Source organism: Oryx dammah, unplaced genomic scaffold (genome assembly GCF_014754425.2).
Source record: "Oryx dammah isolate SB20612 unplaced genomic scaffold, SCBI_Odam_1.1 HiC_scaffold_3, whole genome shotgun sequence".
Lineage (NCBI taxonomy): Eukaryota > Metazoa > Chordata > Mammalia > Artiodactyla > Bovidae > Oryx > Oryx dammah.
Genome location: NW_024070187.1, coordinates 89,293,556 through 89,365,644, shown reverse-complemented (window position 1 = coordinate 89,365,644; position 72,089 = coordinate 89,293,556). Strand labels below are relative to the sequence as shown.

The window sequence follows — 72,089 nt, the reverse complement described above, 5'->3', positions numbered from 1 at the left end:
ATAAACAACAAGGTCCTATGTGTAGTGCAGGGAACTATGTTCAATATCCCGTGATAAACCCTAGTGGAAAAGAATATGAAAAGTGATGAAAAAAAAAAAAAGAAAAGTGATGTACATAGGTGTATAATTGAGTCACTTTGCTGTATAGTAGAAATTAACACATTGTAAATAAACTATACTTAAATAAAATAAAGGTTAAAAAAAGGTATGGACTTCAGAGTCAGGAAAAACTGGCTCCAGCCCTGATTCCTTTTCTTCCTAGGTGGGTGACTTGAAGCCTCAGCGGTAAAACGGGGCTTGTAATATTTCCCTCTGAGGATTGTTGTGACGAATAAAAGAGGTAATTGACACAGAGCTCCAACCACAGTGTTTAATTGAAGGCTAATTGCTTAACAATATTGTGGTGGTTTTTGCCATACATTGACATGAATCAGCCGTGGGTGTACATCCTGAACCCCTCTCCCACCTCCCTCCTCAGCCCATCCCAAATAAATAAATTAATTAGTTTAAAAATCACTTAATTATAAGGAAAGTTCAGCTGGCATAAAGAGGTTTGAGAACAAACAACACAGAACAGGTTTGGGGACCAAAACAACTCAGGTAGTTGGAGCAGACATACACGAAGGCGCTGCAGAGAAGCTTCTGGTTTCAAATGTTCAACATGCTGCGTGCACCCACCAGACTGTTCTGTATAAAGACTGGAAGCTTCCATTAAGCTGCTGAACTGTCTAAGAGAGCATCTTCTACTGTGCCAATATAGATATTGATAATGTTTATTGAGCATCTATTATGTGTCTAATAGGCACTGTGCTAAGCATGTAGCTTGCATTGTATAACTGAATGTCCATAATCCGCGAGGCAGATATTATCATCTTTACCTACATGGAAAACAAGGCCCAGAGAAGTACTCAAGCAATGTATCCAAAGTTGCACCACTGAGGGGTGGCAGAGCTGAGATTTTTAACTTGGTGCGAATCCAAATCCTGTCTCCCCTCTTCCTGCCCACCATGGCTCTGCAAACGAATATTAAATAAAAGGTGTAATCAGTGGCCACAGGACTGGAAAAGGTCACTTTTCATTCCAATCCCAAAGAAAGGCAATGCCAAAGAATGCTCAAACTACCGCACAATTGCATTCATCTCACACGCTAGTAAAGTAACCCTCAAAATTCTGCAAGCCAGACTTCAGCAGTACGTGAACTGTGAACTTCCAGATGTTCAAGCTGGGTTTAGAAAAGGCAGAGGAACCAGAGATCAAATTGCCAACATCCACTGGATCATGGAAAAAGCAAGAGAGTTCCAGAAAAACATCTATTTCTGCTTTGTTGACTATGCCAAAGCCTTTGACTGTGTGGATCACAATAAACCGTGGGGAATTCTGAAAGAGATGGGAATACCAGACCACCTGACCTGCCTCTTGAGAAACCTATATGCAGGTCAGGAAGCAACAGTTAGAACTGGACATGGAACAACAGACTGGTTCCAAATAGGAAAAGGAGTCCATCAAGGCTGTATATTGTCACCGTGCTTATTTAACTTCTATGCAGAGTACATCATGAGAAACGCTGGACTGGAAGAAACACAAGCTGGAATCAAGATTGCCAGGAGAAATATCAATAACCTCAGATATGCAGATGACACCACCCTGATGGCAGAAAGTGAAGAGGAACTAAAAAGCCTCTTGATGAAAGTGAAAGAGGAGAATGAAAAAGTTGGCTTAAAGCTCAACATTCAGAAAACGAAGATCATGGCATCTGGTCCCATCACTTCATGGGAAATAGATGGGGAAACAGTGGAAACAGTGTCAGATTTTATTTTTCTGGCCTCCAAAATCACTGCAGATGGTGCCTACAGCCATGAAATTAAAAGATGCTTACTCCTTGGAAGGAAAGTTATGACCAACCTAGATAGCATATTCAAAAACAGAGACATTACTTTGCCAACAAAGGTCCGTCTTGTCAAGGCTATGGTTTTTCCAGTGGTCATGTATGGATGTGAGAGTTGGACTGTGAAGAAAGCTGAGTGCCGAAGAATTGATGCTTTTGAACTGTGGTGTTGGAGAAGACTCTTGAGAGTCCCTTGGACTGCAAGGAGATCCAACCAGTCCATCCTAAAGGAGATCAGTCCTGGGTGTTCATTGGAGGGACTGATGCTGAAGCTGAAACTCCAATAATTTGGCCACCTCATGCGAAGAGTTGACTCATTGGAAAAGACCCTGATGCTGGGAGGGGTTGGGGGCAGGAGCAGAAGGGGACGACAGAGGATGAGATGGCTGGATGGCATCACCAACTTGATGGACATGAGTTTGAGTGAACTCCGGGAGTTGATGATGGACAGGGAGGCCTAGCGTGCTGCGATTCATGGGGTCGCAAAGAGTTGGACATGACTGAGCTGAACTGAACTGAACTGAACAAGAATAAAAATACAAAAGTGAAAAAAAAAAAAAAAAAGAAAGGGAGCTGTTGTGGTTGCAGCTAAATTACAGTGACTTCAATTCTTTGTTCTCTTAGGAGCTTATACTTCCCAACTCATTCTATCGCTCAAAGACCTAATGGTTGAGCAGAACATTTTCCTGGCCATTGCAGAAAGAAGAAAACAGAACACAGTCCCTGGCTTCAAAAGGCTGGCAATCTAATGAGGGAGACTGTGCAAACTGAGAACCAAAGTGAATAAGAATGTAAACACTCACCAACTAGAAGAATGGTAAATTCCACAGACTTGATGATAAACCTAGGCAAAAATTCTAGAAATAGATGGTTAAGTCAACGAAGTGTCAGCAATTTGGAAAGGAAGCAGGGACAAGCTTAGTGCCTGAGATTCCACGGTTCAGTTCTGTTGACCACATGTCCTGTGCCACGTCTAGGGCTGGTATAGGTGCTCGGGCTAAAGATGGAGTTCCTGCTCTCATGGAGTGTCTAGTCTGGCAGGGACATTAAATATTAATTAAGGAGTGACAAGAAAGGGTTTGAGTGTTAAGATGAAAAAAGTACTGGGAGCTGCAAAGCAGAGACACCCATAACTTTACGCCAATGGGTGTGTATTACATATACTATAAATACTTTGTATTCCGTATTAGAATCACATTGCCATGCGGATCTAGTAAAATTAGATCCACACACTCTGTGTAACTACTGCCAGTGTTGTGTTTTATGGATTTACTGCAAACTATTTAGCCAAACATTTTGTATGATGGACATTTGTATTATTTCTTTTGCTCCTCTTTCTTTTTGTATTGGATTTCTGATGACCTTTCATTTGAAATGTTGATGAAAATAAGTAACAAAAGCAAAATGGTAATAGAGTTTTTTTTTTCTGTTTGCATTTGTTGTCCTGAAGTTTATGAAGTAAAGAAATAAAACTTCAAAAGGACCAAAAATGTTTAAAGTTTCATACAATTCTTTTTTTGTTTTTTTGGCTGTAGTGAGCAGCATGCAGGATCTTAGTTCCTTGGAAGCATGGAATCTTAACCACTAGACTGCCTGGGAAGTCCCTCATCGAATTTTTATTTGACAGAAAATCCTAACATATCTTTTAAAAAAAATTATTATTTATTTATTTGGCTGAGCAGGGTCTTTTAAAAAAAATTATTTATTTTTGGCTGTGCTAGGTCTTCCTTGCTGCCTGTGGGCTTTTCTCTAGTTGTGGGGGTCTACTCTCTAGTTATGCTGTGCCGGTTTCTCATTGCAGTGGCTTCTCTTGTTGGCGACCACAGGCTCTAGGGTGCCCAGGCTCCAGAATTTGTGGCTCCCAAGCTCTAGAGCACGGTAGTTGTGGCACATGGGCTTAGTTGCTCCATCGTATGTGAGGTCTTCCAGGACCAGGGATCAAACCTGTGTCTTCTTCATTAGTAGGCAGATTCTTTTTCAGAGAGCTACCAAGGAAGCCCTACACTGGATCTTAGTTGCAGCCTATGGGATCTAGTTCCCTGACCAGGAATCTAACCCAGGTGGCCTGCATTGGGAGTGGGGAGTTTTAGCAGCTGGACCAACCAGGAAGTCCCTGTAAGGTATTTTTACAGCTGGTCTTTATTTGCATGTTGTTGTTCAGACTGTACAAGTTGATAACTGCTGGATGTCATCTGCGGCTTTGAGGGGCGCTCTGCAGAGCCCCCTATCACACGCTCAAGGACCCCAGCAGGACTGCTTGAGGATGATCAGCCCCTAGCCTCACTCACGTCCGCAGTCCTGATGGGATGAAGTCCCTGTTTTGCTGCCAGGCCTTAGACAACCAAAGGCTCGACAGAGGTCCAATAAGGCTGGTTTCCTGCTGCAGAAACCGCTGAAGCTGTCTGGGGGAGGCTTTCCCCTTACCTGGCCGTGTGAATAAGCCGGGATGCTGCCATCAGGGATGCCGTGAGTCAGGATTACGGATAACCTGGGGAGAGTGATGGGTACCGGCCTGCCCCCTGAGTCAGGCTGAGGGAGTAGCGGCTAGCGCTGCGAGGCTCATTTCCTGGAGACCTAGGGGTGGATCAGCGTGTTGTGTCCGGAGCACTGAGGCACACACTCCTTCCGGGAATCTATGGGTTTCTGTGGTTGGCGCCAACGTGGAGCAGACTGTATGACTCTCCTGCTAGGCTTGCCAAGGGCGTCTTCTGCTGGGATTTCTCCTAAAAGGGATTGCAGGCACCAGAGACATATCTCCAACTCCACCACTTTGCAGATCTGGAGACTGAGATGAGACCTGGAGAAGTTTCCTAAAGTCATCCCAGTGATTTAAAAACAGAAAGGCAGTAACATCCTGGCCAGGGGCGGAGTGATGCCCACCACGTGAGAGCTCTCATTTACCAAAGGTCTGAAACAGTATCAAACCAGCGGGATAAATCAGGGTGCTAGTCTCTGCCTTGCCACCCATTAGCTGTGAGACCTTGGACCTGTCAGCCTGACTGATTCGGTTTCATCTGTATAATATATCATTTGCTGTGTTCTATGCATCACTGTTCTAATTATTGTGCATACATCAAGCCATTTAATTCTCAAAATAACCCAATGAGGAAGGTACTATTGTGAACCCCACTTAAAGATGAGAAAATTGAGGCACAGAGAGGTCAATTCGTGTGACTATTAAGTGGCAGAGCCTTGATATGAACACAGGCAGTTAGGCTCTAGAATTCATGCTCTAATTGCTGTGCTAGGTGGACTCTGACCCCCTGGTTGTCAGCTTATTGTTATAAAGGCTCTGTGAAAATATCCTGAAAATTCAGGCATGCACTGTAGGACAAAAGTTGGTTGTTAACATAATTTTTTTTTCAAGGCTTAAATAAATAAAAAGAGGTAGAGGGAGAACTTACAGATTAAAAGAGATTTAAGACACATAAACAACTACAACATTTGGACCTTATTTGGGTCCTACTTCAAATAAACAAATTGTTAAAGAAAATACGACTAGGGAAATGTAAAGACTGACTGGATATTTGATGATATTAAATAATTATTGTAAATATGGTGATAAATGATTTTAACAAAAAGATAAAGATGGATTCAGAGATAGTTGCTGAAATATTTACAGGTTATATGTTGTCTGGGATTTACTTCAAAATAATCAGAGGATGGGGAGTGGGAGTATAGGTGAAGCAAGACTGTCCATGTTTAATAATGATTTAAGCCAGGTGAAGGGTGTATTTGGGTTTATGTCAAAGCCCCATGGACCTACTTTGCAGGGCTGGTGGGAAGGATGACAACTGATAGGGAGAGAGGGGGTTGGATGCTTTTTTGGAGATTCCCCTTCTAGGGTACCACTGATTTCAGGGTGACCCCAGTGCTTCCTACATGGCAGACTCTTAGTGGATTCTTCTGGCTTGCATGAATGTATGTGCATATGGATGAATGAAAGTGAATGAATCTGGCCCACGATGAGTTGGAGAACCAATCTGTCACAAGATCAGAAACAGAATCTAATTTCTAGGTCAAATAGAATGATGAAATGATTCTGTATGTTTCCCAGTTAAGCAAATTGCACATTTAAAGGCATCTTTATCTATCACTATCTTAAGGACCAAAATACTCCTACACCTTCCCGCCTTATCCTGGTAGACAAAGTACATGAGAAGATTTACTAAAACCTCCACTCTGAAGCCATATCCCCACTATTCACACCTCACAGAGACAACACTGCTCTGAGTTCCACTGCTGTTATCTTTTGCTTGCCCTGCCCAACATCTGTCCCAGTGCTCCTGATTAGCCTAAATTCCCTGGCTTCAGGACTTTCTGTATCCTACACTTGCACATCACATTGCTTTTGTATGGCCACAGAAATTGGTTTAGGGTTGGGCATTTGACTCAAGCCAAATCAACTGAGGTCCAGTCAAAACCAATCCTGGAACTTTTGTATAAGTGACTGGAAAAGAGGTGCATAAATTTTGCCTTTGGACTTGAAGTTGGGAGAGACATACCTACACAAACAGAGAGTCTGCTCAATAAAACCGATTGGAGAGATAGCGGATTCAGACATTATTTGATCCCCTGGATCCAGCTATACCTGAGGCCATACCCAGAGCCCTGCATGCAGTGTGGTAAGACTGATTCTAAAGTATTACCAGCACAGTCATTACGGTAGCAAATCACATAGAGAATAAAGATTCTAGTCTAGTGTTGCTTGTTAAATGGAAAGAAGAGCTATTAATGTTTATATTCTTGTATTTGCTTACAAGCTATAGAAGTAGACAGGGAGTAGAAAACTATGTCAGTTCCAGTGGCTGGGTAAGGTAAGGCATTTGAAGAAATTAAGATGATTATTTTTATCATTCCATGCATTCTTCCTGAGAGCTGAGAGAAGCCAGGTGACTAGACAGACTTCCCCGCAGGTGGAAGCTGTGGATACCTGAGTGTCTTGGCTATGAATGCGGTCAGGTGACTTCATCCTGTGTGCTCAGCCGCCCTGTTTATGCCTGGCAGTAGCATCAGACAGATCCAGGTTGCGGTGATGAATCACTATGGGCTTTCCCCAGCTTCAGACACAGGGTGCGTACAAATTTTATCCTTCAACCTTAAACTGCCCCAGTTTGAGCTCCTAAATGGAATGAGTGAAGTCTGGCCTTTAGGTGTCTTCAATGAGCAATTCAGTATTTACTGAATTGAAATCTCTGGGTTGTAGATTGGGGTTGATAACAATGAATCTCTTTGTAGAACTGAGGAGAATATGTATCATGATACAAGCTGTAAGACCAAGGGGCAAGTTACCCAAGTTTAATTTCCTCCTCTATAAAATGAGAATAATAATAGTGCCTACCTCACAGGGTTCTTGTGAGTTTAAATGAGTTAATGCCATTTAAACACTTTCAATGGAAATTGCGGCTATGTAGATATTAACTATAATTACTCTTGAAAAATAAACTTTCTGTTTCAGACAAATGTTTCTTCTAGAACCTACATATCTGAAACAAAACTAAGAAAAGGCAGAATGTGAGAATTTATGAAAATTGTGACTTGTGAGTGTGTGCAATACCTCTCACACAGCAGTACTTTGAAGTCCTGTTTTTTAATTTTCTGAGGTATTGAGTCAGTTGGAAAGCTGAATGGGAAGGTTCTCAACAGGGAATGAAGGGGGTTTTCTTTAGGTTTCTGCTAGGTGGCTAGTCATAGGCAAGCTAATTAAAATTTTGTCATCATACTTACCCAGACAATGGTTTCTATAAATTGCAGTAGTTAAGCTGGCAGGGGTTTGAGAGAGTTCTTTGAAATATTCAGGAATTACAAGAAATGGTAATACTTTAAGGCTTGTATCTAACATTCACCAGTGTTTCCAGGAGATGATGAGGGTAATGGTAACAAGCAGCTACTAGTTTTTTCAGAAATGGTGTGGTTTTGATTTAAATTTGCAGAATGCTGTTAAAACTTGTTCTTTCCTTCCCTCTCCTTTCTCTCTCTCCTCCCCACACCTTCTTTCTCTTCCCACTCCCTCTACCCTACAGGAAGTATCTTCTTCCTTCTCTATAGAACCAGCCACTTTAAACATTTTATTTGTTTAGGCTGCGTTGGGTATTGGTTGCGGCCCTCAGGCTCTTCGCTGCAGTGTGCGGGCTTCTCTCTAGTTGTGGCATGTGGGATCTTAGTTCCCTGACCAGGGATGGAACTCATGTACCCTGCATTGGAAGGTGAATTCTTAACCACTGGACCACCAGGGAAGTCCAATAATTAACCACTTTTTAACAATTTGCCACATATCCTTCTATTCCTTTTTCTATGTATTTACACACACACACACACACACACTCAAAAATTGTTTTGCAGGTGGGTTTAAAAATTTTTTTAGAAATGGGATGTTTTGAGTTGCCTTCTAAATTGTTTCTTTTTCACTTAAATGTCTTTTCTACACATGCCAATTCATATAGATGGATCTCTTTCTTTTGAATTGTTGCTTACTATTGCCTTGTATGGGTGCACCATAGTTTTATTTATCGATTCACTGCCTGATGGAATTTGAGTTCCTTTCCATTTTGTGCTCTTATAAACAATCCTCCCATAGGGCACATGCAGAGTGCATTTGCCGTAAGGTACATTTAAAAGTAGCTTGCTGAAATTGTTTTTAGATTTAAATTGTAGAATTCATCTTCATTTCATTCTAGTTTTCTGGTCCCTATGGCACTTTGCGGGCTGGATCCTTTGGATAGCCACATTTTATTGCTGGCTAAAATCATTTCGTATCCTTTCAACAAGGATATATCCAGATAATGGTGAAGGCCACAGAAAGGTGAAACGTACATCTCAATAAGGCATTCCCTACTCTTAAGACCTACCCACAAGTGTCAGAGAGAGAGTGGCAGCCAAACATTTTTTAAAAATGTTTAAATGCTCAGGATTTCAGAGGTAGTTCCCTTCAGCTGTATAGGCTGGCAACACTTGGTACCATTATAAAGTCTACCTCATTTATAAGCACTGATACCCTTTACTTCTAATTAAATTGTATGTTGAGTACACTTTGCTGGCAAGTCTGCAGCTGGTACCTGTCTCCACAAGGTGCTCATCTCAAGTATTTGTGGTTAGTGTCCTGCACTAACAGAGTATGCTTCACTGCCTCTGTTTAATAAAACATGTCCATTTTAAAAAGCATGAGACCTAGATCTGCTGAGGCAGATGTGATCTTATGTATTTTTTTTCAACAGCACAAGCTCTACCACAAGGATAATATAATGGGAAATTTATTATCTGACACAAATCTGTTGGGGACTCGGAGCCATGGAGCCAAGGTTAAGTTCAAAGTATCTATCTAGTAAGTGACCGGATACTATGAGACAGTGCTAACTCAGAGTAGCCAGTTCAGAGTGAGATGAGGTGCTCGTCCTAGAATGTAGATCAACACGTAGTTTCAGTGGGACTTCCCTGGTGGTCCAGTGGTTAAGACACCATGCTCCCAATGCAAGGGGTATGGGTCAGTCCCTGGTTGGGGAACAAAGATCTCTCATGCTCTGGCCAAAAAATAAACAAGTATATCCTAAAAAACACATTGCTTTATTCATGGAGAAAATCTCACTATGAAAATATGTTGACTAAATAGTGGGCTTGGCGATGTAGTTGACTTCTTATGTGAACTCCTTTACTTGGACACTGGTCTCTGAGCTACATGATGAGTATCCCTGTCTCAAGGGCTTTATGAAATGGAATGAATGAGTGAATGAGTGAATGAGACATATCTAAGATGGATTAAGTGATTTTTTCAGAGTTGACATGGGAGGATGTGATTAAATAAAACTTTCCTGACTTTCAGTGGGACGATGTTCCTTGCTCGTCCTTGAGCTGCCACGGAGGGGGAAGGTTTGTTTAAGGCACAAACAGATCACCTGGCCACTGCTGCATGTACTACTCTTATTCCCTATCAAGAGCATTTCTCCCCCCTTGTGCTCTGCCCTTCTTCTGGTTCTTATCTCCTCTCCTCATTATCCTGCCATAGGATTTAAAGAAAGAAAAACAATGCATGGAAAGCTCATTGTATGGTCTGTGTTTTACAACCAGTTAAATATAATTCTCATCAATTATACTGATGAGGAAGGTATATTGTCTACTTCGTAAATGCTCATAGAGGTTCAGTAATTTGGCCCGGGTCCCATATGTTGTAAACTGGCGGGCTTGAGACTTGAACCCAGGTCTCTTTGGTTCTCCCCAGGTGGTTTGGTCCCCTATTCTTACATCTGAGGAGGCTGCTAATAGAGTCCCAGTCCTGTGACAGAGGTTTAAAAGTGTCTACACTGACACACTTGAGTGCCCTTTTGGAGCTTGGAGGCTCCATTTCACAGTCACCTACTTTAATCGCCACGGTCCTGCCACTTTGCTTACTTCTTTTGTGTCATATACGTGTGCTTCCCTGTAGACTGGGTATGCCTTCACCTTGTCATCTGTGCATCCCTCACAATACTGTATGGGGCTTTGAAAGCAGCACATGCAATGGGTGATGATGTTAAATTGGCTAGTCTATAAATTTCTTTATGTGCCTAAAAAGTGAAAGTGAAAGTCACTCAGTCATGTCTGACTCTTTGCGACCCCATGGACTACACAGTCCATGGAATTCACCAGGCCAGAATACTGGAGTGAGTAGACGTTCTATTCTCCAGGGGATCTTCCTGACCCAGGGATCCAACCCAGGTCTTCTGTATTGCAGGCAGATTCTTTAGCAGCTGAGCCACCAGCTGAAGTAAATATTAAATGAAGGAGACCGAGACTCAAACACTTAAACTTTAAGATGTTGTGGTATGAATTCTATTGCACATGTGCATCTACTATTAATAATAAGGGAGTGCACAGTGAGGAGAAAGGCACCAGGAAGCCCATTCTCCTGAAAAGCACTCCTTGGCATTCTCAGATTACTGCTGTTGGAACTTCCTACTAGTCTCTAACCTTGAGGACAGGAACTGGTGTTTTCTCTGTTGGTTATCTAGAGCCTAGTGTATTTTCTGGCATTCAGTTCCTGAAACTTGAAAAATATGTGTTGATTGTGCTAAGTTCTCAGCATTTCCTCTTAAACTGCTGTTACTGGTGCTTGTTATGGACCCCCATGTGGTTCTTATTACAGGTTGTATCTGGCTGCTGCTCCTGGGTTCCCTGGTCCTGATCCAATGTTTTCTTTTGTCAATTTCATCTCTTCCAGCTCCTGCTTTGCATAGGGTATATTTCTGTGATTTGAAGTACAGCTGGGAGGAAGGTAAGGGATGTGGGAGCATGGGCATCGTTGTTTCTCCTGAGTGTTAGAAGTGTGATGAAATGAAGTTTGAGGAAGCAGAGTCTGGAGGTAATCAGGTGTAAGCCTCCAAGAGTCATTTCAGTGTAGCATGGAATTGTGACAACATGTATGAAACTCTGTCTACTAGGGAAGCTTATGAAAGATTCAGTGTATAAGGTTTACTGGAGGCTGGTTATATAGGCACTCTTTGCCTAAAACATTGTCAAATTCCAGACTCCCAGAAGGAAAGCAGGTGTTCTTCACAAACCACATTGTGTCTACAAACTCTTAAGGCACAGAGAGGCCTTCTTATCAGCTAAGGAATGATGGAAATCCTCCTGAAATCCAAATTCCCAGATGCTAGCCAAGAGTCAATTCTACAATCAGGCCTTTCTAAGGATAGCAGTCTCAGGCCTGCTATGTTAATCCCTTTTTTCAGACCCCTTAGCTTCTGATTCATGGGTGGGGTTGGTAAAACCTTTACAGATCTTACAGGATGTAGGAGGAGTGGCTCCCATCTTATCTCCATTTAATTCACCACTCTGGCTCCTGCAAAATTTAGACAGAGGCTGCAGGATGACAGAAGACTAAAGCAAATTCAACCAAGGAGTAGCCCTGACAACGGCCGAGTGCCAGCTGTGACATCTTGCTAGAGTCGATTAACATGGCTCTGGGCGCACAGTAGGTGACCCAGTGATCAGCTGGGTGCCTGCTTTACCATCCCTATTGAAAAAAACAAAACAAACAGGATCAGAAAACAGATCATATTAACATGCAACTAACAAAAAGCAACATTAACAGCCCAGGTTTTAACTCTCTTGCTTCTGTTATAGTTGAAAGAGACCTAGACCATGTAGACATTCTACAGAAAACCACTATATTGATAGATTATGTTAATCAAATGGGATGAGCAAGCTGTGACTAGTAAATCTGAAGCCTCGATAAAGTAAAGTACACTCTAGAGGTGAGAAACTCATGAAATTCAGGGGTCTGCCACACCAGAAAATGTCTACTTCTGTCTTATTGACTATGCCAAAGCCTTTGATTGTGTGGATCGTGACAAACTGTGGAAAATTCTTAAAGAGATGGGAATACCAGATCACCTTACCTGCCTCCTGTGAAACCTGTATGCAGGTCAAGAAGCAACAGTTAGAACTGGACATGGAACAAGGGACTGGTTCCAAATTGGGAAAAGAGTACGTCAAAACTGTATACTGTCACCCTGTTTATTTAACTTATGTGCAGAGTACATCATGTGAAATGCAGGGCTGGATGAAATACAACCTGGAATCAACATTGCCAGGAGAAAATTTGGGTTGGATGAAGCACAAGCTAGAATCAACATTGCCAGGAGAAATATCAACCTCAGATATGCAGGTGATACCACCCTATGGCAGAAAGTGAAGGGGAACTAAACAGCCTCTTGATGAAAGTGAAAGAGGAGAGTGAAAAAGCTGGATTAAAACTCAACATTCAGAAAACTAAGATCATGGCATCTATTCCCATCACTTCATGGCAAATAGATGGGGAAACAGTGGAAACAGTGAGAGACTTTATTTTTGAGGGCTCCCAAATCACAGCAGATGGTGACTGCAGCCATGAAATTAAAAGACTCTTGCTCCTTGGAAGAAAAGCTATGACCAGCCCATATAGCATATTAAAAAGCAGAGAAATTACTTTACTGACAAAGGTCAGTGCAGACAAAGCTATGGTTTTTCCAGTAGTAATGTATGGATGTGAGAGTTGGACCATAAAGAAAGCTGAGTGCCAAAGAATTAATGCTTTTGAACTGTGGTGTTGGAGAAGACTCTTGAGTCCCTTGGACTGCAAGGATATCAAACCAGTCAATCCTAAAGGAAATCAGTCCTGGATATTCATTGGAAGGACTGATGCTGAAGCTGAAGCTCCAATACTTTGGCCACCTGATGCTAAGAACTGACTCATTGGAAAAGACCCTGATGCTGGGAAAGATTGAAGGCAGGAGGAGAAGGGGATGACTGAGGATGAGATGATTGGATGGCATCACCGACTTGATGGACATGAGTTTGAGCAAGCTCTGGGAGTTGGTGATGGACAGGGAAGCCCGGCATGCTGCAGTCCACAGCGTTGCAAAGTCAGACACGATTTAGAGACTGAACTCAACCACACAAGGAAAATCTGAGGCGGGGGGTGGAGAGTCCAGTGACCAGGGGCACGCCTGACCATCCCCTCTGAATAAAAGAAAAATTAGTAGTACAACTTCTCTCACTCTGAATGTGAAGTGTGAATGTGAAACTTGCTCAGTCTTGTCCAACTTTTTGCAACCCCATGGACTGTAGCCTGACAGGCTCCTCTGTCCATGGGATTCTCCAGGGAAGAATACTGGCTGTTCTCTTCTCCAGATCTTCCCAACCCAGGGATTGAACCCAGGTCTCCCACATTGCAGGTGGATTCCTTAACAGCTGAGCCACCAGGGAAGTGAAGTGAAGTCACTCAGTCGTGTCTGACTCTGCGATCCCATGGACTATAGCCTACCAGATTTTCCCGTCCATGGGATTTTCCAGGCAAGAATACTGGAGTGGGTTGCCATTTCCTTCTCCAGGAGATCCTCCCAATACTGTCTGAGCCACCAGGGAAGCCCCCCACTATGAATAAGGAAGCACAATGCTTAATAAGCGTCTCTAGGTTCTGATGGTAGAACATTTCAAATCTAAGAATACTGCCCTTGCTTATATACTGGTGACATGAAGGCTGCCAGTTTTGAGTGAGGCTGAAAGGAGAGGGCTGAAAGAGGTCTATGGCAAATGCATACTGTGGTGGAAGCAGGCCTGCCACCTGGGTTACCTAATCTAGCAGACTCTAAAAGACAGCAGAGTTATTGGTGGAGGGAAAAAAAGGCAAAATTAAAGCAAAACCACTGTATACATACTCTTGATTTTTCTCTGCTCATTTTATTGAACTGAGTGTATAAAAACCACATATAGCACATTACTAGAAAAAATATTTTATTTTTCAAATACATAATGGATTCTTTACCCTCAATTATTTATCTTGACTAAATATATATAAATATTAATAATTTCATCTTCTCTCAAATTAATGACAATGGTATAATTGTGATTATCTTTTAGCAACCAAATTTTATTTCCAGAAGTTTGAACTTGATATAAGAAAAACACTGTATCAAGTCCATTGTACCTGATTTGGTGCTGAGGTTGAACTGGTGTAATGGTTTGCTCCAGCATCCAGAGGCTATTGTAAGCTTGAAAGCAAAGTGAAACCCTTAGGTTGACCTTGGCTGCTTGAGGATCCTCTGGATGGGGGTGAAGGGTGCCTGGTTCTGTTTTGCACAGGACGGCTTGTCCTCAGGCTAAGCTGGAATCTCTGGGAACTGTGTGTGTGTGTGTGTGTGTGTGTTAGTTGCTCAGTCATGTCTGACTCTTCGCGATGTCATGGACTCTAGCCCACCAGGCTCCTTGGTCCATAGGATTCTCCGGGCAAGAATATTGGAGTGGGTTGCCATTTCCTTCTCCAGGGGATCTTCGTGACCCAGGGATTGAACCCAGGTCTCCTGCATTGCAGGCAGATTCTTTACATCTGAGCTATAGGGAATTGAGGTATGTACACATTCAGGCATTTGCCTGGATGGAAGGTGGGGAGGACTCTACTTATGTCACATTTCTACTGGTAATCCTTTCTCCATAAGGGCAAATGGGCAGGAAGCTCTGGATTCTTGATGATACCAATACTTTGCCCATAGCTCACTCTTTCTCAATGACACTAAGACCAATGAAAAAGAAGACAAAATCTTAGTTCACTGTGAACACGGAACACCAGTAATAAAAGTGACTGTGGTAACTGTGATGATAGTGGCAGAAACTGGGAACTGACTCTTGGAAAGGTCTACTGGGCTTGATTTATTTTAAACAGCCAGGAGAGATCTAGAATTTGGACAGGCAGTGTTTGGATCTATCCTTTTATTTTTCTCCATTGCCCAATGACTTTAGAAACCTAAGATCATACCCAAGCTTCCATTAGCGTGTCCAGCATAAATGGAAAATTAAATAACTCAAATAAATAAAGGGTAGCTAAAGAACACTGTAAAGGTAGTAAAAAGATAGCACCTCACTGATTTCTTAGCATAATGCTAATCTTTCAAATGTGGGTAAAATCCCATTTAGTGGGAAGGTTTGGAATCTTACATAAAAATACAACATGCATTATATATTTCTTGAATATAAAAAATTCAAGTGACTGTATCCTTACTGATATTAATATAACACAAATAAAATTATAATGAATGTTTTAACACAAAATGCAGTTCATTTCTAGTTAACATATTGAAATAACTGATATTCAAATTCTAACTATTATAGCACAGACATATGAATGGAGCTTATGTATATACATATGCTTCAAAGTAGCATTTGCTTTGGGCCTAGTACTTTTTATTCTAATGCACACTATTTATGACTCATTTCAGTTGTTTTTACTAAGAAATCAGAAGATAAATTTCTGACTCTTGGATCAGTCAGAAAATAACTAAAAGTTATTCTTCTGTAAATTCAGTAAGAAGTTATTCTAAAATTGTTACTTATCTATTTCGCTAAATGAAATCTCGGATAGCAATCTTGTCTCCTACTTAAAGGAAAATATTATAACCCTCTTTCTAATTCCTATTTTAACTAGAAGAGCCACATCATTATTTTTAATGGTTTCTTCTGTATTTCTTACCTTAAAAAATGTTAGTAATACTACTTTCTGTAAAATACAACACAGCATTAAAAGTATCCAGTTACTACTGGCATTCAGATTTTGAAGATATACCTTTATGATGAAATAACAGTCATGAAACAAAATGTTCAGAAGAACTGTCCGTAACCATTTAAAAATCAGATTTATGATCCTCTTTAAAAATTTGTTAAAGCGATGCTGGTTTACATCAAAGTGCTCCTAGTGAGGAGAAATGATGTACCGTATTGAAAAAGTAAGACCTCATCAGGGGTCTTAACTTGGCTCTGAACAACCTTAAAAGCCAAAAGATCTGCACCGTATGTTGTTCTCAAGGTTACTACCACGGGATGCCTTGTAAAAACATCTTTTGGTATTATTGACAATAAAAGCACCTTGAATTGGATTCTAGATGGACATGTGTTATAAGCAAGGATACTCCTTTGAAGCCAAAAATCTGATGCTGCTGAAGTGTCCACTTTCGACTAAAAGTTTAATGTAGCTGATCTAAAATCATTTCCTTAGTCCTACAGAATTTTCTTGATCTCTTAACATTTTAAAATAGTGACCTGGCACTAGTTTAGGTCTCAAAGTGTTAATCATTCGGTAGTGTCTGACTCTTTGTGACCCTGTGAACTGTAGCCTGCCAGGCTCTTCTGTCCGTGGAATTTTCTGGGCAAGAATACTGGAGTGGGTTGCCATTTCCTGCTCCAGGGGATCTTCCTAACCCAGGGATTGAACCCAGGTCTCCTGCAATGCGGGTAGATTCTTCACCTCTGAGCCAGCAGGGAAGCCCATATAGTTTAGGCCTATAAAAACATAACTCTCACAAATTACTCCAAAACATGAGAACTAGCACAAAATTTTTGCGTTATCTTTAAAAAAAAGCCTTTGGATAATAACTCTAATGCATCAGGCTGCAGAGGACCCAAAGGGCACTCTAAATGATGGAATGATGGACATTATTTAATGATGGTAAATGAGAATTATTTCCTTAAAAGCCAATATCAATTTTAAGTAGAACATAACATGAGATTATTTCATGAAATATAGTCTTGTTCTATGCTCTCCTGACACCAGTCCCAACAGAAAGCTTCTAGTCTTTTTGCTGTTTCTTGACTGATGAGACATTCATCCTTTAATTCCCTGATTGTCTTCCTCAATGATTTTTGGAAACGTTTTTCTCGGTCTAGAACATTCTGCAGACTTTTCTTGGTATCCTCTAGCTCGCTGATCACATGATCTAATTTATGCTTAAGTTTCTTTGGGCTGTCCATCACACTGTAGCTATGTTCCTAAAAACATAAACACCAAGTTATTAAACAAGACAGACAAGCAGTTAGATAAAAAATTGTAACTAGGCCTCAGTTATTTCTCCAAATACTATGCTTACAGAACATTTTTAAGTTGGTGATACTAAGAGGTTCAAAGACCACAGGGAGAGGACAGGGATATTTCAGGTGCCTAGAATCCCCATCTTTGTCTAAGATCTGGCATACACAAGGAGGGCAGAATCTTGGGGGGAAGGCACTTCTCACCTGGAAGTAGGCACCTGCTTATGAACAAACAGCATGACACTCACAATGACCGTAACAGTTTTGGTTCCAACGTGTGGGCTGCTAAGTTTAAGTTTTACCTATCAAAAAACTTACATTTTTAACCTTTTAACAGAATTGCTTTATTTGATGAATATTTCACGTTATAAGGGATGACAGGAAAGCACTGAAGCAGGTCCTCAGGCTGGGTGTGATGGATTTAGAGAGGACTCTGGTCTTGGATTTATAAAGAGATAATTTAAGCACTCAGTACTTATTTTGGTTATGGTCTGTTTGTTGGGTATTTTTTCATTCGAAAACACCACTGACATAATTTTGAAAAGCTGTTACTTAAAATTAGTGAAAATGACTTTGCTTTCAGCTTTGTGAAAATTAGTGAAAATGACTTTGCTTTCAGCCAAGATGAAATAAGAGACTGGACTGACAAAAGAAACCCCGGACTTCCCTGGTGGTAAAAGGCTATCTGCCTGCTAAGGCAGGAGACTGGGAAGACTTCATATGCTGTGGAGCAACTAAGCCCGTGTGTCACGACCGCTGAGCCTGCACTCTAGGGCCTGCAAGCTGCAACTACTGAGTCTGAATGCTGCATCTACTGAAGCCCAAGTGCCCTAGAGCCTGTGTTCTGCAACGAGAGAAGCCACCTCAGTGAGGCCAGTGCACTGCAATGACGAGGCGCCCCTGCGCACTGCAACTAGAGAAGCCCATGTGGCGACGAAGATGCAATAAGACCTCAACACACAGCCAAAAGGTGTGAAAAAAGTTTTGCACATAAGGACATCAGGCAAGGAAGGCAGAGACTGCAGAAAGATGGGAAACAAAGAGATGAGCCTTATGACTGCCCAACTTACTGCCTTGAGAGGGTTCTAGGCATCAGTGCAAGGAGAGGATACCCAGGCAGAGCTGGTTAGTCAGAGTTGAGGAGGTAGTGCAAAGTACTTGGGGAGACCAAGGTGGCTACAGTTTACAGAACAAAGTATCAGTAGGAGAGAGGAGAACCTGAAGATCTTCAGAAGCTCCCTGTCAAGTATTGCCTTGAGTAAGATCAGAGTATGTGTGTAGGGAACTGCTCAAGGCTGCGGAAAGAGTGGCCAGATAAGATCGGGAGTACCCTGAGCTCATAGATTTCACTCCCACCAGCCAGACCAGATTCATGGGGAACTGAGAAGAGTACACAGAAGAGTCTTGCCTCAGTGGTGGAGAACAAATAGCCTGAGAACTGTTCTGGTCCTGCCTAAAAAAAGCAAAACCTGAAAGGACCAAATTGTTTCCAAATAACTACACCTCATAACAACGCTCAAGCATATAGGGCACAAAAATATCCAGCATCCAGTGAAGTAAAATCAACAGTAAGTGGCACACAAAATTTACCAGGCATGCAAAACAGCAGAAAATATGAGCCATAACAACAGAGAAACCAGTCCATAGAAACCAACCCAGAACTAGCAAATGTTAGAATCAGTAGACAAAGAAATTAATGAAATTATTAAAACTGTATCATATATGTTAGAAAGTTAAGCAGACATGAAAGACATAAAAAAGAATCAAATAGGACACCTGGACTTAAAAATTACTATGTGTGAAGTGAAAAATATATTAAAGAAAACTAATGGCAAATTTGGAGAAGGCAATGGCACCCCACTCCAGTACTCTTGCATGGAAAATCCCATGGACAGAGGAGCCTGGTGGGCTGCAGTCCATGGGGTCGCTGAGGGTCAGATACAACTGAGCGACTTCACTTTCACTTTTCACTTTCCTGCATTGGAGAAGGAAATGGCAACCCAGTCCAGTGTTCTTGCCTGGAGAATCCCAGGGATGGGGAAGCCTGATAGGCTGCCGTCTATGGGGTCGCATAGAGTCGAACACGACTGAAGCGACTTAGCAGCAGCAGCAATGGCAGATTAGAAATTTCAGAAGATTGGTGAAGGTGAAGATACAGCAATAAGAACTATCCAGAATGGACTACAGAGAGAAAAGGGAGTATTTAAAACATAAAAAAATGAACAGCATGAGTGAGAGGTGGCACAACTTCTGACAGCCCAATATACGTGTAATTAAGACTCCCCAAAAGAAAAGGAAGAAAAGTTGAGGAAGAAAGAAATATTTGAAGAAATCATGACTGAAATTTTTCCTAGTTTGATAAAAGCTATAAACTCACAGATAAAGAAACAATAAATCCCAAGCATAAGAAACATGAACAAAGCTAAACTATGGTATAATCAAATTATTTCAAACCATTAGCAAACAAAAATTTTTAGCAAAGGAAAAAGATAAGAATGATAGATTTTTGATTAGCAAGCATGCATATGAGAATACAGTGGAGCAACATCTTAAGAAAACTAACAACAACAAACTCCCAAACTGTCAACACAGAATTTGTCAATATCTTTCAAAAATGAAGACTAAATGATTGTTCAGAATTTTCCAGACTAAATAATGACTATTTAGAAGACTAAGTAATGATTTTATAAAAGCTGAAAGAATTTATCACCAGCATAGCTGCACTGTAAGGAGTATTAAAGTTAAGTCCTTCAGACAGAATGATACCAGATGGAAATATGGATTTACACAAAGGAATGAAAAGTCCTGCAGTGGCAACTACATGGGTAGCATATACCTTTTTTTCTTATTATTTAAATCTTTTTAAAAGATAATTTACTGCTTAAACAAAAATAATATCAATGTAATATGTGGTTCATAGCATATGTATGACAGCTGTAGCAAAAAGGTTGGAGAAGAGAAATAAAAGTATACTATGGTAAGATAAGTATACTATACACTAAGTGGAATAATATCACTTATCATGTAGCCTGTGGTAAGTTAAACATGGATGTTATAGACCCAAAAGCAACTAACAGTTATGGTGAATGAATCAAAAAAAGGAGATAAGATGGAATTATAAAAAAATTTCATTAATTGAAAAGAAGACAAAAAAAGAAGAAAATGAGAACAAAGACTAAATGGAATAGGAAATAAGTATGATGACAGAGTTAAACCAAACCATATCCTATTAGATAATTTGATATAAAGTAATATGATAACCATATTATTATAATGATGCTAAAGCTGAAACTCCAGTACTTTGGCCATGCGAAAAGTTGACTCATTGGAAAAGACTCTGATGCTGGGAGGGATTGGGGGAAGGAGGAGAAGGGGACGACACAGGATGAGATGGCTGGATGGCATCACTGACTCGATGGACATGAGTCTGAGTGAACTCTGGGAGTTGGTGATGGACAGGGAGGCCTGGCGTGCTGCGATTCATGGGGTCGTGAAGAGTTGGACACGACTGAGCGACTACACTGAACTGAACTGAGTTTAAATAATCCAAATAAAAGGCAGAAATTATATATAGAAAAGATTAGTGATTATAAATAACCAAGTTATATTAAAAAAAATCAAGAACCAAAAGTACACACTGCCAAGAAAAAACACACCTTAAAAACAAAAAGAAACAAATAGGTTGAAACTAAAGGTTTCAACTAGGATAACACTAATAATAGATAACTATGGTGGGTATATTACTATCAGACAAAGTAGATTTCAGAGCAAAGAATATTACCAGGGATAAGGCCATTTCCTAATAATAAAGGGGTTAATTTATTAAGACATAAGAATTTTCTTTTCCAATGGGTTTGAATAATTTGATTATGATGTAGCCTAGTTTAGTTTTCTTCATGTTTCTTGTGCTTGGGATTGCTGAGCTTTTTATCTGTGGGTTTATAGTTTTTATCAAACCTGGAAAAATTTTGGCCATGATTTCTTCAAATATTCCTTTCAACTTTTCTTCCTTTTCCTTTGGAGAGTCTAATTACATGTATATTGGGCTGTCTGAAGTTGTGCCACTTCTCAATGATGCTCTGTTTATGTTTTTCATTTTTAAAATATTCTCTTTTCTCTCTGTAGTCCATTCTGGATAGTTACCATTGCTATATCTTCACCTTAACTGATCTTTTCTTCTGAAATATCTAACATGCCATTCAGTTCAGTTCAGTCACTCAGTTGTGACCGACTCTCTGCAACCCATGGACTGCAGCATGCCAGGCCTCCCTGTCCATCACCAGCTCCTAAAGTTTACTCAAATTCATGTCCATTGAATTGGTGATGCCTTCCAACCATCTCATCCTCTGTTGTCCCCTTTTCCTCCTGCCTTCAAACATGCCATTAATTCTCTCCAATATTTTTCAATTCACACACTGCAAGTTTTTTCTAATTCTTAGTTTTGCTTATATGAGATGATAGATGTTCATCTAAACTTACTGTGATGATCACTTCATGATGAATGTAAACTAAATCATTATTGTACACTTTAAACTTATACAGTGATGTATGTCAATTATATCTCACTAAAACTGAAAGAATAAAATAGAAAGGTACTTCCTCAGTCTGACAAAGGGCAATTATAAAAAATCCACAGTTAACATCATATGAATATCTTCAATGGTGAAAGACTGATGCCTTCCTCCTAAAATCAGGAGCAAAGCATAAAGATCAGTTCTCAGTACTTCTACTCAGCATAAATTTGGAGGTCCAAGGTAGTGCAATAAAGCAAGAAAAAGAAATGAAAGGTATTTACATTGGAAAAGAAGAATTAAAACTGTTTTTAATGACAGACATCATGATTATCTTTGTAGAAATCCTGACAGCCTTTACAAAAAAGCTTTGATAATTAATGTGTGAGTTTAGCAAGTTTGACAGATACAAGATTCATATACAAAGGTCAATTTATTTCCATATACTAACAGTAATTAAAACAATGCCATTTATAATTGCATCCAAACATACAAAATACTTAGGGATAAACCTGACAAAAGAAATGAAAGACTGTATACTGAAAATGACAAAACCCTGCTAAGAAAATTTAAAAGTTTAAATATATGAAGTGATGGGCTGGAAGACTTAAAATAGTATTATTAAGATGTCAATTCTTCCCAAATGGATCTGTAGATTCAACAGAATCCCAGTCAAAACTCCAGCAAGAATTTTGTAGAAATTTATGAAAGTGATTGTAAAATTTATATAAAAAGGCAAAGGACCAAGACTATCCAAAACAACTTTGAAAAAGAACAAAGTTGGAAGATTTAACACTGATAAACACTGCCTGATTTTAAGCATTATTATACAACTATAGTAATTAAGAGAGTAAAACAGATCTGGATTTTAGGCCTGATTCTAACATGAAAAAGCAATCAGATGAATAAATAAATGCAAGCTTCAATACTGCGTGTATGATAGTCCTTCAAGAAAACCTAAAGACATAATTATTTTTAAAATTAGATATTTCCACAAAGAACCTACAATACCAATAACTAAAGGGAGGAATTATTTATTGTATTTTATTGGTTGACATTACTTTGCTAACAAAGGTCCATCTAGTCAAAGCTATGGTTTTTCCAGTAGTCATGTAAACTCATTATATGAGAGTTGAACCATAAAGAAAGCTAAGCACTGAAGAATTGATGCTTTTGAACCGTGGTGTTGGAGAAGACTCTTGAGAGTCCCTTGGACTGCAAGGAAATCAAACCAGTCAACCCTAAAGGAAATCAGTCCTGAATATTCACTGGAAGGACTGATGTTGAAGCTGAAGCTCCAATACTTTGGCCACCTGATGCGAAGAACTGACTCACTGGAAAAGACCCTGATGCTGGCAAAGACTGAAGGCAGGACGAGAAGGGGATGACAGAGGATGAGACAGTTGGATGGCATCACTTACTTGATGGACTTGAGTTTGAGCAAGCTCTGGGAGTTGGTGATGGACAAGGGTACTGGTGTGCTGTAGTCCATGGGGTCACAAAGAGTCAGATACAACTCAGCAACTGGACTAAACTGAACTGATTGGTTGAAATATTTTTGTGAAAGCATTCTTTGAATTAAATATGTATATATAAATTATAATGGCCCTTGGAAGCAATATTACTTTTGGTTATTATATATTAAAAAAAAACTCAAAAACCTGTAACTCCTAGTTTTCCAGTAAGATTTTAAAAAGCTTAATCCGAAGGGAGAGGGCATGTTCATCTTTAAAATATCAACTTTAGCCCAGTAATTTTACTTACAAAAATGAACTGGGACTGGAATTCTTCAACACACGAGGAAGCATCAACAAGCTTGTGATTGTGGTTTGTAACTGGAAGGGCTTTGAGGGTGAAGTTTTTCCTATAATGAAGCTTTTCTCTTTTCCCCTGTTAAGAATAGTTAATTGTTAATCAATCATTGTAGATATTTCTGACCTTTTGTAAACTTTTAAATTTCTTAACTTTTTGTAGTAAAATTATTATGTATATTTTTAATGGAAATTGCTTTTAAAAGTCAGTAAAGTTTAAATTCACTGAGATTACTTTAAAGGAATTTCCCTAAAATAACTTTAAAGTTTACCTGGAAACATGAATTTTCCTTAAAAAAGAATGATAGTGAGGGAAGATATATCCTACAAGATATTAAAAATATCCTACAAGGTAACAATATTTAAGATAGTGTACTATTCTTTTGGCTTCCCAGATGGTTCAGTGGTAAAGAATCTGCCTGCCAAGCAGGTGGCACAGGAGATATGGGTTCTAGCCTTGGGTCAGAAGACTATTCTCTAAGAAAAATATGAGTAGATCATGTAGATAAGAGTCTTCAGGATAAAAAATGGCATTCTAAATAAGTGGAGAAAGGCTATAAATCATGAAAAATGAACTAATTATGAAAAAGTTATATCCTTTATGTACAGTAAATCACAATGAATTTCTATATAATGAAAATTCATGTAAGAATGAAAACAGTGAGGAAGTAGAAAAATACATGGGAAATATTTATAAAATCTTAAATCAGACAGCATAGGAGAAAATATAGGACTACTTAAAAAAATGTATTTCACACAAACACCATAATTAGAACTAAAGACAAAGAACAAAAAGTAACTGCAACATAGTTAAATGATTCATACCCTCAATATCTATTGCTGTACAAAACAGCTTAGAAAAAGATAAAACTAGAAGACTTGAATAAGTTATTCACAAAAGGAGAAGTAAAACTCTAATGAACACAGGAAATAATGCATAAATGCACTAATATTCAAAGATGAATTAAAACAGTAAGATGTCATCTATGCCTATCAATTTCAGCAAAGGTTAAAAACACAACTTACACTGAGGATTAGGATGGACACTTTAATGCATAACTATTGGCATGACAGTAGACTGACACTTTATGATGGGCTTTTGGGAGGCTTGTAGCAAAAGCAAAAGACTTAAAAATCTGTGTATTTTTTGGTCTAGCTATTTTATTTCCAGGAAATTAGTTTGGGGAAGTAAGAATATGTACATAGATTCAGCTACAGTAATGTTCATTCTAATGCTTTTTAAAACAGTGAAAGATGATAATCTATATACAATGGTAAGGATTGATTACATAAAGTATTTATTGTCCATACATTGGATCAACCACTATATGGTCATTAAAAATGTACTGTAAAGATGACATCACTAAATATGAGAAAGGATACAGAATCATAGGAACTCTTATAAGCTGATGGTGGGGGTATAAGTTGGTAAAACCACTTTGGAAAACTATGGTGATATCTACTCAAGCTGATCCTAGGATTCAGCAATTCCACTTCTAACAGAAATGTACATATACTCTGTAGAAATGTGTACATTTAACTGCATCAAAAGGCATGGACAAAAATGTCTGTAGTTGCACCATTCATAATAGCTGCAAAGTGAAAATCCAAATGTTCATCAACAGTAGAATAGAAATTATAGTTTATTTATACAATGTGCTGAAGAACTGATGTTTTTGAACTGTGGTATTAGAGAAGACTCTTAAAGAGTCTCTTGGACTGCAAGGAGATCAAACTAGTCAATCCTAAAGGAAATTAACCCTGAATATTCACTGGAAGGATTGATGCTGAAGCTGAAATTCCAATACTTTGGCCACTTGATATGAAGAGCTGACTCACTGGAAAAGACCCTGACGCTGGGAAAGATCGAGGGTAGGAGCAGAAGGAAGCAGCAAAAGATGAGATGACTGGATGGCATCACCCACTCAATGGACATGAGTTTGAGCAAACTCTGGGAAATGGTGAAGGACAGGGAAGCCTGGTGCACTGAAGTTCATGAGGTCACATAAAGTTGGACATGACTTAGCACTGAACAACAACAAATACAACAGAATATTACAGTGCAAAGAAAATACACGGACTAGTACCACATGCTGCAATGTGGATGAATCACAAGAACAAAATGTTGAGTGAAAGCAGCCACAGAACAGAGTATGTACTATACGACTCCATTTATAATAACTGACAGTGATAAGAGTCAGGATAGTGGTAATTTCGAGGGTGTAGGGACTGGGAAAGAGCATGAGGGAAGCTTCTGGGGCACTGATAACTTTCTCCATCTTGGTCTGAGAGGAGTTACATGAGTGTATTTACTTTGTGAAAGTCCAATGGTCTATACACTTATGATGTGTGCATTTGTTAGATGTAGGTTGACTTCAGTATAAAGTTTAGTTAAAAAAAATTGATGTTCCATATAGGTTTCTCTTAAAAATGTGATCCATTGAGCTGCAACACAATCATGCAGGGTGCCTATTACAAAATGCAGATCCTAGACGCCAAAGCAAACTTGCTGAATCAAATTTTTTGGGAGAGGTGGTTAGGATTCTGCATTTTAAGCCAAGCTCCTTGGATTAGATTTAGGTAGACTAAATTTGAAAGCCATTGTTATAGAAAAATATTTAACATCATGGAAAATATTATAATAGTTAAGAGTGAACTTTGGAGCTATAATACCTGGGTTTAAATCCAGCCTCTGCCATTTAACAGCACTGTGACTTGGGGAATGTATTCCAGCTTTCTGGGTCTAAATTTTCTCAAGTGGTCAAATGAGAATAAGATTATTTAACTCTTATGGCAGTTTTGGGGACTAAAAGAGTCAAAATATATGTAAAGTGCTTAGATTAGTGCCTGGCACACAGTAATCACTGTATGAATGTTAAAAAAAAGGGCAAAGCAAATAATAAAAAGGATATACAATATAATCCTATTTTGTAGGAATATATAAATAGAGATGTATTTATATACAAACATACACATAAAAATGACAGAAAAGATTCACATAGAGTGTTAACAGTGTTACTTCTGGATTCTGTGATTTCCTTGTTATTAGGAAATAACTTTTGGAAGTTAGTAATTTATTGTTATTTGACTTATTATGTCCATATTTTTTAAGGCCCGCTTAACATTACAGATGACACCATGGTATAGGAAACAAACCCTTTAGAGCAAATTGCAGAAGATGCTGTACATTTATTAATATGGAAGAAACTGAGTTAGTTTCCACTTTATAACTCAAGTACTGAGATTCGAACATCTGCAAATGTGGCCAAGACCCCTATGGGAGTAGACATCTTCTGAAATACTTCCTCTGTTTCCAGCTGTCAGGAAGGAGATACCTTTCAATAGAGGTTCATTCCTATTGGTGTGGGAACCACAGGCTCTCCCTGAATTTTCCACACTGGCATCAGTCAATCTCTAGAGTTTCTGAAAGTGAGTACACGTTCAGGTATACAAAGTCAAGAGAGATACTGAGGGTGAAGCAGCTCATCCATGGCACTAAAATCACTGAGAAAAGCCACAGAATACAACTAGAGTTTCCTTAAAAAATCCTTTTCTTTTCTTTTTTTTTGACCTCTTCTTTCCTTCTCTTCTTATCTTTTGGTTTCCTACCTTCCAGTTATACTTAGGTTTTAAGTGTGAATGTATGTGGCTCTCAAAGTATACTTTGTGTCTGTTGCGGCTCTGCTCTTGACTTTTGCTCCAGTGTGAGGTGCACTGCCAGCTTGGAACTTCAGTTCAACTCTAACATTCCTCCAATTTTTAGACCCAAATCTTGAGCTATACTAACTCAAGTTTGCTTCACCAAACCTTAGTAAGGTACAGATATTAACATTTCTGAGAGGCTACTGGTAAAACACTCTTACTATTCATTAGAAAAGCTTACACAGCAGTTTAGTGAGTAGTGAAGTCACTCAGTCGTGTCCGACTCTTTGCGACCCGTGGACTGTAGCCCACCAAACTCCTCCGTCCATGGGATTCTCCAGGCAAGAATACTGGAGTGGATTGCCATTTCCTTCTCCAAGGGATCTTCCCGACCCAGGGATTGAACCCAGGTCTCCGACACTGCAGGCAGACTCTTTAACCTCTGCGCCACCAGGGAAGCCCAGCAGTTTACAAATCTAAAAAAAAACTTAAGAAAATGGTTTTCAAATCAATAAGCAAACAATAAAAAATGGTAGCGAGTGTGTGAAGGTTCTTAAATAGTCCATAAACAGTGAGTAATGATGGTAAGCAGCATCTGATAAACAAACCTGTAAGTGAGATACGGAATCAAAAATAGAAGGTACGACTCCAGGTTTCAGTTTAATATTTGGAGCACTTCTGTCAAAATCTGTCTTCTTAAAGTGTCTTGAACACAACACATCTCCTTTTTTAGGCTCCCAAATGCCTGCAGCATTCACATCAAGTCTTTTCATTGCTAATACCCATTTTCTTTTGATGTTTTCATCTGTAGGGAATCTAGAAAAAAATACATATTTGTTTAATTTAACACTTATACTTGAATTAAAAAGCTGTGCCTAAATTGATTCTTTAACTGATTTGTTATTACTTTTGAAACTGGAATATTTAGGAAACCACTGCGATTTATGGTTTTATAACTTTCAGTTTTAATACTCAGATTTCTGTACCAAACATGCTGCAGGCAAATAGCTGTCATTTAATTCTTTCTCATATTATAAAGAAGAAAAGCTTACAAAGACATTTAATACCTTAAGAGTAAAATTTACAACTGAAGGTTCTTCTTCATCTATAGATGATGAAGAATATCACTTGGGCCTTTTCCTATCTGATGAATTTATCCCAGATGAACAGAGACACTTGTAGTTCCATTCTTCTATCAGCATCAAAAAGTTGTTTAGTACAACATTTAATACAAAACAAGGGTATAAATCCTTGGTGAATGAATGCAGAGAACACCTGTGGAGTTTGCAATTTTGGAGATCAGAACGATTTTGAGATCTGGAAGTTAATAGCCATATCTTTTCCAATTTTTCAAGCTGGTTCAAGTCTTTTTTGGAATAAAGTGGGGTACACATGTTCATTTTTGATTTCTTTATACTTAGCAAAGTAGCTGACAGATCTTTCTCTGGCACATAGTACAGTGCTGGGTACAAAAGCAACAAAATAAAACTTCAGCAAATGAATAATTATTAAACTTTATTGCTCCTTCTTTCCTATGCTTTCAGAAGAATGACTAAAATACTAAATCTAGACCATCTTGATTTATCTGGGGAGGCCTTACAAATAGCTGTGAAAAGAAGAGAGGTGAAAAGCAAAGGAGAAAAGGAAAGATATAAGCATCTGAATGCAGAGTTCCAAAGAATAGCAAGAAGACATAAGAAAGCCTTCCTCAGCGATCAATGCAAAGAAATAGAGGAAAACAACAGAATGGGAAAGACTAGAGATCTCTTCAAGAAAATTAGAGACACCAAGGGAACATTTCATGCAAAGATGGGCTCGATAAAGGACAGAAATGGTCTGGACCTAACAGAAGCAGAAGATATTAAGAAGAGGTGGCAAGAATACACAGAAGAACTGTACAAAAAAGATCTTCATGACTCAGATAATCACGATGGTGTGTTCACTCATCTAGAGCCAGACACCCTGGAATGTGAAGTCAAGTGGGCCTAAGGAAGCATCATTAGGAACAAAGCTAGTGGAGGTGATGGAATTCCAGTTGAGCTATTTCAAATCCTGAAAGATGATGCTATGAAAGTGCTGCACTCAATATGCCAGCCAATTTGGAAAACTCAGCAGTGGCCACAGGACTGGAAAAGGTCCGTTTTCATTCTAATCTCAAAGAAAGACAATGTCAAAGAATGCTCAAACTACCACACAATTGCACCCATCTCACATGCTAGTAAAGTAATGCTCAAAATTCTCCAAGCCAGGCTTCAGAAATACATGAACCATGAACTTCCAGATGTTCAAGCTGGTTTTAGAAAAGGCAGAGGAACCAGAGATCAAATTGCCAACATTCGCTGGATCATGGAAAAAGCAAGAGAGTTCCAGAAAACATCTATTTCTGCTTTATTGACTATGCCAAAGCCTTTGACTGTGTGGATCACAATCAACTGTGGAAAATTCTAAAAGAGATGGGAATATCAGACCACCTGACCTGCCTCTTGAGAAACCTATATGCAGGTCAGGAAGCAACAGTTAGAACTGGACATGGAACAACAGATTGGTTCCAAATCAGGAAAAGGAGTATGTCAAGGCTGTATATTGTCACCCTGCTTATTTAACTTATATGCAGAGTACATCCCGAGAAGCGCTGGGCTGGAAGAAGCACAAGCTGGAATCAAGATTGCCGGGAGAAATATCAATCACCTTAGATATGCAGATGACACCACCCTTATGGCAGAAAGTGAAGAGGAACTAAAAAGCCTCTTGATGAAAGTGAAAGTGGAGAGTGAAAAAGTTGGCCTAAAGCTCAACATTCAGAAAACTAAGATCATGGCAGCCGGTCCCATCACTTCATGGGAAATAGATGGGGAAACAGTGGAAACAGTGTCAGACTTTATTTTTTGGGGCTCCAAAATCACTGCAGATGGTGATTGCAGCCATGAAATTAAAAGATGTTTACTCCTTGGAAGGAAAGTTATGACCAACCTAGATAGCATATTCAAAAGCAGAAACATACTTTGCCAACAAAGGTCCATCTAGTCAAGGCTATGGTTTTTCCAGTAGTCATGTATGGAAGTGAAAGTTGGACTGTGAAGAAAGCTGAGTGCTGAAGAATTGATGCTTTTGAACTGTGGTGTTGGAGAAGACTCTTGAGAGTCCCTTGAACTGCAAGGAGATCCAACCAGTCCATTCTAAAGGAGATCAGCCCTGGGTGTTCATAGGAAGAACTGATGCTAAAGCTGAAACTCCAGTACTTTGGCCACCTCATGTGAAGAGTTGACTCATTGGAAAAGACTCTGATGCTGGGAGTGATTGGGGGCAGGAGGAGAAGGGGACGACAGAGGATGAGATGGATGGCATCACCAACTTGATGGACATGAGTTTGAGTAAACTCCGGGAGTTGGTGATGAACAGGGAGGCCTGGCCTGCTGCAGTTCATGGGGTTGCAAAGAGTCGGACACGACTGAGCGACGAAACTGAACTGAACCAATTTATCTGCAGTACACTTAAACTTGGTCTGAAGTTGTAATTTATACCTTTTTCTCTGTAACATAAGCTTGATCTATTTTTGAACATCAATATAAACATAAGCTCTATTTATTTCTCTGTAACATAAGCTTGATTTATTTCTAAAGGACAGAATATATTTGAGCAGAGATCCTTGATTTGGATTGTAAACTACAACACTACTATTTCTTTGAAGGTATGTTAAAATGCAAAATAGTAATATTAGCAAAAAGGTTTGATGATATTTTTGTTAACCTGTCTGTGATACCTTTGCAGGTATCTTAAGCTTCTGAACTAATTATAAAAATGTAAAACTGTTATTGTCACTTCAAATTTAACTAAAAAGGTTATTAAAAAAGAAGTTGAGAACTAAAGTTCAAAATCAAAGTTCTAGGCGGCATAGCTCAGGGGTAGAGCAACTGGCTGAAAATTGAAGATTTAAGTAGACCTGTCTTTAGCTTCTTTTAACAGTCAAAAGTACTTGGCTTAACTACAGCAGACTCTTACACGTGAAATGTCAGTCCTTTTAACTTGGAATTTGGTAAACAGCGAGAGGCACATCCTACGGCTGAGCAACATTTCACCATGGTTTCAGCAACTCATAGGAGAACTGAAAGAAAATTAAGGGGGCAAGCGTCAGCAACTTCAAAGCTAAGCGTTACATATTTACCTTTCCCAGTACATTCCACGTAACATTACATGAGGTTAGAAAGCCAAAGGCAAATATTTTCTTCTAAAACCCGCAGCTCTGCTCATACAATTTTCTAGGGGTTTGGCTCTTTAACAAGGCAGGTCATATTCAGCTAGGCCTTATGTCAGTTTCAGGGGCAGGTACATTTCCCTCCCACCACTTCTTAGGGGCAGGTGTTCCCTCGTCACCAGATCCTGGCACACTGATACCTCCTAGAAAGCTCATTGTGAGCTCTCAGCTCAAGGGTTGCTTCCTCAGGGAAACCTTCCTTGACACCAGATTAAGTCAGATTCCCTCTGGTACTAGCTCTCTTGGAACACACACTTCCCCTTCCTAGCACTTCTCCAAGCTGTAAACCTACATTTATTTCAGGGTGTCTGTGGACTCTCTTTCTCCTTCACCAGTCTGAGTTCCCAGAACCGTTTTTGGTCACTTTTGTTCCCATGGCGTAGTTGGTGACTGGCACATAGTAAATGTTAATATACTACTGAAGGAATGAAGAGGAAGTAATGAACAAGGGGACAAAATGGCATTCGGGTCGCTGACCAGCGCCTGGCTGCTCGGCCACGGCCGCGAGCGCGCCAGGATTCGCTGCCAGCCGGGAGGCCAGGCAAGAGCTCCGCCCATTTCTCAAGGCTACGGCCGCTGCCGGGAGAGGGAGGGGCCTCCGTGGCACAGGTGTCGCCGAGGCCGGAGGGCGGCTCTTCCCCAGGGGCCACCGGACGTTTCCGCGCTGCTGCGGTTCTCCTCGCCCCGAACCGCGCCCAGGGTGTGGGCGGGTAGCGATGGAGGGAAAAGGGGAGGCAACCTAAGAATTATTACCGTTAGCGGTGAAGGCAGCGACTAACGACGACAACGGAGACTGTGCCTCCTTTCGCTTCCGCCCCGTGGTCCCGGGCGCCGGAAATCCGGCTGCCCCGGGTCACGTGCCCTGCCGCCATCTTGGCTCCGGAGGCCGCTGCATACCGGACGGGGTGGGCTAGAGCTGCGCTGCTTCTCTGGGAGTAGCTTTTGGCCTGGGGGAAGGGGTCGTGGAGTTTGAGGGGAGATGGAGGCGACGGCTTCCTCGGCGCTGGAAGATGGCGCCCGCGGGCAAGCCCAAAGGCGGCGGGGCTGCGAGCACTATGACAGGGGATGTCTCCTGAAGGTGACCATTTTACTGGGCTCTTAAGAGCTTCCGCCGGGCTGGAGGTGGAGTGGGCCGGGACGTGAAGCTTGGGCTTAAGTTTGTTGTCTGGCTAAGCTGTTGTCAGGAAAACTTCACCTCTGACTGGCTTCTTGCCGTAAAGAGCATGTTTTGTCAAGGCGACCACTGGCTCCACTTTTGTGTTGTAGTTTGCAAGCAAAGTTCTTGGTTGGCAAAAACCTGGCCTTGCCCATCGGTTACCTTATCAGGGGGTTCATTTATTTAGTGTTTTGATGGTGGAAGTAGACAGAGGTAGCCCCGGGCCTGTGCTGGCTTTCCCAGGATCACTTTCAGGTGTGTGGTGAAATAATGGAAGGCGGGTAAGCGAGTGGAGACTCGGAATACACTTTAATCTCCTGTAGTAAATAAGTTTTATAGCTTGCCAGCTTCATTTTAGCGTGAGTAGGCCTAAGTCTGCCAGGCAGAAAACGTAAGCGGAAAGAATGAACTATGTTATGGTAAGTCATGGCATAGGAAGTCTTCAGGAATGAGTGGATCTTAAAGTTCACAGTGTACTGGAAAGTATAATATAAGGTTAGCTTCCTGGCCTAGAGACTTTTTGAAGTACTAGTTAGGGTAAAGCTAAGTTGCTGTAACAAAAAGACCCAGTAGTAATGTGAGTTAAAGAATAAAAGTTTATTTCTCCTCACCTCACAATTCAAGGTGCATGAATGATCTAGTTTGGTAATGAGGCTGTTTCACATGACCACTCCTTGGACCAATTTTCTCTATTGTGTTGTTAACCATGTTTTAGGGCATATAGTCATCAACTGGGCTGCTGCCATGTCCAGGTTTCATCTGGTGGAAAGGGAGAAGGGAGCATGGGGGAAGAGGCACGTCTAGCTTCTTAATACGCAGGCCCAGGAGAGGCACTGATTTTATTCTGTGCGTATTCTGTTGCTAAGAACTTAAGTCATTTGACCACAAGTAACAGCAAGGAAACAGTAGTATAGCTGGGCAGTCATGTGTCCAGGAAGAAGGAGAGAGTCGACTTTCTTGTCTTGGACTACTGGCAGTCTTTGCCAATCTTGAAAACAAAGACTGTCTTTTACATTTATTGTGTCCTCCAAACTTTAAGACACAGAATTGATGTGTGGTAAGCTTAAGTGGACTAAAATATAATCATTATAGTATTTAATGCTTCAGCATTAAAGTTGGTAAATGAATTTATCTGGAATGTCTTAAGTAGAAATTGCCTGCCTGCTACTTAATGCTGAGAATGAGTTTAGGATATTGTGAGATTAACTTTTCAGTTTAGGGACGGCCGTCTTTCATAATTCTTGTTTTGAACTGCAAGATTGTGTTCAACTTGATAGAGACCCAGATGTTGATGGGAAAACAGTGAAATGTTATGTATCGTTATCAGTTTACCAAATGATCCATTGGTTGTAATCTTTGACCTTGTTCCAGGAGGAGGAGAAGGAAAGAAATTTTTTTTGCATTATTTCAAACTTGCCTTGTCTTGCTTCTTATACCTTTTTTTTTTTTCCCCCTCACCTGGGAATTAGGCACCTTGCTGTGACAAGCTTTATACTTGCCGATTGTGTCATGATAACAATGAAGATCATCAGCTAGATCGCTTTAAAGTAAAGGAAGTGCAGTGCATAAACTGTGAAAAAATTCAGCGTGTAAGATTTTATTACATATTTCTACTTTTTTTAAACGTGTACTAAGGTGGTTTTAAAAATTTAATAAAGAATATTGCAATAGCTCTTAAAGTATGCAGTGTCTTGGGTTTAAATGGAGGAAAACATGTAAAGATAAAACCGCATGTACATTAAGAAAAAAATCTGGACATTTAAATTAGTAATTCAAAATGTTTTGGCAAATTGTATATTTTTAGTTACTTTTTGTTTTTTAGGCACAACAGACTTGTGAGGAATGTAGCACATTGTTTGGAGAATATTATTGCAATGTATGCCATCTGTTTGACAAAGACAAGAAACAGTATCATTGTGAAAACTGTGGAATTTGTAGGTACTGTATGTAAAATGTTCTTTTTAAATTATTTTAATATATCTTAGCAATAATGGTTTTTAAAATCACCTTATTGGAATATAATTATATCAGGGAATGGCTACTACCCACACCAGTATTCTTGCCTGAAGAATTCCATGGGCAGAGGACTTTCAGAATTACATCTTATGGGATGCATTTATTTTAAATGTTCAGTTCAGTGACTTTGATAAATATATCTACTATGTTACCACCATCACAAATCAAGGTTAAAAAAAAATTTCCATTGCCCTAAAAGTTTCTTCATGCCTTCATCATTTAACTAGCCCATCAACAGTTGTGTGGCTATTTAAATTTTAAATTTGGGGTAGAAATTATGCTTTTATATGAAGTGGCTTGTAGGAAGCTAAGGTAAAAAATTAGGGTAGATTTTTCCTTTTTGAAAATTAGTTTAAAAAATTATCAAAAGTTTTGATAAAATCAGTATAGGCTTAAGAAATGGATGATACAGGAAAGTAGAAAGAATGAAAATAAAATAGTCTTTAGTCCAGCCACCCACTGACAAGCTGCTGTTGACATGTTGGTATGTAGAAATTTTTTTCTTTCTAAAAATCCTAAAGTGTTATGTCCAGAAGCATATATGTAACAAATGTATGTTTTAAAGTATACTAATACATCAAACCGAGTTAGAATGTTACCAGTGTTGGAGCTCCAAGTGTCCTATGTCAGTCCTTTCTCCTTGTTTCTATTGGAGAATTTTAAATCACTTTCCATTTTTATGTAGTGTTTTGTTTTTTGGCTGTGCCGTGTGAGATCTTGGCTCCCTGACCAGGGATTGAACTTGTGCCCCTTGTGTTGGAAGCCTGGAGTCTTAACCACTGGATCACCAGGGAGGTCCCTTAAGGTGTTTTAAGGAAGGATAACAAATATACCAAAAGATGTGACAATCATAATCAAACCCTTTTTCTAGTTTTTATGTCTAGAAATTTGACTTGGGTTTTTTTTTTTTTTTAATTTTTCACATCTGTATTAACTCTTTGAACACATGAAATGTAGTAATAATAATTGATTTCATGTTCTTCTCTGCTAATTCTAACCTCTGTGTCAGTTTGGATTGATTTTGATTGTTCAATTATTTTTTTAGTTGGTTTTCCTGTCTTTTGGGTGACTGGTCATTGTTGGATACCAGACATTGTGATTTTTACCTTGTTGGGAACTTTTCATATTCCTGCTAATCTTCTTGAGCTTTATTTTGGGATATAGTTAAGTTACTTTGAACAGTTTGATACTTCTGGGACTTGCTTTTATAATTTGTTAGATGGATCTGGAGGTGTGCTTATTCCAGGAGTAATTATTCCTCACCACTGAGGCAATACCTTCCTGAGTAATCAGCCCAGTACCCCATGAATTCTAAGGTTTTCCAGTCCGGCTAGAGGGAGTAAACACTGATACTGACTGTATCTGAGTGCTGAACACTATTCCTTCTAATTCTCTTGAATGGTTCTCTCCCTGGCCTTGGGGGATTTCTTCACATGCTTGAGCTGATTTGTATCCTGCTATATACTTGAGGGGCTCCCCCGTGCAGCTCTGTCCTCTCTGGTACTCTGTCCTGTGAGCTGCAACAATCTTGGATTCCTTCGACTCTCAGGTCATCTTCTCGATCAGCAAGTCTTTCTGGCTCTGCTTTTGTTCCTCCAACTTGTCCTACTGCCTGAAAGTGCTCTAGGCATTTTCATTGCTAGATGTTTCTTTCTTTCATTGCTTGATGTTCAGTGAAACTTGTTTCATGTGTTTTGTTTGGGTTGTGTGATGGTAGTTTTAGGTAAGAGGGTAGATCCAGTCTCTTGTCTGTTATTCTGTCTTGGGCAGCAGTGGAAGTCTCCCGCAGGGTTTTACCTGTGGACTTGGACAGACTGATTGTAAATTTCATCTGAAAGAGAAAATATACAGAGCTGAGCAGATTTTGAAAAGGAAGAACAAGGGGATTGCCTTTCCACATAACCAAAACATGACAAAGTGAGAGTAATTTAAAAGGTATATTCTTTGTATAGGAATAGACAAATAAAGGGAAAAACTGTGTGTGTGCATGTGCGCACACACACATTCACATATTTAACATACAAATTTATAGCAAAAATGGCATTTCAGATCAGGAGAACAGGTACTAAGATAACTGATTATCCATTTGGGAAACAAAAAATTGATTACTAAAATTCTATGTATTCATTAGAATATGGTTTTAGCATGTTGTAACAGAAATGCTAAATAACAAGTGGCTCAAAAAAGACATATATGTTTCTCGGGGAAAAGTCTGAACTGTGTAGTTAAGCAGAAGTCCAGGTTTCTCTTATTTTTGCCCTGCTATCCATAAGATTGGAGAAGGCAATGGCACCCCACTCCAGTAATCTGCCTGGAAAATCCCATGGACGGAGGAGCTTGGTAGGCTGCAGTCCATGGGGTCGCTAAGAGTCAGACACGACTAAACGACTTCACTTTCACTTTTCACTTTGATGCACTGGAGAAGGAAATGGCAACCCAGTCTAGTGTTCTTGCCTGGAGAATCCCAGGGACAGGGGAGCCTGGTGGGCTGCCATCTATGGGGTCGCACAGAGTTGGACACAACTGAAGTGATTTAGCAGCAGCAAACAGCATCCATAGATGCCTCCTTGTCTACACAATTTAAAAGAACTCATATTCTTGTCAGTGGAAACGGGGAAATAGGTGAAGGGAAGGTACACCCTTTTCTCCGAGGAGCACAAGACAAAATTTTCATTTGTGTCTTTTGTTCACGCTTCCAGGGAAGTTTGGAAGTAGTTTTTATTCAGTACAGCCCTGTGCCCAGCTAATATTGTGAAGGAAGAGGATAAGAGAAATCTGGGGACAACTAGCAGTCTCACCTTTACTATACATAGTGGATTTCAAATGGATGAAACAAAAATATAAAAATCGTAAGCTATAGTATTAGAAATATATAGGAGAGTATGTATATGACCAGTTGGTTTCAAAAGGTTTTTCAAAATAAGAGGCATACGCTGAGGAAACCAAAATTGAAAAAGACACATGTATCCCATTGTTCATTGCAGCACTATTTACAATAGCTAGAACATGGAAGCAACCTAGATGTCTATCGAAAGATGCATGGATAAGGAAGTTGTACATATACACAATGGAATATTCAGTTCAGTTCAGTCACTCAGTCGTGTCCGACTCTTTGCGACCCCATGAATTGCAGCACGCCAGGCCTCCCTGTCCATCACCAACTCCCGGAGTTCACTCAGGCTCACGTCCATTGAGTCAGTGATGCCATCCAGCCATCTCATCCTCTGTCGTCTCCTTCTCCTCCTGTCCCCAACCCCTCCCAGCATCAGAGTCTTTTCCAGTGAGTCAACTCTTATGAGGTGGCCAAGGTACTGGAATTTCAGCTTCAGCATCATTCCCTCCAAAGAAATCCCAGGGATGATCTTCAGAATGGACTGGTTGGATCTCCTTGCAGTCCAAGGGACTCTCAAGAGTCTTCTCCAACACCACACTTCAAAAGCATCAATTCTTTGGCGCTCAGCTTTCTTCACAGTCCAACTCTCACATCCATAATGACTACTGGAAAAACAATAGCCTTGACTAGATGGACCTTTGTTGGCAAAGTAATGTCTGCTTTTGAATATGCTATCTAGGTTGGTCATAACTTTCCTTCCAAGGAGTAAGCGTCTTTTAATTTCATGGCTGCCGTCACCATCTGCAGTGATTTTGGAGCCCCCAAAAATAAAGTCTGACATTGTTTCCACTGTTTCCTCATCTATTTGCCATGAAGTGATGGGACCAGATGTCATGATCTTCGTTTTCTGAATGTTGAGCTTTAAGCCAACTTTTTCACTCTCCACTTTCACTTTCATCAAGAGGCTTTTTAGTTCCTCTTCACTTTCTGCCATAAAGGTGATGTCATCTACATATCTGAGGTTATTGATATTTCTCCTGGCAATCTTGATTCCAGCTTGTGCTTCTTCCAGCCCAGCGCTTCTCGGGATGTACTCTGCATATAAGTTAAATAAGCAGGGTGACAATATACAGCCTTGACGTACTCCTTTTCCTGATTTGGAACCAATCTGTTGTTCCATGTCCAGTTCTAACTGTTGCTTCCTGACCTGCATATAGGTTTCTCAAGAGGCAGGTCAGGTGGTCTAGTATTCCTATCTCTTTTAGAATTTTCCACAGTTGATTGTGATCCACACAGTCAAAGGCTTTGGCATAGTCAATAAAGCAGAAATAGATGTTTTCTGGAACTCTCTTGCTTTTTCCATGATCCAGCAGATGTTGGCAATTTGATCTCTGGTTCCTCTGCCTTTTCTAAAACCAGCTTGAACATCTGGAAGTTCATGGTTCATGTATTGCTGAAGCCTGGCTTGGAGAATTTTGAGCATTACTTTACTAGTGTGTGAGATGAGTGCCATTGTGCGGTAGTTTGAGCATTCTTTGGCATTGCCTTTCTTTGGGATTGGAATGAAAACGGACCTTTTCCAGTCCTGTGGCCACTGCTGAGTTTTCCAAATTGGCTGGCATATTGAGTGCAGCACTTTCACAGCATCATCTTTCAGGATTTGAAATAGCTCAACTGGAATTCCGTCACCTCCACTAGCTTTGTTCATAGTGATGCTTTCTAAGGCCCACTTGACTTCACATTCCAGGATCTGGCTCTAGGTGAGTGATCACACCATTGTGATTATCTGGGTCGTGAAGATCTTTTTTGTACAGTTCTTCCGTGTATTCTTGCCACCTCTTCTTAAGATGTTCTGCTTCCGTTAGGTCCATACCATTTCTGTCCTTTATTAAGCCCATCTTTGCATGAAATGTTCCCTTGGTGTCTCTAATTTTCTTGAAGAGATCTGTAGTCTTTCCCATTCTGTTGTTTTCCTCTATTTCTTTGCATTGATCGCTGAGGAAGACTTTCTTATCTCTTCTTGCTATTCTTTGGAACTCTGCATTCAGATGCTTGTATCTTTCCTTTTCTCCTTTGCTTTTTGCTTCTCTTCTTTTCACAGCTATTTGTAAGGCCTCCTCAGACAGTCATTTTGCTTTTTTGCATTTCTTTTCCATGGGGATGGTCTTGATCCCTGTCTCCTGTACAATGTCACAAACCTCATTCCATAGTTCATCAGGCACTCTATCTATCAGATCTAGACCCTTAAATCTATTTCCCACTTCCACTGTATAATCATAAGGGATAATCATAATCATAAGGGATTTGATTTAGGTCATACCTGAATGGTCTAGTGGTTTTCCCTACTTTCTTCAATTTGAGACTGAATTTGGCAATAAGGAGTTCATGATCTGAGCCACAGTCAGCTCAGATAATGATAATGGAACATTACTCAGCCATAAAAGGAATGCATTTGAGTCCTAATTAGGTGGATGAACCTATTACACAGAGTTAAGTGAGTCAGAAAGAGAAAATACCATATTCTAATGCATATATATGGAATCTAGAAAAATGGTAATGAACAGTTTATTTACAGGGCAACAGTGGAGAAACACATAGAGTGTAGACTTATGCACGTGGGGAGAGGGTGAGATGTATGGAAAGAATAGCATGAAAACTTAATTACATATGTAAAATAGATAGCCAATGGGAATTTGCTGTATGGCTAAGGAACCTCAAATAGGGGCTCTGTATCAACCTAGAGTGGTGGGATGGGGAAGGAGATGGTACGGAGGTTCAAAAGTGAGGGGACATATGTATACCTATGGCTGAGGTTTGTATACTCAGCCATATACCATGTATATGGTATACCATGTATACCATGTTGTGGTTTGACAGAAAAAAAGCAAAATTCTGTAAAGCAATTATCCTTCAAAAAATAAAAAGATTAATAATAAAAAAGGGACAGAAGCATAAGCCATAAATTGAAATATCATGTCTTTTCGTTACCTAGGAATTAAAATGAATGTATGATAAAAGATATAAAAAAGATAGTTGACATACCAAAAAAGTAATTTTAATATATGAACTGAAAAAGATTAATATCCAGGATGTTTAAAAGTGTTGCTCTCAGTGTGTCTGAATCTCTGTGACCCCATGGACTGTAGCCCACAAGGCTCTTGTGTCCATGGGATTCTCCAGGCAAGAATACTGGAGTGGGTTGCCATGCTTTCCTCTAGGGGATTTTCCTGACACTGGGATTAAACCCAGGTCTCCTGCATTGCACATGGATTCGTTACCATCTGAGCCACCAGGGAAGCGAGGATATATAAAGAACTCCTTTAATTAGGTTCCTCAAAAAACTAAAAGTGGAAGTACCATATGATACCATGTGTAGTTCCATTCTTGGGGTGCTATGTGTGTGTGTGCACTTGTGTGCTCAGTCTTGTTCGACTCTGCAACCCCATGGACTCTAGCCTGCCAGGCTCCTCCGTCCATGGGATTTTCCAGGTAGGATGGGTTGCCATTTCCTTCTCCAGGGGATCTTCCTGACCCAGGGATTGAACCCGAGTCTCTTGTGTCTCCTGCCTTGGCAGGCAGATTCTTTACTCCTGCGTCACCTGGGAAGCCCCCACTCTTGCGTACATATCCAAAAAAAGTGAAAACACTAATTCAAAAAGGTACATTTGCTCGAGAGTTTATAATAGCATCATTTACAGTAGCCAATATGTGGAAGCGACGCAAGTGTTCACCAAAAGATGAATAAAGAAGATGTCTACACACACACACTGTCTTCTCTCTCACACACACTCTGGAATATTACTCAGCATAAAAGGCAATGGCACCCACCCCAGTGCTCTTGCCTGGCAAATCCCATGGGCGGAGGAGCCTGGTAGGCTGCAGTCTATGGGGTCGTGAAGAGTCGGACACGACTGAGCGACTTCCCTTTCACTTTTCACTCTCATGCATTGGAGAAGGAAATGGCAACCCACTCCAGTGTTCTTGCCTTGAGAATCCCAGGGACGGGAGCCTGGTGGGCTGCCGTCTATGGGGTCACAGAGAGTCAGACATGACTGAAGTGACTTAGCAGCAGCAGTAAAGAATGAAATCCTGCCATTTGCAGTATTGTGGGTGGACCTAAAGAGTATTATACTTAGTGAAGGAAATCACAGAGACAAATGCTGTATATTTCACTTATATGTGGGGTCTTTTTAAAAAAATTAGTGAATATATATAACAAAACAGAAACAGACTTAGTTATAGAAAACAAACTAGTGGATACTAGTGGAGAGAGAGAAGCAGAGAGGGCAAGATATAGAGGTAAGGGATTAAGAGATACAAGCTACTATCTATGAAATAGATAAGCTACAAGAATATATTGTGCTTCCCAGGTGGTGCTAATTATTAGGTGGTAAATAATCCTCTTGCCAGTGCAGGAGATGTGAGAAATGTGGGTTTGATCCCTGGGTTGGCAAGATCCTCGGAGTAGGAAATGGCAACCCTCTCCAGTATTTTTGCCTGGAAAATTCCATGGGCAGAGGAGCCTGGTGGGCTATAGTCCATGGGGTCACAAAGAATCGGACAGGACTGACTATAGTGAGTTGCCATAAGGAAGCACAGTGTGCTTCCCAGATGATGCAGCACAGGGAAACAGAAGCCATTATTTTGCAATAATTTTAAATGGAGTATAATGTATAAAAATACTGAATCACTATGCTACATACTTGAAACTAATATAATATTGTAAATCAAGTATATACTTGAGTTAAAGAGCTTCTTTAAAATTACAAAAGACAAATACCCTATTAAGAAAAATGAACCGAGCATGTGAACAGACAATCCACAAGAGAAGTCCAAATGGCTCATAAATAGTAAAATACGCTCTGTGTATCATCATTTGAGAAATTCAAATTAAAGTGATGTTTTTATTTGTCATATAGGTAACCAGTGTTGGCTAGGGTGTCGGGAACATGGGTGCTGTTACACACTGGGGGGAGTACTGTCTTTGGAGGTCAGTTTGGCAGTATCAGAACTGATGATGCACTGCCCTCTGACCCTACAGTTCCACGTCTAGGAATTTTGTGAAAAGTCACCAATGTGTAGTTGACTGATATCTGTAAGAGGTATTTATTGTATCATTGCATTAGCTAAAGATAGTAAGTTTTATCAATAAAAGAATGTTAAAAAATTAAGATATATCCATATCATTTAATATTATGTAACTTCGAAGAAAAAAAAAGTGGTTCTGTATGTTCTTACATAGAATACTCTTCAAGGAATACTGTTAAGTGAAGAAGTTGCAAAACAGGATAGATAGAATCCATTTGTGTAAAAAATAAAACTCAAAGCATGCGTATCTGTATGTGTGTGTGTATGCAGTTTTATAGAAGAAAAAATAAATAGAAACCATTCTGTTTGTAGTGCTTGCATTTGGGGCGTGCTGTTGGGGAGGTAGGGATTCACCTCATATTCTTCAGTGTGGTTTGAACTTTGTTTATAGTAAATCAGAACTTATATATAATGAGTAACTATGTAATAAAAACATATGTAATCTTTTGTTTTCACATTATTTTTTTAGAATTGGTCCAAAGGAAGATTATTTCCACTGTTTGAAATGTAACTTATGCCTTGCAATGACTCTCCAAGGGAAGCACAAGGTGCGTACTTCAGTTTGTATGATTTAAAAAGTATTATATTTGAGAACAGCTAAAATCCTAATTTGTTTAAAAGCATGCTAACTTTCAGATGTTACTGAGTATTGTCATGTTGCTTTTTATTTTTAAGCAGTATTAAGTAAATGTTCTAAAGTACAGACCTTAGAATATTTGATCTACGATTCCCTTTTCTTCTCTATAGTGTGTAAGAATACTTAACATCAGTTATTAGTATAATGTAGACAGCCTCTAAATTAGCCTGTGGATTCTTATCATTGGAACTGGTTTTGAGAATAGCTTTTAAAATGTATGGTACAGGAGAAATACAGAGCAGTGGAACCTTTTGTTAATATAGCATTCCTAGATAATTCAGTATTCCTTTTCAATAAAAATATTTTTAACTTGGATGTAGAATCTTGACCTATTTATATCATGGTCTTAGGCCTTTTAAAAATTATTTTTCATTATTTAGGAGAAAATCTAATAAGCTATCGCTTATAGTACTGATTCTATCCAAGAATTGAGAGAATGGAGAATCTGATGAGGGTGTTTTTAAAAAGATACTAGATAATGAAAAAGTGAAAGTCACACAGTTATGTCCTACTCTGCGTTCCCATGGACTGTTAGCCTGCCTAGCTCTGTCTGTGGGATTTCCCAGGCAAGAATACTGGAGTGGGTTGCCATTTCCTTCTCCAGGGGATCTTCCCGACCCAGGAATCGAACCTGGGTCTGCTGCACTGCAGGCAGACCCTGCACGAGGGTCTGAGCCACGAGGGAAACCCTACTAGATCATAGCTAGCCTAAAATACTGAGGTAGTAAGAGAAACTGAGGCAAATAATGACAATAGGGAGTATAGTGACAAGTATAAGGGAGAGAGAATGGGGGCTGAATGAAGATGACTCCTAAGGATTTTAGTCTTGGCTTTAAGTACTTTATTAATAGATTGTAGGAGATAATAAAAGATTGGATTTGGTTTTACAGACTTGAGTTTAGGCTGATTAACTATGCTGTGTTGCAGTTAGATATGCTATGTTGTCTTTAGAAAACTATATACTCAGTTTCTCTTGTGGTATTTTTGTTTTGTTTCTCGGTTATTTTTTTATTGTCTCTGTTAGTAAGTGGTGGTATCATCTACTCAGGTGTTTGCTAAAAAAACCTGGGTATCATTTATGGCTTGATGCTTTCTCTTACCTCTTCATACCTAATCAGACCTTGTCTTGTCAAGTGAAGAACTCAGGCTCAGTGGGCAGTCTGTTGGAGCACACATATATTTCCATTTCTTGATAGCATGTAATTTGGGGAGTTATTTAGCTTCTCTAGATCTCAAAGGGATTTCCCAGGTTGTGCAGTGGTAAAGAACCCGCCAGCCAGTGCTCGAGATGTGGGTTCAATCCCTGGGTCAGGAAGATCCCCTGGAGAAGGAAATGGCAACCTACTCCAGTATTCTTGCCTGGAAAATTTTATGAACAGAGGAGCCTGGTGGGCCACAGTCCATGGAGTCACAAAGTCTTGGACATGACTGAGCACACTTGAATGCATGCCCAGGCCTCAAATACCTCATCTGTAAAATGGGGTAAATAATTGTATGTATTTCAGTGTTGTGGGAATTAATTGAGATAATACAGGTAATGAACTTGACATATGGCATGTAGTAAAATCTCTTTAATATGAACTATTACTATTTATTTATCTGTAAAATGAAAATAATTTGAATAATTAAGATGTATTAGGCAATTTCATTGTTTCAGGTAATGTGCAAAGCCTGAAACAGTTGTGAGAGTTAACTGTTCAGTTCTTGTCTGACATATAAGAAACATATTAATGTTCATTATTACATTTAGTAAGTTGATATTGTTTCCTTAGTTTTTTGTTATTAATGCTGTGGTTATATAATTAACATCTAGTTAAGCTTTTGGTAATTTTAATTTTGCTTTTAAACAGTGTATTGAAAATGTTTCCCGGCAGAATTGTCCAATATGTTTGGAGGTGAGCTTAAAATATTTTTTGCTTTGGAAATATCCCCTTTTGAATTTAAAATACTGGGTATTTATATTGTATTCATGTAATTAACCACCAACTTGATTTGCTTTTACAGGACATTCACACATCTCGTATTGTTGCTCGCGTCTTGCCATGTGGACATCTTTTACATAAGTAAAGTAACTTTGTTTTTTTTCCTCAAAAATGTTTGGAAATGGTGGAGATACTTTTTGCTTTATTAAAATAATGTTATATTTTCTTTCAGAACGTGTTATGAAGGCATGTTGAAAGAGTAAGTGTTTGATGGGATTATAAAAAATGGTTACTGTAAGATGTCTGTTTTTGTTTTTTGTTCTTTTGCAGGCAAGTGGGGAAAGGAATGGGCAAGACTCCCAGTTACTTATACCGTATTTGGATATGGTGGATATTTCCTTTGAGATGGGTAGGGTAGATGAGTACTCTTAAATTGGGCAAAGCCTGTTGGGAGAGAAACACTGGACTTTGCCTTAGTCCTCATGTTTCTATTATGCCATATCTTATTTGCAATTTGAGACAGATACCTTTCATTCCCTGGCTACTAGTTGGGGAGCTTGGTGTCTGCTGAGACAGTCATAGCATTGTAAAAATAAAAATGCTGAGACATGTTGCCCAAAATTATTAGCTGTTGTATTAGTCCACTATGATGAGCTGCAAAAAAATCCAAAACTCATACCAAGAGTTATCTAATGCTAATTTTGTTGTGGGGAAAGGATGCTAAAGTGAGATGCAGATAGTTAGAGGAAATTGTGTAAATGTATTTTGGTCCTGCAAACTGATGAGCAGAAATTTTAATTTAAGAGCCAGATAAAAGGGAACATTTTCAGAATTTTTAGAAAGAAAATAACATGATCTGAATAATTTTTAAGGAATACAATCTCTTCTTTGCCTGAATATATTAAATCGAGGCTCTTTAGCTAAAAAGCAGTTTAATTGGGTTTTAAAATATATTGCGTGTATTCTACAAAGAAGATTAAGAAATTCCTCTTCATTTTATAGAACTGAGGAAAAAGAAGTAGGTTTAAAAAATACCCTGTGATACAGGATTTAAATGAAAAGGTTTGTGAGATGGTCTTGAAGTATAGAATAATGCTTGTTTTAGATGGTTTATATACCAGTTAGCCCGAGTTGATATACTCTCCATTTAATACTGGGAAAATAACTCTTTTATATCTCTCCTAGAGGCTACAGATGTCCATTGTGTATGCACTCTGCTTTAGATATGAGTAGGTACTGGAGACAACTGGATGATGAGGTAGCACAGACTCCTATGCCCTCAGAATATCAGAACATGACTGTGGACGTGAGTAGAACCAATGCCTAAAAAGACTTTTCAGTTTCCTTGTTGATGCTCATGTTTATTTTTGCCCTTTTGCTCAAATCTGTCTAAAAAGTACTATTTCAGCATAGGTGTCACTGTGATGATTAATGGGAGGAACCAAATAACCTTTAAATTTTAGTTATTCTGAACTCAGAGGAAAAAAGAAAATCTAAGAATATCTTTATGCAATACTTGCCAACACTAGATGGCAGGCAAAAACTTCATTCTAAATTATTTACTAATTACTTAACAGAGTCAATTGATAATAACTGAGTAGAGGTGGATTATTGGTCTGCTATTTTATTTTGATTATGTTTTAATTATTTTAAATTTTATTTAAGGCAAACGTTTACTTTTTTTTTTGAAGATTGCTTTTTGGTTTTTAATGTTTGCTTTTTATTCTAAGACTTTTTAATTTGGTCTTAGCCTGCAGTCTAAAATGTAAGAAGTATTTCTGTGCCTTTAGTCTTATGGAGAATGATCATCTTTTCTACATTAATTGAGATGTCCTGCTGTCTAGTCTCAGCATAGCATATTCATTTACAGATTAGAATTGGAAAGTAGATAGCTTTCTGGTGCTTTAGTAATTTTTGGACATAAAAATTTTCAAAAATCTTCAGATCAGATATTTCTACACAAAAAGATAAAAACCCCTTAACAAAGCCAAATAAAAATCACTTTCTGTGTAATTTACACTGGAGCATTTCATAATTTGTGTGGATAATTGTTAGGTCGATGAAAGATCATTTTTGTAATACTGATTGTTGTGTTAGTTTACTAGAGGCTATAGCGTGCTATATTCTGTTTAGATCATTTTTTAAAGTAGCAGCCTTATTGGGATATAATTCACATACTGTACAACTCGTCCATTTAAATTGGACAGACAGTTCAGTGCTTTTTAGTGTATTCTTGAAGATATAACCACCATCAATTTTAAAATATTTTCTCCACCCCAAAAGGAAACTCTGTAACCATTAGCAGTCATTCCTTAATCCTCTCACTCTAGGCAGTGAGTACCTTTTCCATTTAGATCATATTCTTAATTAATTTTCAGGAGGATTTCCCTGTCGATCCAGTGGTTAAGACTTTGCCTTCCAGTGCAAGGGGTCGGGAAGAGTCAGTCATGACTGAACGACTTCACTTTCACTTTTCCTTTCATGCATTGGAGAAAGAAATGGCAACCCACTCCAGTACTCTCGCCTGGAAAATCACATGGATGGAGGAGCTTGGTGGGCTGCCGTCTGTGGGGTCACACAGAGTCAGACACAACTGAAGCGACTTAGCAGCAGTAGCAGCAGCACCAGGGGGTGCAGGTTCAGTCCCTGGTTGAGGAACTGAGATCCCATATGCCTCATGGCCAGAAAACCAAAACATAAACAATATTGTAACAGATTCAATAAAGGCTTTAAAAATGGTCCAAAGAAAAATCTCTAAAGGAAAAAAAAAAGTTACTTTCCAAATTATAATTTAGAGAAAATTTGGATGTTTTCTACTTATTATGGTGTGGCTTTTCTAAAGTTAATACTTTTCTTACATAGTAATGTATTGATTTATTTTCATGTTAACACCCTTTTTTATTTTTCAAGATCTCAGTATGAGAAGAGACTAATTTCTAAGTGGCATCTTACTGTCATTTTAGGGACGAACCAAAAGCTTTTCTTTGTTCAACTTTAGAAAGTACTCTTTTGAACTTTAATTCATTCTTGAGGCATCTAAGACCAGGAACTTAATATATTAACAAGCAAAAATATTATAAATATGTAAAAAAATTGTTGACTAAGATTGTCAGTGAAAAATAATGAAATTGTTGTTTTTAACTGTTGATCGGATTATTCCTATGTTAATTTTTGTACTAGTACTATTTATGCTATTTGGGAACTTTTAAAATAAGAATTAATGCAAATCCACATTTTCATTTTCTAAATTTCAGTTCAGTTCAGTTCAGTTGCTCAGTCGTGTCTGACTCTTTGCGACCCCATGAATCACAGCACGCCAGGCCTCCCTGTCCATCACTAACTCCCGGAGTTCACTCAAACTCAGGTCCATCGAGTCTGTGATGCCATCCAGCCATCTCATCCTCTGTCGTCCCCTTTTCCTCCTGCCCCCAATCCCTCCCAGCATCAGAGTCTTTTCCAATGAGTCAACTCTTCGCATGAGGTGGCCAAAGTATTGGAGTTTCAGCTTTAGCATCATTCCTTCCAAAGAACACCCAGGGCTGATCTCCTTCAGAATGGACTGGTTGGATCTCTTGGACTGCAAGGGACTCTCAAGAGTCTTCTCCAACACCACAGTTTAAAAGCATCAATTCTTCAGGGCTTAGCTTTCTTCAGAGTCCAACTCTCCCATCCATACATGACCACAGGAAAAACCATAGCCTTGACTAGACGGACCTTTGTTGACAAAGTAATGTCTCTGCTTTTGAATATGCTATCTAGGTTGGTCATAACTTTCCTTCCAAGGAGTAAGTGTCTTTTAATTTCATGGCTGCAGTCACCATCTGTAGTGATTTTGGAGCCCAGAAAAATAATGTCTGACACTATTTCCACTGTTTCCCCATCTAGTTCCCATTTCTAAATTTAGAGCTAACTTAATAGCCTCTTAGAATTTCCAGTGAACAAATAAAAGGTATTCTATTTATGGAAATATTTAGACTTACATATGTATGTTTTCACATCTTCAGTATGGTTTTTTTAAATGATTTTTTGGTGTGGACCAGTTTTAAGGTCTTCATTGAGTTGGTTACAACATTGCTTCTGTTTTATGTTTTGGTTTTATTTGGCTGTGAGGCATGTGGGATCTTAGTTCCTTGACCAGGGATCTAACCTACACCCCCTGCATCGGAAGGCAAAATCTTAACCACTGGACTGCCAGGAAGATACCTCTTCAGTATGATTTTTGAAGAATTATTTTGAACAGACAGTACCACTTTCTGTTAATAAGGTTTAATTTACTTAATTCATCTCTTTTCAGATTCTCTGCAATGATTGCAATGGAAGATCTACAGTTCAGTTCCATATATTAGGCATGAAGTGTAATATTTGTGAATCCTACAATACCGCTCAGGCTGGAAGATATAAAATTTCAGTAGATCAGCAATGAACAGCCTATATTGCACTGGAAAAATCAGGATTTTCTGATAGAAAAAGGCTATCTTTTTGTCATAATGCGTCACAATCTATGCATTAGAGTTGATGTGTTTTGTATTAATGTCACAACAGAAAAGCATATTATAAGACTTAAGGATTCAGGGTCTCTTTATAGAATTATCATAGCTCTACATTGAATGAAAGGCACCATGCTTGTGTTTTGATTGGAACTTTCTTTGGTGTCAGTTGTTTGGAAGTCAATGATGTTTGCCACTGAAATTCACATCCATAGACTTCTTATACTTCCTTGGAACTTTGTTTTAAGTGACACTAGGCATACAGAATTAATTTCTAGTTCTTGATAGAACTGTACTTAATTCTCAGTATTATCCTTGACTCTTTAAGGGCTGTGCTATAATGAGGATATATTCTATCTTACTGTTAAAATCTAATTACATGTACTCTAGAGTTTTTAAGACAGTCCTTCAGATCCTGTAAATGTGAATTTTGATGTAATAACTGCTAATAAAAATATATTGAAACAGTATTTTATAGAAAGTTTTTCCCAATGCTGTTTATTTTTGGTTCAGAGCATTATAGTCTAATGATGTAAAAGAAATCCACTTTTCTTTGTTTTGAGGTATTCCATAAGAGTAATTGGGAAAAATGTAAAATAACAGAACTCTTCTAAGCCTTAAGACAACATTGAAAAAAATTATTTTAGTTGCCCAAAATTATTTTTTCAAAGAATAATTTATTCATTCAGTCAGCAAGTATTTAGTGAGCACCTATTATGTGCTGAGTATGCTTCTAGACAATATAGAGACAACAGTGAACAATAGAGATGAAAGCTCCTGCCCTCAGATTCTAATGTTCCTCATACTTGACTAGCTTTTTCCTTGTTTTTCTTATGTATGCAGTGGTTACCTTTGTTGTGAATGGGATGGGTTCTTTGTTCTCAGTGCTTGAAAGTAGGTGTGGATGAGTCAAAGTGGCATAGAATGTAACTTTTTCAGGGACTTGTGATGGAATTGAATATACCTCTTAATTCAGAAACATGGTACACAAAAATATTTGATCCTGAACTTTTTTTTTTGCCTTTTCATACTGTTCGTGGGAAAAAAGTTGCAGAGTCAGATACGACTGAGCAACTGAAATGAACTTTTTTACACCAGTGTCTCAGTATCTACTTAGTCTTGTTTATAAAAAGCTTTAGAAAGGAAGTAAAATGTGTATATATCGATTGACAAGTATTTTATTAAACACCAATTACGTTTCCAACTTTGATCTAGTTGAATCTCCTGTGTATAAGGAAAATGGTCTCTTAAAAATGCTAAGATTTCTCGTACATTTATTTCTTTTGTTGAAATCTCTTTGCCTGGCTAAGGCAGCAGCATTGATTTCCGGTTTGGGGCCCAGATCTTTATTCTATATTGTGTGCTTTTCTTGTCTTCTCTCCCTTGGTCCATTTCCTTGGCCTGGGCAGAGCATGAGTGCTGATCTTGATTTGGGGAAGGAATGGGATATATTTTTTTATTTTTCCCTTTTAAGGCACTAAGTGTTGGGTGATTTATTATACAGTGAAGGAGAGCAGAATACGCCATCACAGAATATGCCTTTTTGGCATAAAGATTATTTTGATCTGATTATTTTTGTGAAAGAGCTGTGTGGAAGCTCTGAAAACACGATAGAAGTTAAGGTTTTTAAGGGAAAGTTAGATTTATAAAGGAAGTTTTCATTTGTAACGGTCTCCTCTGTACCATGAAGAGAAAGATAACTCGAAATCACAAGAGTATCTTGTCAGTGGAGAATGTGTCCGCTTAGACCTGTATAACAAACCAGTAATGGGCTATCTTGTTAGGTATTACAAGTCAGTGTACAGATAAGGAAAGACTAGTTTTCCAGTTGTGTTACTTTTTATTTCTGTTATCTAATCTGCTAAACTTACTTAAATCATACGGATTTAAAAAATTTTTTTGGCTACACCTTGGAGCATATGAGACCTTAGTTCCCTGACCAGGGGTCAAACCTGTGCCCCCTGCATTGGAAGATGGAATCTTAACCCCTGCTGTTTGAGTAGCAGTGAGTATGTAATAGTAACAAAGCTCTGATTTGAACATCATCTGTTTACAAGTCTTATGCATTAGCATTAATCGTCATGATAATTCTGTAGGGTACATGTTGTCTTCATTCTATGGATGAGAAAGCTGAAGTTTAGAGATTAAATGCTTGAGTTAGTGAAAGGTACTCAGTGTTAGAGCTGGGAATCAGGTCCAAGTCTGTGACCTCAAACCCACTATATCATGCTGGCTTTCATTCGAACTTCCATTTTGCTCAACTATTCTTGATAGCTAAGTCATGGAGGAACTCCTGAGTTGATAGACCTTTCATTTTTAGATGTCTTCTTTTAACTCTAAATCTGATTAGTTATATCTTCAGTTCAGAATCCAGAGTTGTCTGAAATAATGCAGAATTGGTATGTAAAAGCTTGTTTATGACATCCAGTCATATGCATGAAGCAATTTTCAAATGCCTTTGGTTTCTTCAAGAGTTTGTCAATTCAGTGTTTAAAATCCTTCAACAGTTCTCATTGACAAGCAGAAGTCCCTTAGTGTTCAGTATGTAATACTTAAAATGAAAAATCTTAAAAATATGTTTTGGCTTGTCCTGATTCAAAAATAGCTATATTGTAGGAAATTGTAGGAAAGAGGAAAAGGTTAAAAAAAATCTTTCAGATTACTTCTGTTAATGTTTTCTAATGGATAACTTCATTCTTTTCTTGTTCACAGAGACTTTAGAAAGCTTGTAGGAATGAATGTTAAATGCTTAGTCTGATCTTGTGTATGGTGATATGGTAGAATTATTTGTCCTGAAAATAAGAAGACCATGCTGCAGAATTTGTATGTATTATATTAATTTAAATACCAATAACTCAATGTGTTTATGAATTTCTTGGTGCATAGAAGCTTGTTGGCCCCTTTTGTCATTGATAAAATGTGTATCAACTTGTTTACTTTTTACCTCTTGCAGTGTCTAGAGTCTTCTTAACTTGTATATGGATTTCTGTATGATATTAACTTTAGTTCATGTTTGCAGTAGTACTGTTGTTGATGGTGTCATAGATTTTAATTTTGAACTCAGTTTTTTTTCCTAAAACCTATTTTCATATTGTACACATATTTAATTTTCTTTTAATTAGAAAAACTTTGGTTGTAAACGAAAATAAATGCAAGTAGTAAAGAGCCAACATCCTATCTTGTAAGTTATTCAATCTTCAAGTTGTGTCCAACTCTTTGTGACCCAGTGGATTGCAGCACGCAGACTCTTCTGTCCTCCACTTTCTCCTGGAGTTCACTCAAATTCATGTCCATTGAGTCAGTGATGCTGTCTAACCATTTCATCCTCTGCCACCTGTTTCTCCTTTGGCCTTCAATCTTTCCCAGCATTAGGGTCTTTTCCAATGAGTCAGCTCTTTGCATCAGGTGGCCAAAGTACAGGAGCTTCAGCTTCAGCCCTTCCAATGAATATTCAGGACTGATTGCCTTTAGGATTGACTGGTTTGATCTTGCAGTCCAAGGGACTCTCAAGAGGCTTCTCCAGCACTACAGTTCAAAAGCATCAATTCTTCAGCGCTCAGCCTTCTACTATGGTCCAACTCTCACGTCCATACATGACTACTGGGAAGACCATAGCTTTGACTCTCCATACCTTTGTTTACAAAGTGGTATCTCTGCTTTTTAATACACTGTCTAGGTTTGTTACAGCTTTCTTTCAAAGGAGCAGGTGTCTTTTAATTTCATGTCTGCAGTCATCATCCACAGTGATTTTGGAGCCCGAGAAAATGAAATGTCACTGCTTTTACTCTTTCCTCCTCTATTTGCCATAAATTGGTGGGACCTGATGCCATATGAAAATGAAAGTCTCTCAGTTGTGTCAGACTCTGCAACTCCATGAACTATACAGTCCATGGAATTCTCCAGGCCAGAATAATGGAGTGGGTAGCCCTTCTCCAGGGGATCTTCCCAACCCAGGGAGCGAACCCAGATCTCCTGCATTGCAGGTGGATTCTTTGCCAGCTGAGCCACCAGAGAAGCCCGAATCTTAGTTATTTCGAATGTTGAGTTTTAAGACGGCTTTTTAACTCTACTCTTTCACCCTCATCAAGAAGCTCTTTAGTTCCTCTTTCTACTATTAGAGTGGGATCATCTACATAGCTGAGGTTATTGATATTTCTCCCTGCAATCTTGATTTCAGCCTGTGATTGACCCAGCCTAGCATTTCGTATAATGTACTTTGCCTACAAGTGAAATAAGCAGGCTGACAGCATATAGCTTTGTCTTACTCCTTTCCCAGTTTTGAAACAGTCAGTTGTTCCTTGTCTGGTTCTGTTTGTTCTGGATCTGCACACAGGTTTCTCAGGAGACAGGTAAGGTGGTCTCGTATTCCCATCTCTTTAATAAGAATTTTCCACAGTTTGTTGTGATCTATACAGCCAAAGGCTTTGGCACAGTCAATGAAGCAGAAGTAGATGTTTTTCTTAAACTCCCTTGCTTTCTCCATGATCCAGCAAATGTTGGCAATTTAATCTCTGGTTCCTCTGCCTTTTCTAAACAGCTTATACATCTGGAAGTTCTTGGTTCACATATTGCTGAACCTAGCTTGAAGGATTTTGAGCATAACCTTGCTAGCAGGTAAAAAGAGAGCAATTGTGTGATAGTTTGAACATTTTTTGGCATTTCCCCATTTGGCTTGGGATGAAAACTGACCTTTTCCAGTCCTGTGGCCACTGCTGAATTTTCCAAGTTTGCTAACATTGCATGCAGTACTGTAACAGCAGCATCTTTTAGGATTTTAAATAGCTTAGCTGGAATTCTGTGACTTCCACTAGCTTTGATCATAGTAATGCTTCCTACAACACAAGAGAAGACTCTACACATGGACATCACCAGATGGTCAACACAGAAATCAGATTGATTATATTCTTTGCAGCCAAAGATGGAGAAGCTCTATACAGTCAACAAAAACAAGACCAGGAGCTTACTGTGGCTCAGATCATGAACTCCTTATTGCCAAATTCAGTCTCAAATTGAAGAAAGTAGGGAAAACCGCTAGACCATTCAGGTATGACCTAAATCAAATCCCTTATGATTATATAGTGGAAGTGAGAAATAGATTTAAGGGCCTAGATCTCATAGAGTGCCTGATGAACTATGGAATGAGGTTTGTGACATTGTACAGGAGACAGGGATCAAGACCATCCCCATGGAAAAGAAATGCAAAAAAGCAAAATGGCTGCCTGGGGAGGCCTTACAAATAGCTGTGAAAAGAAGAGAGGTGAAAAGCAAAGGAGAAAAGGAAAGATATAAGCATCTGAATGCAGAGTTCCAAAGAATAGCAAGAAGAGATAAGAAAGTCTTCCTCAGCAATCAATGCAAAGAAATAGAGGAAAACAACACAATGGGAAAGACTAGAGATCTCGTCAAGAAAATTAGAGACACCAAGGGAAGATTTCATGCAAAGATGGGCTTGGTAAAGGACAGAAATGGTATGGACCTAACAGAAGCAGAAGATTTTAAGAAGAGGTGGCAAGAATACACAGAAGAACTGTACAAAAAAGATCTTCATGACCCAGATAAGCACAATGGTGTGATCACTCATCTAGAGCCAGACATCCTGGAATGTGAAGTCAAGTGGGCCTTAGAAAGCATCACTATGAACAAAGCTAGTGGAGGTGACGGAATTCCAGTGGAGCTATTTCAAATCCTGAAAGATGATGCTGTGAAAGTGCTGCACTCAATATGCCAGCAAATTTGGAAAACTCAGCAGTGGTCACAGGACTGGAAAAGGTCAATTTTCATTCCAATCCCAAAGAAAGGCAATGCCAAAGAATGCTCAAACTACTGCACAATGGCACTCATCTCACACGCTAGTAAAGTAATGGTCAAAATTCTCCAAGCCAGGCTTCAGCAATATGTGAACCGTGAACTTCCTGATGTTCAAGCTGGTTTTAGAAAAGGCAGAGGAACCAGAGATCAAATTGCCAACATCTGCTGGATCATGGAAAAAGCAAGAGAGTTCCAGAAAAACATCTGTTTCTGCTTTATTGACTATGCCAAAGCCTTTGACTGTGTGGATCAAAATAAACTGTGGAAAATTCTGAAAGAGGTGGAAATACCAGACCACCTGACCTGCCTCTTGAGAAACCTATATGCAGGTCAGGAAGCAAGAGTTAGAACTGGACATGGAACAACAGACTGGTTCCAAATAGGAAAAGGAGTATGTCAAGGCTGTATATTGTCACCCTGCTTATTTAACTTATATGCAGAGTACATCATGAGAAACTCTGGGCTGGAAGAAGCACAAGCTGGAATCAAGATTGCTGGGAGAAATATCAGTAACCTCAGATATGCAGATGACACCACCTTTATGGCAGAAAGTGGAGAGGAACTAAAAAGCCTCTTGATGAAAGTGAAAGAGGAGAGTGAAAAAGTTGGCTTAAAGCTCAACATTCAGAAAATGAAGATCATGGCCTCTGGTCCCATCACTTAATGGGAAATAGATGGGGAAACAGTGTCAGACTTTATTTTTGGGGGCTCCAAGATCACTGCAGATGGTGATTGCAGCCATGAAATTAAAAGACGCTTACTCCTTGGAAGCAAAGTTATGACCAACCTACATAGCATATTCAAAAGCAGAGACACTATGCTGACTAAGGTCCATCTAGTCAAGGCTATGGTTTTCCCAGTGGTCATGTATGGAAGTGAGAGTTGGACTGTGAAGAAGGCTGAGTGCCGAAGAATTGATGCTTTTGAAGTGTGGTGTTGGAGAAGACTCTTGAGAGTCCCTTGGACTGCAAGGAGATCCAACCAGTCCATTCTGAAGGAGATCAGCCCTGGGATTTCTTTGGAAGGAATGATGCTAAAGCTGAAACTCCAGTACTTTGGCCACCTCATGCGAAGAGTTGACTCATTGGAAAAGACTCTGATGCTGGGAGTGATTGGGGGCAGGAGGAGAAGGGGACGACCGAGGATGAGATGGCTGGATGACATCACTGACTCGATGGACGTGAGTCTGAGTGAACTCTGGGAGATGGTGATGGACAGGGAGGCCTGGCGTGCTGCGATTCATGGCGTCGCAAAGAGTCAGACACGACTGAGTGACTAAACTGAAACTGAACTGAATGCTTCCTAAGGTGTATTTGACCTACACTCCTTGATGTTTGGCTCTAGGTGAATGATCACACCATCATGGTTATCTGAGTCATTAAGACATTTTTTGCATAGTTCTGTGTATTCTTATCACCTCTTTCTAATCTCGTCTGCTTCTTTTAAGTACTTTCTGTTTCTGTCCTTTATCATGCCTATCTTTGCATAAAATGTTCTGTTGGTATCTTCAGTTTTCTTGAAGAGATCTCTAGTCTTTCCCATTCTATTGTTTTCCTCCTTTTCTTTGCATTGTTCATTGAAGAAGGCCTTATCTCTCCTAGCTATTCTCTGGAACTCTTCATTCAGTTGGATGTATCTTTCCCTTTCTCCTTTGCCTTTTGCTTCTCTTCTTTCCTTAGCTATTTGTAAAGTCTCAGAAAGCCACTTTGCCTTCTTACATTTGTCTTGTTGGGATATTTTTTGGTTACTGCCCCCTGTACAATGTTACCAGCCTCTGTCTATGATTCTTCAGGCACTCTGTCTACTAGACCTAACCCCTGCATCTATTTGTCACTGTGAGATACTGGAGTGGGTTGCCATTTTTTCTCCAGGGGACCATGTTTTATCAGAACTCTTCACTATGACTTGTCTGTCTTCAGTAGCCCTGGCATGGCATGGTTGGTAGCTTCATTAAGTTACATACACCCTTTCACAACAAGGCTGTGATCTGTGAAGGAGGAACTTGTAGAGAATGAGATCAATAACCTCTTCCTCTTATGAAAATGTGGAAGTGAAAGTGTTGATCACTCACTCGTCCGATGGACTATACCTCTCTCCATGGGATTCTCCAGGCCAGAATACTGGAGTGGATAGCCATTTCCTCCTCCAGGGGATTTTCCTAATCCAGGGATCAAACCTGGGTTTGAAACATTGCAGGCAGAATCTTTACTGTCTGAGCTACCATTGGCCTGACCTCCAGGGATGCTGGGCTGTGATACAGACCTACCTTTCACTCTCATCTTGAGAGTGAGGCAGTGCTTACTCCAGTATGTCTGTACACTTTTTCTTTTTTTCACTCAAATCATGTTGCTATTCTAGGCAAAGAACAGTACTGTTAGAATTAGTCTGTCTCCTTCTTTTGACCTTCTTTGTGAGTTTATATACTTCTTGAGGCTATTTCATTGTGAAGATAAACACCTTTCAAAAAAAAGTTGTGAAATCATAGCCTTTATAGCTGGAAGAGTGTATAGTCCAGCCCACTCTTCTTTTGCTTGATCAAACTAAAGGCCAGCAAACTTCAGTTTACTTGCCCAAGCTTTCCATGCAGGCCTGCAAAGAAGTTTGTTATTTTCTGCATCAGTATCTCTTCTGAGGCTATGTATAATGTACATCATTGGAGGCAGTAATAAATAGGGTTGTCCCCTTTGATAAACACCAACCCTAGACATAGAGACCAGGAGAGATGATCTGGGTTGGGAGAAAGAAGACATGAGGAATATGGGAAAAGGATGGGAAACATGGAGGAGTAATCAGCATCTTCTCTAAGCTGTACTTAACCAGTGTCAGTGGGCATTGCAGTCTAGGTAGATCCAAACAACTCAGGCGAGTCTAAAATTTTGAGGGGGCCAGAAACAACTCTTGAGTTGTCCGATGTCTTGAATTATATGTTGTATGTTGCATGAGCAGCTGGATGGAAGAGAAATGGCTTGAACTTTAGAAGCAGAAACACATTCTGTCACATTCTGTCAATCTAGCAGATAGTTGCGTGTGACCTTGGGTCAGTTCTTCCCAGACATACTACTCCCTGTGTAATAGGGATGGTAATGACAGCCTCATAGGGGTTGTGTGGTGAGGTTTAAATAAGATAAAAAGTCTAAAACACTAAGAACAGTTCCTGTGTGTACTGGGCCTTCAGTAGGCATGCAGGCTCATACCCTTCCTGTTTGCAGTATTGAGATGATCCAGCATGTGCTCCAGTGAACTGTAGTAATATCCCCACATCTCCTGCGACTGGAACCGAGTTGCTCTGTCCTCTCTGAGAGAGGGTTTTTTCCTCCTCTTCCCACCATACAGGTTTCACTTGCCAAGTAAACCAGTCTTCAGATTTGGAACACTCAGTGACTGCTCAGCTGATTTATTGGTTGGTGCATGAAGCAGTCAGATTGTATGGGCCTTGAACTTGTTATAGGGGAAATCCATTCTCTTTGTAAAAGCAGCTGGTGGATTTTAGTGAGGTTGTGATGAGGGACATTACTTTTGGGGTCATTGTAATATATTCTGATTTGTCAGAAGAACAAGAAGTCCTAAATTTAAAAGGAAAGTATCCTAAACTTCAGAATGATTTTATTGTGCTTAGGAGATTTGGATTGCTTCCTAATTTCTCTGCTTAGCTTGGGACAAATAATTTTCCTGGCAGTCAGTCTTCTAGCTAAAAGCAATAATGAAAGCGAAAGTGTCAGTCGCTCAGTTGTGTTTGACTTTGCGACCTTATGGACTGTGGCCTGCCAGGATCCTCTGTCCATGGGATTCTCCAGGCAGGAATACTAGAGTGGGTTCCCATTCCCTTCCACAGAGGATCTTCCCAACCCAGGGATTGAACCTAGGTCTCCTGCATTACAGGCAGATTCTTTACTGTCTTAGCTACCATCTAGTAATAATTCTGGATACATTTAAAGAAACAGCTCTCCCTGCCCTCCTTCCCCACAGTAGTCACAGTTATATCTTAGGCAGTAAAGCAGAGTGTTTAAGGACATAGACTGTGGAGACAGATGGCTTGGATTTGTATCCTGGCTCTGACATTTGTTTGCTATGTGACCTTGGGCAGCTTGTTTAACTTCTGTGTTTCATGGGTTATTTGTGGAGAGTAACCTTACTTCCATAAGGGGTTTAAACAAAGATTGACTATATGATGATGTCTCTGATACTGGCTACCTCTTGAGATTCTCTGTCTCGCTTCCTTTTCCCTTTCCTATTTATTACCATTCAGCTAGACACCCTGATTGGATTTTCATTCTTTACTACTTTGCTCAAATTAGGCCGCATAATTTTCCTCCCCTCTCTGATTTATGCTTTCACATCTGCCTAAGATGATTGGCAGCCTTGGTACAAAGATGCTGGAGAAGCCTGCAGGGAGAATTAGCCCAGTGTACTTTCAAGTTTGTTTCCTGACAGCAGAGGGTGCCACAATGTTTCTGGTGATAGAAATGTTTTGTGCTGAATGATTTGCCTTCTACCTGGTACTTAAAATAAGAGCTTTCTCAGGATACTGACACTGAGGCCTTTTTAAAATCTATTATATAATAATGACACAAACCAACATCAAGAGTGCACAATCTTGAATAGTTTTAAGGTTTAATTAAGCATGTCTATTACCACCATATTTCATATCTGTTTGTATTCCTTGGGCCAGGTTTGTACAGGTGGAATATTTTCAAGAGTGTACAGCCTGTGTTATCTGCAGCTGTGTCCCTATATGTTTTGGAAAGGGCAAGAGAGGAGGGAGGTGGATTGGTGAGCAGTGAGGGGCTGGAGGTGCAAGTCTGGGAGCAGGTAACACCAGTGCTGGAATGATGTAAATTTTGGTGCCAAGGGAAATCTGCAAGCTGAGTAGGGCCAGATGGACAAGCCCTCTGAGTGGGAAAGTACTGTTTGGCTCGCTAATAATTGGGAACTGATCAGAGCCAAAGAAACAAATGTGCATGCCAAGGGGGACCCAAAGTATGGCAGATTGAATTTTCTAAGATGGCTGCAACACAAATCTTCATTCCACATGCTCATTTCCCGGTGTGGCATTGACACCCCGGTCATCAAGACAAGGGACCTCGTTTTCTCCCCTTGAACGTGTGTGACTAGCGACTGTGGTTGAAGTGACGTTTGCTGAACTAGGTCAGAAAGCTGATAGACTTGCTACCTGGGATGTGATAGGGATGCTCGCTCTTGGAACCTCACCACCATGCTATGGGGAAGCCTGTGTGAGCCCATGAGAACCCACGTGTAGTTGTTCTGGCTGACAACCTCCTCAGACATCCCAGCCAACAGCCAGGTTTAGGAATGAGGGAAACTTATTGTAACTATGTGACAGACTGTAAGTGAGAACAGCCAAGTTCAACCTGGTCAAACCCCAGAACCATGAGAGATACGAAAATAATTGTTTAAATACAAGTTTTGAGGTGATTTGTTACCCAACAAGGTCCTTCAGCCGGAGGATCTGGGATAAGAGAGTTAAGTCAAGGTTGAATATCCAAAGTGAAAGGTAAACAACGGAAAGGAGTGTGAGCATAGCAGAGGGATGAAGACGGAGGGAGGGTCGGGGTGGGTAATGAGGGAGTCTAATGAGGCATGATTGGTGAGGGGTCTGTGACCTGGCCGACTGCTTACCATCCTGCTCTTCTTGACAGTAAGCAAGGTTGTAGCTGCCTGCACTCTCCTAACATCTTATTATGGAAAATGTAAAACATGTACAAGTGAAGCAGTTGAACCCCATATTCATTGCCTAGTTTCACCATGACCAACTCGTGGCTGACTTTATATCCTGACTTAGTTTCCCCTTCATGTTATTTTGAAGCAAATCTCAGTCATGATATACTGTGTGTGTGTTAGTTACTCAGTCATGTCTGACTCTTGGTGACCCCATGGACTGTAGCCCTTTAGGCTCCTCTGTCCATGGGCTTTCCCAGGCAAGAATACTGGAGTGGATAGCCATTCCCTTCTCCAGGGGATCTTCCTGACCCAGGAATAGAAGCTGGGTCTCTTGCACTGTGGGCAGATTCTTTACCATCTGAGCCACCAGGGAAACTCAATATTATATTATCCCTACATATTTCAGATATAGATCTAAAAGATAAGGACTATTTTAAAAATATAACTGTAATACTACTGTCATACCTAAAGCAATGAGAAAGGAACTGTGCTGTGCTTAATCGCTCAGTCGTGTCCAACTGTTTGTGACCCCATGCACTGTAGCCCTCCAGGTTCCTCTGTCCATGGGGTTCTCCAGGCAAGAATACTGGAGTGGGTTGCCATGCCCTCCTCCAGGGGATCTTCTCAACCCAGGGATCAAACCCAGGTCTCCTGCATTGCAGGTGGATTCTTCACTGTCTGAGCCACCAGGGAAGCCCGAAGAAATAAGCAGTTATTCTCTAAATATCTCTTTTAATATATCAGTTTTTGTGTTTAAACCAGAATCTAAATAATATCAATAATAACAGTGCATGGGTGCATGCTAAGTTGCTTGATTTGTGTCCAACTCTGTGTGACCCTATGGACTGTAACCTGCCAGGCTTCTTTGTCCATGGGATTCTCCAGGCAAAAATACTGGAGTGGGTTGACATGCCCTCCTCCAGGGGATCTTCCCAGCCCAGGGATCAAACTTGTGTCTCTTTTGTCTCCTGCATTGGCAGGGGGGTTCTTTGCCACTAGCGCCACCTGTGAAGCCCCAATAATATCAGTACTGCCACAGAAATGAAATGCAATCTACATGTGAATTTTAAATAATGGTTAAACAAAAAGATTAGGTTTTAGGTTTCTCTGGTGGCTCAGATGGTAAAGAATCTGCCTGCAGTGCAGGAGACCAGGGTTTGATCCTGGGAATGGCAGGAGAAGGGAATGGCAACCCACTCTAGTATTCTTGCCTGGAGAATCACATGGACAGAGGAGCCTGGTGGGCTACACTCCACGGGGTCTCAAAGAGTTGAACATGACTGAGCAACTAACACTTCATTTAATCTAGAAGCTTGATCAGATTTAAGTTAAATTTTTGTCAAGACTACTTGAATGTTATGTTGTGTTTTTCCATTAGGGGACACATAAAAGACAGTCAATGTTATGTCTTAGATCCGGTATATATTAGGGCTTGAAGATTATTTTATTATTCATCTTTTGTTTATTCAGTTCAGTTCAGTCACTCAGTTGTGACTGACTCTTTGCGACCCCATGAACCACAGCACACCAGGCCTCCCTGTCCATCACCAACTCCCAGAGTTTACCCAAATTCATGACCATTGAGATGGTGATGTCATCCAGCCATCTCATCCTCTGTTGTCCCCTTCTCCTCCTGCCTTCAATCTTTCCCAACATCAGGGTCTTTTCAAATGAGTTAGCTCTTCGCATCAGGTGGCCAAAATATTGGAGTTTGAATTTCAACATCAGTCCTTCCAATGAACACCCAGGACTGATTTCCTTTAGGATGGACTGGTTGGACTCTTTGCAGTCCAAGGGACTCTCAAGAGTTCTCCAACACCACAGTTCAAAAGCATCAATTCTTCTGCACTCAGCTTTCTTTATAGTCCAACTCTCACATCCATACATGACTACTGGAAAAACCATAGCCTTGATTAGATGGATCTTTGTTGACAAAGTGGTAGAGAGTTCCAGAAAAACATCTATTTCTGCTTTATTGACTATGCCAAAGCCTTTGTGTGGATCACAATAAACTGTGGAAAATTCTAAAAGAGATGTGTATGCAGGTCAGGAAGCAACAGTTAGAAATGGACATGGAATGACAGACTGGTTCCAAATAGGAAAAGGAGTGCATCAAGGCTGTATATTGTCACCCTGCTTATTTAACTTATATGCAGAGTACATCATGGGAAGCGCTGGACTGGAAGAAGCACAAGCTGGAATCAAGATTGCCAGGAGATGTATCAATAACCTCAGATATGCAGATGACACTACCCTTATGGTGGAAAGTGAGGAACTAAAGAGCCTCTTGAGGAGAGTGAAAAAGTTGGCTTAAAGCTCAAAATTCAGAAAATGAAGATCATGGCATCTGGTCCCAACACTTCATGGGAAATAGATGGGAAAACAGTGGAAACAGTGTCAGACTTTATGTTTTTGGGCTCCAAAATCACTGCAGATGGTGATTGCAGCCATGAAATTAAAAGATGCTTACTCCTTGGAAGGAAACTTATGACCAACTTAGATAGCATATTCAAAAGCAGAGACATTACTTTGCCAACAAAGGTCCATCTAGTCAAGGCTATGGTTTTTCTAGTGGTCATGTATGGATGTGAGAGTTGGACTCTGAAGAAAGCTGAGTGCCGAAGAATTGATGCTTTTGAATTGTGGTGTTGGAGAAGACTCTTGAGAGTCCCTTGGACTGCAAGGAGATTGGTCCTGGGTGTTCTTTGGAAGGATTGATGCTGAAGCTGAAACTCCAGTACTTTGGCTACCTCATGTGAAGAGTTGACTCATTGGAAAATCTGATGCTGGGAGGGATTAGGGGCAGGAGGAGAAGGGGACAACAGAGGATGAGATGGCTGGATGGCACCACTGACTCAATGGATGTGAGCCTGAGTGAACTCCGGGAGTTGGTGATGGACAGGGAGGTTTGGCGAGCTGTGGTTCATGGGGTTGCAAAGAGTTGGTCATGACTGAGTGACTGAACTGAACTGAACTAATGTCTCTGCTTTTTAATATGCTGTCTAGGTTGGTCATAACTTTCCTTCCAAGGAGTAAGCATCTTTTAATTTCATGGCTGCAGTCACCATCTGCAGTGATTTTGGAGCCCAGAAAAATAAAGTTAGCCACTGTTTCCAGTGTTTCCCCATCTATTTCCCATGAAGTGATGGGAACGGATGCCATGATCTTAGTTTTCTGAATGTTGAGCTCTAAGCCAACTTTTTCACTCTCCTCTTTCACTTTTGTCAAGAGGCTCTTTAGTTCTTCTTCACTTTCTGCCATCAGGGTGGTGTCATCTGCATATCTGAGGTTATTGATATTTCTCCCGGCAATCTTGAGGCCTGGCGTGCTGCGGTTTGTTTATTAGCCTGAACATAACCATAAGGAGAAAACTCCCCCTCAGTTTGGTAATGTAAATAACAGTTGTGGGTTTTTTGTTTTTAGGCTATTGTTTTAAAATTGTATAAAAATCAGTAAGAATGTCTCTTTTTTCATGGTGAGTTTCTATTCAGATCAAAGTTTTTCTTAAAATTACTTTTGTTCCTTATTATAAGAATAACACATATTCATGTTAGAAAATATGTAATAGTGGAAAGAAGAGAGAAAAACAGTGGCCTTGAATTATATCACCCAAAGGCAACCCTGTGTACATTTTGGTTTATTGCCTCACAGTCCTCTTCTCTAGGCATTAAACACCCCTTTTTGTAACCATAGTTTCATATATATTTGTGTCCTGCTCTTTTTCATGTACTGGAACAAACATGCTTGTACTAATACAGTCTCTCTATAAACATCGTTTAAAATTCTTGCACAATATTTGTTTATAGACATTAAGCATTTAGAGTGTTGCTGATATCTTTTCATTTTGTAAATGTGTGATGAAGAGTGATGTATTTCACTTTTCTGTATTTGAGACTGTCCTTTGGAAATGCAATTTATTTCAAAAAGCTATGAAAAAGTTTATGTGCAATGTAGCATAACAAAATCAAATAAGAACTCCACAATCTAACTGTTCATTCAATCACCAAATATTTATTGAATTTCTGCTATGTCTCTATTTCAGACACTGGGATACAGTGGTAAACAAATAGACACAGTCTCTTCCTCTCATGCGGCTAATACAAGTCAGCCCTCTGTATCCATGAATTCTTCATTCAACCAACCACAGATAAAAAATATTTGGGGAAAAAAATTCCAGCAAGCACCAAAAGCAAAGTTGACTTTGTTGCACACTGGCAACTATTTACATAGCGTTTACATTGAATTTACAGCTATTTATGTATCATTTGCTGGCTTCCCAGGTGGCTCAGTGGTAAAGAATCTGTCTGCCAATGTAGGAGATGAGGATTCATTCCCTGGGTCGGGAAGATCCCTTGAAGATGGCAACCCACTCCAGTATTCTTACCTGGGAAATCCCATGCAAGGAGCCTGGCGGGCTACACTACTTCGGCTCGCTAAAAAGAGTTGAACATGACTTAACAATTAAACAATAACAACAATGTAGCATTTGCATCACATTAGTTATTACAAATAATCTAGAGATAAGTTAAAGTATATGAGAGGATGTGTGTAGGTTATATACAAATACTATGCCACTTGATATAAAGGACTTGAGTACCCATGAGTTTATGTATCCATGTAGTTAGGGTGGTGGTGGTGGTCTTGGAACAAACCCCTGCAGATACCAAGGGATGATCAACAGTTTCAGAGTGTGTATGGAAAGACAGACAATAAACAGGTAAATGCGATAATTTCAGACACTAATAAATATTGGGTTGGCTGAAAATGTCATTTGAGTTTTTCCAAATGAACTTTTTGGCCAACCCAATACTGTGAAGAAAACAGCATGGAGGGGCTGCTCTAGAAAGAGTAGCTGTTTATGGGGGTCTGGCTAGAGACTAAGTTTGGAATAGTTGGAAGTATGTGTAACAATGATGAAGCAGAAAATAGGATACCGAAGTGTGCAAACATTCTATTGGTAGAAGAGAGAACAAATATTTTTGAATTAAAAGAAGTGATCTAGGACTTCCTTGGTGGCATAAGGTGAAGGTGAAGTCGCTCAGTCGTGTCCGACTCTTTGTGACCCCATGGACTGTAACCTACTAGGCTTCTCTGTCCATGGGATTCTCCAGGCAAGAATACTGGAGTGGATTGCCATTTCCTTCTCCAGGGATCTTCCCTACCCAGGGATCAAACCTGGGTCTCCCGCAATGGAGGCAGACGCTTTAACCCCTGAGCCACCAGGGAAGCCCTTTTCCTTGGTGGCATAGTGCATAGGAATCTGCCTGCCAGTGCAAGGGACACGAGTTTGGTCTCCAGTCTGGGAAGATCCCACATGACACAAGGCAACAGCCTGTGCCCCACAAATACTGAAGCCCATGTACCTAGAGCCTTTGCTCTGCAACAAGAGAAGCCACCGTGATGAGAAGCCTGCCCTGCAATGAAGAGTAGCCCATGAAGAATAGCCCCTGCTGGCCTCAACTAGAGAAAACCCACACAAAAGCAACAAAGATCCAGTGCAGCCAAAAATAAATAAATATATATTTAAAAAGTTCCAAAAAGAGTCCTAAAGTGAGTCTGCTGGTTTAAATCTGCCAGCCATATAACAAGATTCTCAACATTAAAAGCCATCAGGAAAATGAGAATCAAAACCACAGTGAGACACTACTTCACGCTATGATCAAAAGGATAAGTGTTGGTGTGTATGTGAAGAATTTGGAACCCTCATACATTGATGGTGGGAATGTGATATGGTGCTGCTGCTTTGGAAAACAGACTGGCAATTGCCTAAAGGTTTGAACGTAGAACTTACCATATTACCCAGCAATTTCACTCCTAGCTGTGTACCCAAGAGAAATGAAAACGTGTTACACAAAAACTTGTATATGAATGTTCACGGTGGCTTTATGCATATTAGTCAAAGGTTGAAAACAGCCTAAATTATATCATTTGGATAAACAAAATGTGGCATAGCCAGGTAGTGGAATATTATGCAACCATCAAGTGGAATGAAGTACTGATCAGCCCTATAACATGGATGAACCTTGAAAACCTTAAACTAGGTGGAAGAAGCCAAATCACAAAGGACCACATATAGCATGGTCCCATGTATATGAAATGTACAGAGTAGACAAATCCATAGAGATGGAAAGTAGACTGGTGATTGCAAGGGGCTGGGAATGTGTAGTATGGGCAGTGAGTCTTAGTGGCTATGAAACTTCTTTGTTTGTTTTGTCTTTGACTGTGGTGTGGGCATGCTGGATTATATTTCCCTGGCCAGGGATTGAATCTGTGCCCCATGCAGTGGAAACATGGAGTTCTGTTTCCACTGGACTGCCAGGGAAATCCCCAAAACTTCTTTTGGGAGTGATAAAAATGTTCTAAAATTGATTGTGGTAAAAATTGTGCAACTTTGTGAACATACTAAAAACCATTGAGTCATACATTTAAAAGGGTAAATTTTATGAGTGAGTTCTATCTCATAAAATTTTATTATGTGAGTTCTATCTCATTAAAGCTGTTATTGAAAAAGATATGCTGATACCCAACTCAAAAATGTTTCCAGATGTTATGATATCTGGGATTTTCTTCAACATAATCCATTATTGAGGACTAAGGTTTTAGATGAAACAAGATCGGCCATAATTTGATAATTATTGGAGCTGAGTTGTGTGTTTGTTATACTATTGTCTCTGGGTTTTTATATATTTGATATTTTTCATAATTAGCATTAACAATATATTTTTTATTTAAAGAACTGATTCTAGGGTAGTTATTTGCAGGTCATAACCATGAGAATCAGAATGGCTTGGTTAATAGCCAGGTCTCTGGAGGTAGTTTTGATATATATATATTTAAATTTAATTTTATATTAGAGTATGCTGCTGCTACTGCTGCTAAGTCGCTTCAGTCATGTCCGACTCTGTGCGATCCCATAGAGGGCAGCCCACTAGGCTCCTCTGTCTCTGGGATTCTCCAGGCAAGAACACTGGAGTGGGTTGCCATTTCCTTCTCCAATGCATGAAAGTGAAAAGTCAAAGTGAAGTCACTCAGTCGTGCCCGACTCTTAGCAACCCCATGGACTGCAGCCTACCAGGCTCCTCCGTCCATGGGATTTTCCAGGCAAGAGTACTGGAGTGGGGTGCCATTGCCTTCTCCGATATTAGAGTATTGATTTAAAATGTTATGTTAGTTTCAGATATATAGTCAAGTGATTAATTTATACATATACATATATCCATTCTTTTCCAGGTTCTTTTCCCATATATGTTATTTCAGAATACTGAGTAGCATTCCCTGTGCTATACAGTAGGTCCTTGTTGATTATTTTATAAATAGTAGTGTATATTTGTTAATCCTAAACTCCTATCTTATCCCTCTTGCCATGTTTCCCCTTTGGTATCTGTAAGTTTATTTTCTAAGTCTGTCAGTCTGTTTCTATTTTGTAAATAAATTCATTTGTATCATTTTTTTTTAGATTCCACATATAAGTGATATCATATGATATTCATTTTTCTCTGTCTGAGTTACTTCTCTTAGCATGATAATCTCTGGGTCCATCCATGTTGCTGAAAATGGTATTATTTCATTCTTTTTTATGGCTGAGTAATATTCCATTGTATATATGTAGTGCGTCTTCTTTATCCATTCCTCTGTTGATGGTCATTTAGGTTGTGTCCATGTCTTGGTCATTGTAAATAGTGCCTGATGAACACTGGGATGCATATATCTTTTGTACTGTGGTTTTTATGGATATTTGCCCAGGAGTGGGATTGCTGGGTCATATAGTAGCTCTATTTTTAGTTTCTTAATAAACCTCCATACAGACTTTTATTTTCTTGGACTCCAAAATCACTGCAGAAGGTGAGTGACTGTAGCCATGAAGTTAGAAGGCACTTGCTCCTTGGAAGAAAAGCTACAATCAACCTAGACAGCATATTAAAAAGCAGAGACATTACTTTGTCAACAAAGGTCCATCTAGCCAAAGCTATGGTTTTTCCAGTAGTCATATATGGATATGAAAGTTGGACTATAAAGAAAGCTGAGCACTGAAGAATTGATGCTTTTGAACTGTGGTGTTGGTGAAGACTCTTGAGAGTCTCTTGGACTACAAGGACATCAAGCCAGTCAATCCTAAAGGAAACCAGTCCTTCCAATGAATATTCAGCTGAAGCTGAAACTCCAATATTTTGGCCATCTGATGCAAAGAACTGACTTCTTAGAAAAGACCCTGATGTTGGGAAAGATTGAAGGCAGGAGGAGAAGGGGATGACAGAGGATGAGATGGTTGGATGGCATGACTGACTTGATGGACATGAGTTTGAGCAAGCTGCAGGAGTTGGTGATGGACAGGGAAGCCCGGTGTGCTGCAGTCCATGGGGTCTCAAAGAGTCGGACACGACTGAGTGACTGAAATGAACTGAACTGGTCTCCATAGTGGCTGAACCAATTTACACTCCCATGAACAGTGTAGGAGGGTTCCCTTTTCTCTACACCCTTTCTAGCATTTATTGTTTATAGACTTTTTGATGGTGGCCGTTCTGACTGGTGTGAGGTAATACCACATTAGAGTTTTAATTTGCATTTCTCTATTTATTAAAATGTTCAGTATCACTTAATGTGCTTTTTAGCCATCTGTATGTCTTTGGAGAAATGTCTATTTAGATCTGCCAATTTTTTGATTGGGTTGTTTATTTGTTTAATATACAGCTTCATGAGCTGTTTGTATATTTTGAAGATTAACCCCTTGTCAGTTGCTCTGTTTGCAACTATTTTCTCCCAATCTTCATATTTGAGATCCTGGTTTTCCTCTCTTACTCTGGGAAAGCCATGTAACTTCTTTGTGCCTCAGCTTCACCATCTATAAAATAGAGGCATAAAACACTCTCACCTAGGGATATTGCAGGATTAAATGAGTTAATATTTACAAAGTTCTTGAAACACTAATACTTGGTTAGCATTATGTATATTTACCTTTTCATTAAAAAGAAGAAAGGGATATAGGTTGCAACCATCAAAAAGGGATACGGATTGCAACCCATTAAGTTTAATTTTATGACAAACAGTTCAGTTTGGCAACATCATTGCCATCTTGGAACTTGGCTATCTCCTTCCGAAAACCCATTTTATTTGATTAAATTAATTAATTACTTAATTTTTGGCCATGCTACATGGCATGTGGTATCCTAGTTCCCCAACTAGGGGTTGAACCTATGTCCCTTGCATTGGAAACACGAAGTCTTAACTACTGGACTGCCAGGAAAGTTACCCATTTCACTTTGTATTTCTGGTGTCTTGTGCAAAGGGATGGTGTCAGCACCTGTACCTCCCTCTTGCTTCCCTGAGTGTGGGTGTCCTCAGCAAAATGAAATACGTTTGTATGGGGACAGGACCATTCACTCAAGTGAAACTCATGTTGATTGACCACGCCTAGTTGATCACAAACAGGATGAATTCTTTCCTCTTTTTAAAGAAAGAACTTTATCTTCCCTCCTCTCTCACTTTAAAATTGAGAATATGCTTTTGCTTTTGAAACTCATCTATGGGGAGACAAGTGCTGCTGACATGCCCCAAATAAAGTGCTGTTCAGATGCTAATCCAGATCAGGAACTGATGGGAGCCTTGTCTTCCTTAGCCTGCTGTTCCCAGACCCTTGGCATCATCTGTCAGATGCTCTGGGAATTCGTTTACACAGACTGTGTGGAAACAGGTCCCCTCTGGCTGCCCTTCACTGCTGCCTTCCACATAGAGTTGACCCTGGCAGCCATTTTCCTGTTTGCCACGGAGTGGGAGGAAAGAGGAGATAATTGTGCCGCTCAGCCTGTCATTATGTTAAGTATTTTCTGCTTTGGTGCTTGAACATTCTCTCTTTGCCCTGAAAGCATGCAGTAGCTCCAGTTAGAGGGCCAGGTTCCAATTCCTCTTCTCTACATCAATAAGTACTTTCGGTGTCATATTTTTTTCTTGTCAGGAAAGATTTTCCACTGGCTTTTCTTCTGTGGCTGAAGTTGTGACTCTTGGTTCTGACTCTGGTCTTGGGTTGGGTCCATGAACGACCTCCATGGAGATGGTCTTTATTTTGCAGAAGGAGTCATCAACTTTTCCTTGCTATCCACAAAACCACCTCTCACCCAATTTCAACACCTGAACCCTAGACATGCATCCATTCCTTTAATTGTTCAGTAAGCATTATATCTACTACTGTGGGCAAGAATCCCTTAGAAGAAATGGAGTAGCCCTCATAATCAACAAAAGAGTCTGAAATGCAGTACTTGGATGCAATCTCAAAACCAACAGAAGGTTCGTTTCCAAGGCAAACCATTCAGAGTAACCCAAGTCTATGTCCCAACCAGTAATGCTGAAGAAGCTGAAGTTGAAGAAGAACTGCAAGATCTTCTAGAACTGACACCCCCAAAAGATGTCCTTTTCATTATAGGAGACTGGAACGCAAAAGTAGGAAGTCAAGAGATACCTGGAGTAACAGGCAAGATTGGTCTTGCAGTATGATATGAAGCAGTGCAAAGGCTAACAGAGTTTTGCCAAGAGAACACACTGGTCATAACAAACACCCTCTTCCAACAACACAAGAGAAGACTCTACACATGGACATCAACAGATGGTCAATACCAAAATCAGATTGATTATATTCTTTGCAAAGATGGAGAAGCTCTATCAGTACAGTTCAGTTCAGTCGCTCAGTCGTGTCTGACTCTTTGCGACCCCATGGACTGCAGCACGCCAGGCCTCCCTGTCCATCATCAACTCCCGAGTTCACCCAAACTCATGTCTATCGAGTCAGTGATGGCATCCAACCATCTCATCCTCTTTAGTCCCCTTCTCCTCCTGCCCCCAACCCCTCCCAGCATCAGAGTCTGTTCCAATGAGTCAACTCTTTGTATGAGGTGGACAAAGTATTAGAATTCAGCTTTAGTATCAGTCCTTCCAAAGAACACCCAGGACTGATCTCCTTTAGAATGGACTGGTTGGATCTCCTTGCAGTCGAAGGGACTCTCAAGAGTCTTCTCCAACATTACAGTTCAAAAGCATCAATACTTCGGTGCTCAGCTTTCTTTACAGT

At 39.7% G+C, this 72,089-nt stretch overlaps 2 protein-coding genes across 3 annotated transcripts; one reads left to right on the top strand and one right to left on the bottom strand.

The window, feature by feature from the left end:
• Window positions 1-14,051: 14,051 nt before the first annotated feature.
• On the bottom strand, window positions 14,052-32,248 carry THAP6 (THAP domain containing 6). 2 transcript variants are annotated; one of them, XM_040237080.1, is made up of 5 exons: window positions 32,161-32,248; window positions 31,155-31,257; window positions 27,764-27,971; window positions 23,467-23,592; window positions 14,052-17,152 (listed from the first exon to the last, which is right to left on the bottom strand). In XM_040237080.1, the coding sequence occupies exons 2-5, from the start codon at window positions 31,232-31,234 to the stop codon at window positions 16,898-16,900; spliced, it is 669 nt and encodes a 222-aa protein (XP_040093014.1). In that variant the 5' UTR covers window positions 31,235-31,257; window positions 32,161-32,248; the 3' UTR covers window positions 14,052-16,897. The 2 variants fall into 2 exon arrangements, with proteins under 2 accessions (XP_040093014.1, XP_040093015.1); XM_040237081.1 differs by lacking the exon at window positions 23,467-23,592 and having other exon boundaries at window positions 14,246-17,152.
• RCHY1 (ring finger and CHY zinc finger domain containing 1) lies at window positions 31,959-52,711 on the top strand. Its single transcript, XM_040237079.1, has 9 exons — window positions 31,959-32,485; window positions 34,033-34,152; window positions 34,386-34,501; window positions 42,970-43,048; window positions 44,988-45,032; window positions 45,142-45,200; window positions 45,292-45,318; window positions 46,245-46,365; window positions 49,354-52,711. The coding sequence occupies exons 1-9, from the start codon at window positions 32,387-32,389 to the stop codon at window positions 49,480-49,482; spliced, it is 795 nt and encodes a 264-aa protein (XP_040093013.1). The 5' UTR covers window positions 31,959-32,386; the 3' UTR covers window positions 49,483-52,711.
• The last annotated feature ends 19,378 nt before the right edge of the window (window positions 52,712-72,089 follow it).

Excerpts from the sequence above, each read along its gene's own strand:
- THAP6 (XM_040237080.1), bottom strand. The coding sequence starts at position 31,234 with ATGGTGAAATGTTGCTCAGCCGTAGGATGTGCCTCTCGCTGTTTACCA. Across the intron at positions 27,972-31,154 it reads AAAGGACTGACATTTCACGT|ATTCCCTACAGATGAAAACA; the intron begins GTAAGAGTCTGC and ends ATTTTTTTCTAG. Across the intron at positions 17,153-23,466 it reads TCCAGTCCCAGTTCATTTTT|GAACATAGCTACAGTGTGAT; the intron begins GTAAGTAAAATT and ends TTATGTTTTTAG.
- RCHY1 (XM_040237079.1), top strand. The coding sequence starts at position 32,387 with ATGGAGGCGACGGCTTCCTCGGCGCTGGAAGATGGCGCCCGCGGGCAA. Across the intron at positions 43,049-44,987 it reads CTCTCCAAGGGAAGCACAAG|TGTATTGAAAATGTTTCCCG; the intron begins GTGCGTACTTCA and ends GCTTTTAAACAG. Across the intron at positions 45,319-46,244 it reads TATGAAGGCATGTTGAAAGA|AGGCTACAGATGTCCATTGT; the intron begins GTAAGTGTTTGA and ends TATCTCTCCTAG.